Here is a 72,089-nt window from a genome sequence, read left to right as displayed (position 1 = left end):
TCATTGGTGAAAGGCTGCAGCATCAAAGGAAACAACAGTCCTACCCACTCTTTCTTTTAACTTTTTCAGGTTGAAATTGGGTGTTTTCCACCAGTGTATTGTGAGGGCCAGAAGACAGAATGGCTTGCTTGTTAACTCAGCCTTTTAGTGCTGTCTTGTTTACTCTAAGCACTTGAAAATGACTTCTGTATAGCCTTTACTTTATTTCCAGTGTTTACCCACGTGACCTCACCCTGCTCCATGTCCATATGAAGAACATTGAATGTGCAAACCATCCCTTATGAGGCAATTTGAGTAAGGGAATGACTGGATCACTACCAAATCATCTCTATGGTTAAGACAAAAAAGTTAAACATGTGCCATATTTGCCTTGAGTCAGCAGCTTAATTGGAAGAGCAGGGTAATTTGAAAGAGTGTAGAGAGGGAAACTTAAAGGCAGGACAAAAATTTATTGCAACTTCCTTTTTTGTTTCCTCAGGTGAAATAATTTAATTGCTATATATTTTAGTTCTGCTTTACCTAAATAGGTAATTCTTTCTCCCACTCCATCTCCCTACTTGGAATAGTCATTCTTTATTTTTTATAACAAAATTTTCATTTAAAAAGTTTTAGATTTATAGAAAAGTTGTAAAGAGAGTATAAAGAGTTCTGTATACCCTGCACTGTTTATCCTGTTGTCAACAACTCAACATAACTATGGTTTACTTGTCACAACTAATGAACCAATAATGATACATTAATATTAAATAAGTTCTATACTTGATTTGCATTTTCTTAGCCTTTACCTAAGGTCCATTTTCTGTTTCAGGATTTCATCCAAGGCCCTACATTACATCTGTTGTCAAGCCTCCTTAGGCTCCCCGGGAATGTGACAGTTTCTCAGACTTTCCTAGTTTTTTATGATTTAGTCATTCTTTTTTTTTTTTTTTTTTGCGGTACGCGGGCCTCTCACTGCTGTGGCCTCTCCCGTTGCGGAGCACAGGCTCCGGACGCGCAGGCCCAGCGGCCATGGCTCACGGGCCCAGCCGCTCCGCGGCATGTGGGATCCTCCCGGACCGGGGCACGAACCCGTGTCCCCTGCATCGGCAGGCGGACTCTCAACCACTGCGCCACCAGGGAGGCCCTAGTCATTCTTTTTTGATTGAACGATTAATTGACTGGTCAAGTATCCTTGGTTGACCTCTAGTATATCAAAACTTGGATTTCGGAGAAAATAGGGACAATAATCAGTATTATTAACTTAGGTAGGTACTGCATTGTCACTTAAAATGGAATTTTTTGCTACTCTGTATGTACCCTCCCCGCAGTGGATAGAAGTTTGTAGACTTTTTTTTCCCCTAACTAGTCTTCCAAACATGTGTTTTTCTTAGATCATCTTGGACCATAGTTTATGTTGATGATTCAACTACAAACCTGATCTTGAGAGGTAGGATGTTATTCTGTTTGGGAATAAGTTTTTATGGAAATAATCAACTAGTATGATTTTAACATTTTTGTCTAAATGCACACCTTGCTGCCTACTTAGTTGTTCTAGCAACCTCTTGAAACGGGGAACATCTCAAACATTATAATCAACTCTCCATCAACATGTATTTACATTTGAGGATCTAATATGATGTTGATACCTTAGTGAGAAATGTTTAAATTGGTGTCTAGGTGATCCCAGAGTTGTTTGTATTTTAACTTGATTTGTAAATATAATTGAGTATGTACAAAGGGATCCGTGGGTATAACGAAATGGAGTAAAGGGTATAGAAGAAAGTGAGCTTAGGCAACAGTTGTAGTCTCTGCTGATATCATCATGGTTTTGTTGCAAGCCCATCATAGGAAGAGATGTTCTGGATTCAAATATAGGACCCAATAATTATCTGTGATTTTGAGATTCTCTTTCTAATTGAGAACTAATATCATCTCACTCTTGTGTTTGGTCCTTTATTTCTCTGAGTTTCCTTTATGATAAACCCAAAACAGGGTTTCACAATTCAGCCTCTCTACCGCATGTGTTACAGTGTCTAAGGTAAAAGATTTAGGCACCAAATAGACGTGGGTTCAAGCTTCCACTTATTTAGTAGCTATTGATTCACTGGCAACCTCTTTGATCCTGTTTAATGTCTTGGTCCCTAACTTGAAGGTATACAACAACTATTTAAGAAGGAAATATATTGAAGAATGCATCACACAATAATTACTCAAAAATATTTTTACTTGGGGCTTCCCTGGTGGCGCAGTGGTTGGGAGTCCGCCTGCCGATGCAGGGGACACGGGTTCGTGCCCCGGTCCGGGAAGATCCCACATGCCGTGGAGCGGCTGGGCCCGTGAGCCATGGCCGCTGAGCCTGCGCGTCCGGAGCCTGTGCTCCACAACGGGAGAGGCCACAATAGTCAGAGGCCCGTGTACTGCAAAAAAAAAAAAAAAAAAATTTTTACTTTTTGTAGAAAAAACAAATCCAGTATATCTGAATACATTCAAAATAAAGTTATATATTTAGTTTAAACTGAAAAGAAATACTTTCTTACCTTGTCAACTGAAGACCTAAAGGATATTAGTACATTAGGCATAATATTTACTTAATCTGTTTCCAAGATGTGTATTTTATACATATGGGAATCCCCAATAGGACTTTAAACCTAATTTTCATAAGTATGTTTGATCAGACTTCCTCTGTAACCAGAAGCGTTATCACATACATAAATGACAAAGTCCCAAGGAAAGAAGCCTCCGTGCCCCTCTGCTTGTGTTCACAAAGCTCTAGCTCATGTAATGGCTGGTGCATGAATTATAAGTGAAGAACCAATATCTTCAAATGCCCTTGATTAGCTACCACGCTAACTTTTTTCCTATTCTCCATCTACTCTCTACCTCAGAGCTACACTTCCGCTCTCCTTTGCAATGAGGTGTCATTGTGGCAAGAGATGATGAATGATGTTCGGAGAACTGTTCCCTGAAGTATTTTTGGAAAGGCCGTGTGTTAGCACAGTTTATGTCAAAAGGTACAGACCGCAAATCCAGATTCTCTCCATATGCTTGAAGGTCAGACAATGGCAATGAGCACCAAAAGAAAGACACCTCTTGTCATTGCTTCTATTTATGATTCATCTTTATGAAAATCTCATTTTAGAGTGCTTTTCTTAGAAGAATTGAGAATCAAAAAGTAGAAGTCATCTGTTTTAAAGGGTTTTTCAGGCTAAGCATAGTATTTGTCCTATTCATGGGAGAAAGTTGCTTATAAGTCGGGATAAGTTCACTTGTTATGTTTTAAGAGAAAAATGCTTCACTCCAACTTTAGTTAGCTTAAATAAAATCTTTAATCATTTAATAAATAGTGATATCTAGCTGTAAGTTTTCCATATCTCAATTCTATTTGCTGGTGGCTCTATCCCTATTTTGCATTATTTTCATAAGAACCTGCTTACAGTGTATTTATGCAGAGTTCCTCTCTCTATATATGATTTTTTTTCAGAAATACCAAACAAAAATTGAGAAATAGAGTGACAGTAATGGAATACATATAATTTATGTCTATTTTTGATCTGCCCTGAAATCTGACAGTGTGCTAAATTACACAGGTATCTGTTTCATTGGGACTCCAACCCTAAAATGTGACTGATCGAAATTCATATTTATAAGGCCAAGTTGCCGAGAAATGAAGACTGATCTCTCTGCCCAGCTTATCACAACCCTCAGTGGAAACCACATAATGCATGAGGACACACAGGTACCAAAAGCACTCAGAGGTGACTTCCTTGTCACCACATTGGTCTCCTAGTAAGAAGATAATTTCCACTAACAATGAGAATCTTTCATACATGAAAGAGACAGCTGAATATAGCACTATAGCTTGTGAGGATAAAAACCCTCAGTCAAAAAGAAGGAAGGAATATAAAGAAGGAAATAAGAAGTGGAGCCTATACCTTATTTTCAGAGGATGAAAATAGTTTTTCCAAGCTGTGGGTCCACCATTTGCCTTCAAAGTGATAGAACTGAAGTCTTCTTTTTTTTTCAATGCCACATTTCTTCTTACTTTATTCCATACCACCATCTTTCCCACAAAACATTCCTGTGTCCCAAAAGGGTTCTTTTTCCTGGAGTTCTATCCCAGATCATCTTGTATCTGTAGCTCTTCCGGCTACTTTGTTACATGAAAATTCGCCTCCCTCTTGCCTCATCTCCTTAGGAACTTCATTGTCAATGATCCACTCCTGCTTTGTGCCTTACCTGTCTTTTAAAACCAAACTAGCTTTCTTTTCATATTTCTTAATCCAGAGGACAGAAAAAAAAAAGATGTAAAGCATTTATTTACCTTAGTCTAAAAGAGGCAGGAGACATCCATCTGGCATAGAATAAATGAAAGCATGCTCCAAAGTACAAGGATCTGACCATAACTCAGGGTATTCTATGTATCTTCAAAGGCCTGGTGAGTCGGATGCATGGTGACTACCTTGCCTCTTCTTCGTGATAGCTGCATAACCTCCAATAGAGCTCACATGAAACTAGTGCAGTTGCCCCTCTGCATCCCTGACCAAATCTACCAGGAATTTAGACTTTTTCTCGTGAAATAAAATTCACCCCAGTGTCCCCTGATCATCCCGAAACAACACTCCACTTTTTGCTACCTTCTCCCTGATCTTTTAGATTACTTATTACCTGTCTGATACTCTCATACTTTTTCTGGACATAAACTTTCTTGGTCAGAAGTATCTTGCTGATCAAATACTTTGTATGAAATCACACAGGATATACATTAATACAAGTTAGTTTAAAGAAAAATACAAATGTGTATAGATAAAAAATGAAAGTACTCCTCCATATCAGATCAGCCTCTCTGTTACTCTAAGGTAACCACTGTCTACACAGATTTGTATACTTCTAGACATTAAACAAAATTTAAATATGTACATTACTCCTATAGATTGCATTATTGTTTGTTTAGAAATTAAATCATTGGATAGGTGATTTTTTTTTCATTAAAAGCATATCTGGAAAATTTTTACAAGTTAGTATATATAGATTTATCTCAGTTTTATCTGTTTCATAATATATGATAGGGAAAACATTATGCAAACCTTATTTTATCAACATTTAACATTTATTAGGTTTTAAATATTTTTATATTAAAGATGCAATGAACGTTCTCCTTTTTGGTCACATATATAACGTATTTTTAAGCTGATCTACCAAAGCAAAATTACCAAATCAATGCATCTGTGCTCCTTATAATTTAGTAGACATTGGTAAATTGCAAACCAAAAATATTGTACCACGGTGAAATTCTACTAATAGTAAATAGTAATTTCTACATAGTTTTCTATCATTGGACATTATCAACCTTTTCAACATTACTAATTAAAAGACAAAAATATATCTCAGTGTTGTTTCAAAATGCATTTCTGAGATTGATTTCAGAAGATTTTAATGTATATTTAAACATTTTTTTCTTCCTTGAATTGTATCTTTTGCTTATCTTTTTATTGGTATGCTTGTCACAGAGTTTTTATCTACGCTCACAATTGTCTCTGTGCATAGGTCTCTTTCCAATAGAACCTGTTTTGTCCATAAAATGATAACCTCATGTTCTCATGACAGTTTCCCCATAGAGTGTACCAACTAATTTTGAGTCAATTTTTAAAAAAAGTATGGCCATTAAAAGTACAGATTGCTTTTTTTTTTTTTTTTTTTTTTTTTGTGGTACACGGGCCTCTCACTGTTGTGGCCTCTCCCGTTGAGGAGCACAGGCTCAGCGGCCATGGCTCACAGGCCCAGCCACTCTGTGGCATGTGGGATCTTCCCGGACCGGGGCACGAACCCGTGTCCCCTGCATTGGCAGGCGGACTCTCAACCACTGCGCCGCCAGGGAAGCCCCAGAATTCTATTTTTGATATGCTGTTTTTAACGAAAGAAAGAAGTGTACATATGAAAATACATATAAAATGCACATTTGTACAAAAGAAATACAGGAGGAATATACATGAAACTAAAGAAATTGGTCACCTACAAGGGTGGGTGGGTAAAGAATAGAAAGAAGGTAAGAAGGGAATGGGTGGCAGGAATGAGGATGGAGTGGCACTTTTTAAAAAATTTAATTTTTATTTTATATTGGAGTATAGTTGATTCATGGAGTGGTACTTTTTGAGTATATCTTTTTAAATAGCTCTGATTCTTACAACTGTAGTAATATTCCACTATTACTATGTGTACTCCTCACAGATCCAAAAAATAAACAAATAATAAATCCAACTAGGATGCGGACACCACCTAAATGGAATACAAGCACTAACAAATGAAACAAATTGTATTAAATATGAATAGCATAACCATGCTGAGAGTATCAGGGAAAAAAGAATTAAGCCAAATAATTTGAGAAAATAATACCCTGTCTGGATACTGTAAAGCTAAAGACAAAAATAATTGTAAATAAATACTATTTTCTCTTTAGTAAATATTTCTCATAAGGGTATGTGTTAGCAGTTTTGAAACTATTTTATGTGTGGGCAAGAATTGAACAAATACATAAAGCATAGTATAGATAATACGAGTCAGTGTTCCACAATGGTGAGGAAGAGGCAGTACTGAAAGGGAGAGGCCAAAATGAGCACTGCAGTGTTAGACTGGACTTAGTGGATGGGTGTATGTGTGTGGGTTGGTATCTTTCCTAGCAGTGCCTGTTAAGAGACCTAGAAGCCATGGCAAACCAGAGAGCGAGTATCCAGCTCCTGGTTTCTCAACACTGTTCTCCAATAAAAGGAACCAGAGCTCCTTGGAGAAGAGGTTAATTCTAAGGCCAGGATAGGGAAAATACAAGACAAGTTTGAAACACCTTGTGATGTCACAACGTTTTGAAAAAATGGGGCTTGTTGAAAGCACACAGAAGTTAACCTGAACGATTTGAGCAACAAAATAAATTATGGGGCTTCCCTGGTGGCGCAGCGGTTGAGAGTCCGCCTGCCAATGCAGGGGACACGGGTTCGTGCCCCGGTCCGGGAAAATCCCACATGCCGCGGAGCTGCTTGGCCCGTGAGCCATGGCCACTGAGCCTGCGCGTCCGGAGCCTGTGCTCTGCAACGGGAGGGGCCAGAGCAGTGAGAGGCCCATGTACCGCAAAAAAAAAAAAAAAAAAAAAAAAAAAATTATTATGATATTATTGGATTAAAAACCATAGAATAAAATAGCCATAAGTCAATTCTGATATAAATAATCAATAAGTAAGTGAATGAGAGGAAACAACTCTTCTTTATGGGAGAATTTCAATTAATAAATGTAGAAAGAATGAAGGAAATAGAAAATCACCACTTGGCAAACACTATAGGGACAAGAAAACATCAAATAAATGCAAATCGAGGGGCATTTGATAAAAACAACTGATCAACACTCTTTAAAAGTTTCAAGGGAAGGAAAGATTAAGAAACTTTTACCGATAGCGGGAGATTAAAGAGAAATAACAAATAAATGCAATGTAGGATTCTGAACAGTATACTAGAATAGAAAAAGGATATTACAGGAAAAACTGTGGAAATTAAATAAGGTCTTTAGTTCAGGGGTCAGCGGCCTTGCTGCCTGTTTTATAAATAAAGTTTTATTGGAATACAGTCACTTTCATTCATTTGCATATTGTCTGTGGCTGCTTTCAGGCCTCAATGACTGGTTTGAGTAGTTGCAATAGAAATTGTATAGCCTGGAAAGCCATTAATATTTATTACCTTGCTCATTATGGAGAAAGTTTGCTGACCCCTGGTTTAGTTACTACTGTTGTACCAATGTTCATTTCTTGGTTTCGATCATTGTGCTGTGGTAAAGTAAGATATTAGCATTAGGGAAAGCCAGACGAGGGATATTTCAAAATTCTCTGCATTATTTTTAAATTTTTCTGTAATTCTAAAATTAGTTTACAATCACAAGTTTGAAAAAAGGAGGGAAAGGAAGTGAGAAAGAGGTGCTAGAATTATAGAAATCTCACTCTTTTTAATTAGTATAGATCTAATTCATTTTTAAAGGGCTGAATGATACTCCGTGATGTGGTTCTATCGTAATTTGATCACCTGTTTTACTGTTGATGGGCATTTATTCTGTTTCACTTTAGCCGCTGCTAATAATGCTGTAATGCACAGAAACAAAGGTATGACTATTATGTGTAAACCATTCTAGCTAAAGACTAAGTGATGACTCTCTGTAATGAAGAATAATGAGTTATTTTGCAAGATGTTATTCTAACACTTCATTTACAAAATCTAACTGTTTTTTAATTTAAGCTTCTCACACAATTTATCAGACATGCTCCTCGATAAGAATCTCTCAGTCTGTGCACTATTGCCATTTTAGGCAGAATAATTCCTTATTGTGAACTGTTCTGTTTAGTAGCATTCCTGACCTTCACTCACTAGATGCCAGTAGCACAGCCAGAATGGCTCCGCACCTTGCCAGATATTCTTTGGGAAGTAAAATTGTTCTCATGGAAGAACCACTGCCTACGTGAAAGTTTTAGTTTATTTTCATTTACTGTACCGTTGTAAGAAAGATAGGTTGAATTCAAGCTTATTCATTAATCAACATACAGTGTTCATCAGTAGTGCCAAATAATCAAAGCACAACTTAGCACAATTAACTGTTTCATTTAATATATAAGCATGAGAAGAAAAATGATACATACATTTTCAAATTTGATTTTTATTGTCCTTGGTTATTTAAGTATTATTACAACCTTTGTGATACTTATAAGTAAATATGACTACTTAGGATCGTGCTATACCTAAACCGTCTATTTGATTTATCCTAAATTACAGAATTACTGTTTACAGCCACATAAGGGTATCTGAAATGTCAGTACACTTGAAAAAAGAGTTAACAATAATGCAAATGTAAATTACTTGTGCATTCGAAGGCCCTTGTATTATAAGTATTGCACAGAGAGAATAAAACAAGGCTTCATGAGGAACATTTACACTTCTGGCTCTGCCCCACACTACCTATGTGAAGTTGGGTAAGTTATGCGACTCCTGTGAGCCACGAGTACATTGTCTGTCAAAGGAGGCAATACAGACCTCCGTGTCTGACTCATACATCCTGCTTCTAGAAAAATGTCTGACATGTAGCAGGGCTTCAGCGAATATTCGCTGAAATAATGAATGAATAAATGAGTAGGGCATTTGTAGAAATTATATGAGACACAGTACTTGAAATCACTTTGAAAAAAAATGAATAATTTTGCTGTGATGTGCACATTATATGAACAAATTACCATATTTAAAATACTTGTGAGACACCAGGTTTTGCCCACTTTTCCCTTAATAATTAGGAAAATCAGAAGAATTCACTGTGGAGAAGAGGGATACAAGAGCACAAAACTCCCAGTCTTCTCCTCCAGATTCAAATAGAGCAGTACATTTATCTTTTGTATACTAGGTTTCACCTAGACTTCAAAAAAGAGGAGAGAGTCAGTTTTTAAACATACACAGATTCATAATGAGGACAAGAATAAAAAATCAAAAACCACAACAACTCCCAAGAAGCAAACACATTGTGATAAGAAATACATAGGGTTGTGATTTAGACAGATCAGACTAGAAACCAGTCATCAAAGCAGAGATTGATGTCTGATATCCCTGAAGTAATCCAAAGGAGGGGGTTCATCCAAGTACTGATGTCAGAATCAGGTCACACAAAAGGGATGATGTTCAAAGTTAGCATTAGCTGTGCAAACCAATTAGTGCCCAGGCTGTCCTCGACACCAAAATGCAGCATGGCTTTGTAAGACCTAGGCAAACAGGAACCAGGCAGTGTGCAGACACTGAATGAGCAGGGCAAATGAAGCAGAGAAACAGACGTAAGTCACTGGTAACAAGCAAGAACATTGCCTTGGGCTCTGGACTTTGGTGTCTGTCTTGGGAGGAATCAGTTCTAACCTGGCGACTCTTGGAGGAGACAAGAATTGGGAAGAACTGTTTGGGGTTGTGTGGAGGTGGGCGGAAGCAGGCAGGGTTTGACATCAAACAGATCATAAAATACTGACAAGAAAAGACCAATTTGCGGCTCTCACAGAGTTGAATGTTTCTAAACTTTTCTTACTTATCTTGATCCAGGTCTGAACAGCTGCACAACTCGAAAGTAGATATCCTTAGGCTAATGCCAGAGAATTCTTTGAGCTCATGTATGTGCAGATGGGTCTCTGAGAATTGTTGAGTATTTATTCATGTCATGCTAATAACCCTCTAAGGTAGACTGTGTTTTTTTATATATATATATATATATATATATATATATATATATAAATACTATAGTATATATATTATCTATATAATATTAATTATATAGTATCTATATATTATATATTACCTATATAATATTAATATTATATATTATCTATATACTATATGTATATATTATCCTTACTTTAAGTTTGGAAAACGAGGCACAGAAATGTTAAATAAAGTCACAAAATTCACGCAGCTAGAAAGCAGTAGAGCTGGTATTCAAGCAGAGAATTCAGGCAGGAGAACAGCAAGCGCAAAAGCAGGTGTAACAAGCTTGGAGTCTCAGGAAACAGGAGGAAGGTCACTGCGGTGGGAGCCAAGCGAAGGCAGGGAGAGTACTAGGTGCCCAGACAGTACTCGTTTTTTAAAAAACTTCACGTACCTTCATATTTACTCCTTTTTGCTTTTAGACCCCTACATTTGAAGAAGTTAAACTGATCAGCAACAGATTAGGACATTTTAAAATGAGCACCTAGGAAGGCACAGTACCATAACCCAAGGGTTTTTCGAACAAGAGTGTGTCCTCTGCCATGTTAACGCACACTTACGCTGCTTTACCTTGCATCCCTCCAAAACTACTGTCTTCATAGATAAGTCCTAAGGAACTTTACTCTTGTTTCCACTTCTAGAGGATTTTCATCGAATGTTTATAACTGAAATTTTGCTCATCTCCTTCAATTTGCTTATCTCAACCTTGACATTATTTGACTTTCCTTTTAGGTTGTTTCAACAGCCCCTTTTCTGTGATGTCCTTATTGTTCTATTACAGAATAGGAGATAACTGTTTTTTTTTAAACAGTCCTTCAGTCTCTTCTATCTAATCGTCATATAATGTCTTTCTTTTTCCTTCTGAAACACTCCTTCAGTTTTAGTTACTGTAGACTCATATATTTCCTTACCTCTTCTCGTAAGGCGGGGATCACGAGAAGCTGGCTTCTGACTCAGCCTCGTGTTAGTAAGCCCGTCTGCCTCAGTCCTTTCCTTCTGAGTTCATCCTGTGTCTTTTTGCCAGATTCATCTTCCTTAGCAGTCAGGTGCTCCGATACTACATATATTTACATCAACACACTGAACATAGATGTCTAAATTAATATCCTTTGACCCTGAACTGTTATATACCAGTACTACTATAGATTCGTATGGCTTAAATCGTGTTCTGTGGTTCATCATTATCTATTGTGATACTGAGATTTCTCATGCATAAAAGTGGAAGTAAATAGAATGTTTACATTAGACATGTTTATTTTAAGGATTGAAATGATTTGCTTGAAAATACTTCATTAATAATACATCAGCAAAAAAAACACCGTTATTATTGAGGGTTTTTAAAAAGTTAATCCTTTAAGATAGATATTAGTGCTTAATTACTACCTTAGTATCCACTCTTCCCCCTCCCCAGCTAACTGCACAATTCATCCCATGTGTCAGAGCCTATCTCTCTCTAGAGGCTGATAATCCCTGGTCCATTCTTTCCCAGCTTCCCTTGCAGCCAGGGCATGTGCACGTGATACAGTGTTGGCCAATTGGAACTGGTAAGAAAATCTGTAAAAGGAAGGGATGTCTGAAAAGCGTTTCTTTCTCAACAAGAAAGAAATGAGCAAAGATAATATGACCCCCTTTTTTTTCTGTCTTAAGATGATGTTGTGTGAGGGTGTGGTACCCAGAACTGTGGTACCCATCTTGCAAATGTGAGTGAAGATGGTAAACTGGAACAAAGAATGAAACTTGGTCTCTGAGGACATTTATTAGCTACTATCAACCCTCCTACTGCCCTGCATCGAGACTTCTTTTAACATAGGAAAATGTGTGTCTGCGCAGTTTTTAACACTTACTTAAATATTCTGTTACCTAAATATTCAGTTGAAAACTTCCTATCTGGTATATATTTTTACTGCATTCTTAATAATGCCTACCACTGTTTTATGAATTGAATAAATTATAGTTGCTTGAGTAGTAATTATATTGTTCTTTAAGATGTTTCTTTGTGAAATAATGGAACATCTGGTATTCTCCTTGAACAGGCCAAAAAGAAGAGTCACATAAGGTGAAAAAGCATTAACAAATTAACATAACCATGCACATTAGCTGAACTCCAAAAGGCTAAGGCTTGAATAAACAAGACTTAAAATTACAGCATTAATGCTATAGGCAATGAAGAACTTCAGTAAAACCTAAAATTATGAAGAAGTACCATGCTTCCCAACTGTGATATGGAACAAAACAAAGTAAAATTCCATAGCTTTATGCTTAATATCTCCTCATTGTCTTCTTATTAATACTGTTTGAATTTTTTTCTACTTGTTTTCCCTCCTGCTGGAGTTTCACTGTATTATAAATTAAATTCAGAAACAATCATCTGGAACATTTTAGAAATACTAAAACACATTAGTGAATAACCCATAATGATGCTAAAGAACAGCCCTTAGAAAATGTAGGGCCTGTTATTATAAACTCAGGTCATCAAAAGAAAACTACTCTATCAGCCTCTGAAAATGTTTAACAGTCTATGACCCTAGCAGAAATAGCATCGAATATATTTCACCAGGTAGGAAATCATTGCTTTTCAATTTTTTTACAGGCCTGCTTTTTAGCTCTCAGCAAAGTATGAAAATTGTTGTTGTTGTTGACTATTTGATAAAAGACCTTCTCATACGTGATTGCACTAAATTTGGTTAAGTTGCTGGCAGAAAAGCTGATTCTGTGGCTAAAATAATTTTGCAAACCACAAAACTGCTTAGGAGCATAGAAGTTGTCTTACATTATCTGACCAAACTGAAGTTCCAATTTGCAAACACAGCTGGAAACCTTTGAAAGCAACTTCCAGATGTCACGACAGAGCTTCTTCCAGACTTTTAACAGTTCCAGTCAAAATGATAAGTGAGAGAGAAGCACACATCCTGTGTGATCTGACTTATGGTACACAGGAAAGCTGTTAAGAGTCAATCATGAATTCTCATCACAAGGAGACAGTTTTCCCCTTTATCCTTTTCCTCTTTCTTTTCTTTTTATTGTATCTATACGAGAAGATGGATGTTAGCTGAACTTATTGGGGTAGTCATTTCACAGTATATGTAAATCAGACTCTCATACTGTAAGCCTTAAAGTTACACAGTGATATATGTCAATTGTTTCTCAATAAAACTGGTGAAAAACATTCAATAAACCTCAAATTAAAAAAAAATGAGTGCATGCAAAAAACTGGCCCAACTTGAAAAAAAGACAACTGGGAAACAAGACACTATGCCTGTGGGAAATTGTTTATTTCTTATCTTATAGCTGTTTTGGTAGTCTCATAACCCGGATAGAGACTTATAATTATTTATTTGTATTTTGTGATCATTCTGGGTTTTACAGATTCTCTTGAATCTCATTAGCGCAGCGGTTCTCTTACTCTAAGTATAAATGTAATTTGAAAAACTCCTTAGCATGCAGAGGTCTAAGACTCAACTTCAGAGATCTGACTAAGTATGAGTCAAAGTGGAGAAAGGTGTCTTCAAGGTTTCCCCATCCTCTCCTGAGACCTCTGCCGGAGGCCTCAGACAGAGAGCCAGGAATAAAGGCTCCAGGGCTGTGCTATTTGTGGAGAACGTGAAGGGCCAGAGGAGCCTGAATCTCTCACTGTGATGCCCTTCAGAGACTGTAGTGCACTGGCTTTGCTCCAAGTCTGGGCGGGGGAGGCCGCCAGGGAAAGCCTTTGTCCTTGCCTGTGGTCAGGCCTGAAAAATCACACACGGGTTTTCAGTCAGGAGGTGGACTCCTCGACTATGCCAAGAAAGACAAGAAAGAATAGAGGGACGGGAAGTAATGGATTAAGGGAGAAAAGTCTAATCACTTCTGAAGTGCTAGCAAAGCACTTAAGTCACACCTCCTTCATATTTTTATGGACATTGCCAGCTCCCTAAGGAAAGCAAGTTAGTTAAATACTGCTTCCTCTTTAAAATTTTATTTTTGTTCTTGAACTATTATTAACTCTATTCCAAAAAAGATAACATCTACAAAATATAGATGCCAATTCTATTAATAAAGAGAGGTAAGTAACTAGGCAGCATTGTGCAGAAAGAAAACCGAATGATCAAATTATCATTTTCTTTGGGTGAAAGGATAAGACACTAGTAATTTCCAGCATAGTAACTGACCCAAGGAAAACTATAGCTAGCCTTTTATTCTAATGAATTCCCAAGGAAGACGCAAGGGGCGAGACCCTCTCATTGGCTCTCCATTTATCTATGTATAATTTTCTTAAAGAGAGATACAAAATAACATGGTTCTGACAGCAAAAATTTCATTTCCCTCCTTTTTTAAAAAAAATCAAGTGCTCTTTGCAATAACTCTGAGTGGAAAAATGACAACTCGATATTGGGTTTCCAGCACAATTATGTCTTGTGAATTCTACAAAAATGTGTAGTTAAAAAAATACATGATTAAATAAGTTATTTTATTTGTAAGTTCCTTTTTATTGAATATCATAATGAAATTTAATTTCCTAGTAAATAAATCTGTTTATCTTCTCCCCTAGGTAAGGAAAGTATTTCAATACAATTACCTGAAGTTTCCTGATGAATGTAGTTTGTTTTGAGTCCTCTGCTGTTTGGACCTAAGAAGTCTTTGCCCAATGCTGGTCCCATAAAAAGCCAGACTATAGGGATTGAAAATAGGCCTCTTCAGAGAAAACTCACCATAAGTGACGAATATTTCCATCAGGGTCAGGCAGGCGTTGCTTCAGAGCTGGGGTGTTGGAATGAATGTGTATGACAGAGGTTGGTGAGATCACTGTTCACACTTCCTGTGCCTTTGCACTCCTGAAAGAAGATGAACATGGTAAAAATGAGAGGACTCTGTCTGAAACACCACACAGGAAGAGCTAGACACAAAAAAATGAGTCTATTCATAACTGGCCAAGGAGGGAAATACCAGAGATGTGGAAACAGCCTGGAAACAGCCTGGTGGAATTAACAGGATCCTGTCAGTGGTTTGGAAATCCACGGACCATGGTAGGATGACAAGAAGTATAGCCGATGGCTAAGACCAACAGAGCAACAGTAGGCACAGAGAGACAGCAGACATGTAGACTAGCACTGATTCTGAGAGATGCCCACAGTGAAGGCTCTAGAGAAAAATTACCGTTGGTTAGGGACCATAAACAGTGTAGCATCTGTGGGCTGCAGTTGAATGAAACAATTCATTTTTTCTCTTTTTTTTGTTAACCTTGGTACAAAATTATACATGACAAAGTTTTCCAACTAGGGCTTAAAGATCTGAGTTTCCCCAACAGTAACAAAGGAAAACATGCTTCTAGCTGGGGCTGATTCCAAGCACACAGCCATTCCTGTACATGCATTACTTGTAAGCCTCTCCGGGTTCTTGCCAGTATTTGGAAAAGAAATCCCAGAAAGGGCAGGTTTTATAATTAATCTAATGGTGAGAACACATATTCACCAGCTGATGAAGGGGTTTGGGATATGATCACTCAAGGGTCTCGAGACATCCTCTTTGGTTGCCTTTCACCCAAGCCCAGGGATTTCAGTTCCTAGCTGGTAAGACACTACACCTCAGTTGTAAGACCTTTGAAAGATGCAAATATTAAGTGTATCAAGTGATTTGAATTTTATTATTGCCAACTGCAGTAGGGGGAAATGCAAAAGCTTGGCAGTCAGGTAACCTAAATTTTATGCCTGAATCTGAATTTTAGTTTCTCTGGTTTCAATTTATTAATTTTTAAAATTAGAAGCCTGGGCACCAAATTTTCTGAGTTTTTTCCCATTAATAATAAGTAACAAACTTCAGGCAGCAGCTGATCTAATATTCCACACTGATTCAAATCTTGAGAAGTATCTTTGCTAGAGATGCTGATTTGGCAAAGCAGAAAAAATACATCTAGTCAACTGTGCAAGATGTGATTTTTGCGTAAGTCCTAATCAGCAGGTCCTGTGGAAATCCTACTGCTTTGATGGACGTTTTCTTCTTTTAGACTAAAAATGTGTAATTTTCCAACTGAAAAAGACAGATGCCTTCTAGAGCAGCTGGCTCCTGTACTGTAGATCCATTTATTAAATTAGATTTAGATGCTACCCTGGCCCAGGTGGTATGTGCGCAGAGTTATGAGAAAGTTTCTGCACTTGTTGGATCTCATCACCAATATTTTTTTTCTCTTCTCCACATACCAATTTTTTCCATGAATCAATTGTCAAATAAGTTTTTTAACAAGAGTGCAGTGAAAAGTTATAAAACCACATTTTAATGGAAAGTAGTTTATTTGTACAGATTAAATATTAAAGCAGCTTACTCTTAGGATCACATAGTTTTAGTCCCTCAAAATACTTTCTTACAAAATATTTTCCTACAAAATTTTTGTATTTACCCAAAGACTCTGTGACATTATATACTGTTCTTTCTTCAATGTAGCACAGAAGACTATGTGTAGAAAATACTAAAATCAAGTAAAAACTAAAATAGTATTTACTAACTCTTCATAGTTACTCTTGGTATGCTCCTTTTTAGAAAAAAAAAACTGAATATATGAAAAAGTGTTTGCTCATTTTAGAATGTAGGAATACAGATTTTACCCTCGTAACCTTCAGTAAATCACTTTATTACTCTTTGTGTCCATTTCTCAGACACAAATGAGAAACTTATTGACTTGTAGAATCCTACATGGTGCCAAACTCTTAATGAAACAATCAATTGCCTTTAAGGATTGATTTCAAATCTAGAAGCAGCTATTATGCAGAGAGAGAATAAAATGATTCTCTTTATTTGTGTGGATCGGTGTTTATCAAAATATACTTCTTCAAGCACCAGTGTTGTCAAATTTTCTATGGGAAAAAGGGTTCTGTTATTAAATACTTTTGGGAAACACTGTTGAATTTATTCCTCTCTAAGTAGGAGATAATACCACTATTAGCACTCTAAGGGTTCTGGTAAGTCCTGCAGTTAAAACTCCATTCATCTGTCTTTAACCCAGGTTTTCCCAAATGTATCTGACCTTAAAAACCTTTCTCCTCAAATAATACATATTAAAAATATTTTTTAAAAACTATTTAAAAAACCCAACAGAATAATCTTTGTAAAACTGTGTCCTAGCTAATACTTGTACAGAAGTTCTTTGGGTTTTACACAGCTGACTATTATAAAACACCTGTATTGTCCTAGAACTCCTGTAATGCAGTTGGTTGTATCAGTGGTACTTCTTAGCTTTGGCTATATGTTCAGTGATAGGAGGTTTCACAGTATTTTATGTGCCCTTGATCCCTGTTTTTAGCCCTAAAATCAATTCAAGGGACATTTTTTCTTACAGAAAAACAAACATCCTGGAAATGCATGATTAGTGAATCTTGAGTCATTCTAGACTACACCACAGTTTTATTTCCAAGGGTAGCAGATAGGCCTGAATATCACACAATACTTTATTCTATTTGTCTTAACTTTAATTATGTCTTACACCAGGAGGTTTGTGCAGAGAATAATACTCTTCACACTACTGTATTTGGTTATAAGGTACACTCTTTGAAATGACTTCAGTCTAGAAAAATCTCCACTTATTTTCATAACCCCCCCCCAAACGTTGTAACATCCAGAAGAGAATAGACCAACGGTAAATTCACCAAGTCTAATATTTTCCCTCAATTCCCTCTCTGTTTATTGAACTCTAACCTTGAGATAATAAAGAATATTTTTTTAGGTTTAGTTTGATGATTTCTTCAAATTCATGTATCTACCATTACTTAAAGTCATGAAAGAAACTCTTTAAATGTTACACTACTTAAATCAACATTGACAGACCATTCTAATGCATTTGATTTCTCCAGGATTGTAAGTGTATATTTTATTTCTCAAAGAACAGGGACCATGTCAACCTTTGATTCTTATAAACTACTAATTAAGTTTCCTTTTGATGTATTGACAGCATTGGCCAGTGTGTTGTGCCTTCACTGTTAGAGAATTTGTGTTTTTACTCTTTATGAGGTGATAATAATTCATCCTTGAAAAACTGTTATACTATCTCGAAGGAACTTTCACATTGGTTTTGTGGTATCAACTTTAAATTTAGTTCCCAATTTTGAACTTAACTAAATATGATAATGTTACCTGAGAGATGGCTATATATTAAATCATCTTGTTCTGGATTATTACCACCATCAACTCAAAAAAGAAAGATAGTGATAGGTAAGGCTTTGTCTATAAAATAATAGAAAAAAAGCATTTATTTGTTAACCAAAACGTACCTTACACAAGTTGTGGTAAGCTGCAAAAACTGTATGTTTTCTAATGTTTTTGTAATGTAATGTAATGTCCTTGTGTGACTGTGCTGTGTTTGATAAGGAAAGCTGGTGTGTGTGCTGGAGACTTGGGTAAGCTTTATTAGGGATGCAGCAGATGATCACTGGGCATCCTGCTTTCATAGCATCAGGTGAAAAGGCTTATTAACCCGGTCCTGATATGCTCTGGCTGGCATGTGATGTAGTAATTGTAATAAATAGCCACATTTGGAAAAGTGGTATATAAAAATAAATTACAGGTAAAAATTAGGTATAATCTGTTGGTCAAACCATAGGAAAACCCTGAATGGGTATCTGAGGGCCAGGAAATTGCAATTTAAAAAATTGCTAAGAGAGTTTGAATTAAACAGCGTATTGCTGACATATGATATTTCCAAAAATAACAAGCATAAGTGTTTTGCTGAGTACAACACATTTTAGAATGAAATGGAGTAGTAAATAAAATTATTCGGTTAAACTAACATATGAACAAAAGCAATATAATCACTGGAATGTGAATGAAAGACTTAAGTCTCAGGTTGCAACAAGAGGCTCTTGTCTTTCTGTTTTCTGCTTATGAAGCAGATGTGTGGTCTTAAAGGAATAAACTACATTGACTCTCAGACTGTCTAAAATATTTTTTCTATCTACAGGCTTACACCATCTGAGAAACTTTAAAATGAGTATTAGTGAATGTATGAATAAATGATTATTTAATTCCACCTGAAAACAACCAAGAATGGATTATAAATTATTTGAAGTCAGTAATTCATAATAATTCTAAATAAGGTCCAAAGGGTGTTCCATGCAGGCTTATGTTGGTAAAATTGTTGCTTTTCCATTCCTTTTCCACATTCACACTTTCTCCCGCTTTCTAATGTATTCTTTTCCAGGATGAGGTTGTCTTCATTTCCATAAAAGGGAAGTAAAAGTTATTTGATTCGTGAATTCACTGATTCAGTTATTCATTCAGCAAACACTTTGTGGTTCCTACCAGCTGAAATGTATCAGGGCCTGTTCTCACCATGTGAAGTCAGCGTCCACCTGGACCCTTCCTGCTTTGCTAATGGAGCCCACCCATGCATCCACTGTGTGTGCCAGCTCTTCCTACCAATGGGATATGGTCACTTGAGGATTTTGTTTCTTCAGGCAAGTAATGGGAAAAGCATAAAGGCATAACTCCAGACCTTACTGAACTTTCAGTCTAATATAGAAAATGGTTATAGTGAAAAATACAGGATGCTGTATTTCAGGGGTGTTAGCAGAAAGTGCCTGAAGGAGTGAACTGTGTTCAAGTCTGAAAGATGGATGAAAAGCATTAACTTGTTGGGGGAGGCAGTGTCAGGGGTTGGGATTTGGGGAGAGTATTCTAAGAAAAGGGGACACGTTAAAAGAGGAATTAATAGTTACGTATATTGCTATTTCTTACAGTTTTTAAATTATTATTACCATTTTTTTATTTTAAATCATTATATATCAATATATAAGTAAATTTTCATTGTAAAATTTTCAAGAAAAATAAGTACTAGGATAGAAATATGGAAAATGTTCACTTACTTTACTCCCCAGTTTATAGATAAGACTTAAAAGTTTGGTATGTGTCATTTCATTTCTCTAGTTAATGTTCTATGTAAGCACATTCAAATACATATAAGTGGGCTCATGTTATACACTTACTCTGGTGATTTTTTACCTAACTGTGTATCTTGGAGCATTTTCTAAGAAAGTACATATAAGCCTTTAATACCTGCATAATTTCCCATAGTATAGCTTTATTATTATTATCTCCATTAGTATAGCTTTATTATTCTTTATTATTCTAACACTTTCAGAGATGGTTATTTATGTCAATTTCAAATTTTTCTATTATGAACAAAGTTGCAATGAACGTCCTTAAAAATAAACCTTTGTATTCTAATACGAGTATTTCAAGGTGGAATTAGAAGCATTGTATCAAATACATGTACGTTTTATTTTGATGTGTACTGCCCATCTAATTCCCCTCGAGCAAATGTTTTACAAATGTGTCCTATTCCCAGCAGTTATACTACTGGCTAGTTTCTCACACCCTTACTGGCACTAGACATTTTCCGATTTTACATTGTTGACAGATGATTCTATAAATCTTGAAATATTTTCTTCCATCAGATAAATATAAGGGCTCAAATTCAAAGATCTTTCAGAATCAAGCAAATAAATGTATTTTTGAATCAGACTAAAAAAAAGAATAGAGTGGTATGGAGCTTGGAAAATTGGAAAGGACATGCCTTGCTACATTAGATATTGAAATTTATAATTTTTTGAAAATACTCTGTTTACCAAATAAAGGAAAATTGTGTCTTGAGGACCATCTGTTAAAGATCTTGCTCTAAGGAAGAAACCACCAGGGAGAAGAGAGTCAGGTGCAGGCTTCACAATTCCCCCAGCAGCAGAGTCTGTCTCTTGTATATATTGTCAAGGTCGGCCCTTGTCAGCTCATAGACTCAGAGAACCACATGTTAGGATCCTATTTTAAGGACTAAGGTGTGAGAGAATCACTCTGTTACCTTAGCATGGGGTGAGTTATTTCACACTCTATGGAAAAGTCATTTATCACAGCCAGAGTCAGAATGATAAAAGGTAAAGCATTTGTAAGAAATCTTTTTTTTTTTTTTGCTGTTTTCATGTAAAATATGTGGTTTATTGCAGCATCCCAGCTTTTAAAAAGTACTTTATCTCTCCAGCGAAACCATGAATTTTAGGCTTTCACTCTATCTCCTACTACTTATCTGTTCCTTTCATATGAAACATTGCTAAAATTTGTATAACTGAAATGTTTTATCTAAAAAAACATATTTTTTATTTATTTTTAAAATTTATTTATTTTTTGCGGTATGCGGGCCTCTCACTGTTGTGGCCTCTCCCGTTGCGGAGCACAGGCTCCGGACGCGCAGGCTCAGCGGCCATGGCTCACGGGCCCAGCCGCTCCGCGGCATGTGGGATCTTCCTGGACCAGGGCACGAACCCGTGTCCCCTGCATCGACAGGCGGACTCTCAACCACTGCGCCACCAGGGAAGCCCCATATTTTTTATTTTTTGTAGACATTTAACTTTATATATTTTTAGTGGCAAGTCTTTGTTATATTAATTGGATTGTCATTAAACTGAATGATAAAGCAGGGTGTTTTGTTATTTAAAAAGAAAATCTCTCTAAATATACATATAAACACATTTATTAAAGTGGCAAAATTCCCCCTTTGTTCTTACAATATCCAGCAAGGCTATAAGTAGTGACATATCTGTTGGCCATGAGCTTAAAGATTATTTCTAATTTTCTTTAAAGGTATTTCTGGCTTACACTGGAAGGCCAACCGTAATGTAATATTCATGAAGTACTGGGTTCATGAGGCTTTGAAAACTGTCATAGTTTTAGTGGGCAAAGTAGAACAGTTACTTTTCCAAATCTAGCTTAGCTGTGTTTTAATATATCTCCTTTGACTTCTCACTGTTTTAGTTTTCCCTGGGCCTGCAAACATGTGAATGTGAAAAAAATTCTCACGGAATGGATTTTATGACTGAAGCCAAAGGCAGCCTCTGACCGAGTGGTAAAGTAAGCCAATTTGGATGAAGATAGCTATCTGGAAAATCTGTATGAATGCCAGAATCAGAAATACCTAATTTGGACCCCAAATTTGACACTTTCATGATGTGAATTCACTGGGTAACTACCATAACATGCAAAAACTTTTGTTCCCTAATAGGTTGTACTGGAAAACACGGCATTTCTCCTCCTGTGTGTCTCCCTTACTTTCACACAGAACTCTCCACTTTTGACACTTCTGGTTACCAGATGTGTGGGAGTTTTTCCCCCACACCAAGCAATTCTCTGACACCAGCTGGGTGTCCTACAATTTAACTCAGTTCTCACACTATCAACCTGGAGGGAGCATCAGATCCCAAGGGTTAAGGGCTCAGTCCCATGAGACTGCCTCCACTTCAGATGCCAGTCATAAATAGTAGGTCCCCAGTTTACCCACAACTTCCATCTGGCTTGCCTACAAATCAGAGGTTCCTGTGACCTCTCCCCGCTTGGATTTAATTATTTGCTTGAGTGGCTTACAGAACTCAAAAAAACACTTATGTTTATCAGTTTCTTAAAGGATCTGATAAAGAAATCAGGTTAACACCCAGATGAACAGGTAGATACACAGGGCAAGGTCTGGGCAAACCCCTAGTGCAAGAGCCTCCGTCCTCGTAGAGTTGGAGTATGTCACCCTCCCCGTCCATGGAGGTGTTCTCCAGTCTAGAAGGGCTCTGTATCCCCTACTGTTGGGATTTTATGGGGGCTTTCTCATGCAGGCATGATCAATTATTAAGTGCATTTACAGCCTTCTTACCTCTCGGGAGGATGGGAGGGTAGGGCTGCAAGTCCCCAGCTGCTAATCATGGCTTTGTCTTCCTGGTGACCAGCCCACAGCCAGGAGCCCAGCCAGAGTCACCTCATCAGAACAGAAGACACGCCTAGTGCTCTTATGACTCAGAGAGTTACAAGGGTTTTAGCACCTCTGTGCTAGGGAAGGGGTCAAAGACTAAATATTAGAATAAGAGATACTCTTACCACTTAGGAAATTACCGTGGTTTTAGGAGCTCTGTGCCAGGTATTGGGGAAGAGACCAATAGATATTTTCTATTATCTCACCTAGGTAAAGTGGTGCCGATAACACCTACCCCACAGGTTGTGTGTGTTAGCCAAGGCGAGGGACATGAACTACAGAGCACTGTGCCAGCTCTAGTCGCTCAGTGACTGTCATCCACTGAGAGTCATGTGTGAATTGTTTCCTTCATCCTACTGTCCTCACAGACCACTAGGGTTGGTGCAGTTGTTCTGACCCATTAGGCAGGTGCCTCTTTTCTCCCTGGACTTCTGATGTTGCATGATGACCGGCTCAAATAGATGGCCTGTCCCAATATAGAAAACCTGTACCTATCAAAAGGGCAGAAGAGCTGCCACAGCCCAACCCTGAGCTTTCACTATGAGGAAAAGTGTCTTCAGCACCTTCATGCTGAGGTTCCTTACCTCACACCCCGAGCCACCAGATGCTCTCTTCCTCCACCTCAGAACTTGGGGCTCTAGATGAAATACCTTCATTTCCTATTACTTCATGTTTTTCAGTAAATTAGAAGAGTATTTTCAACCGTGCGCTCTCCTTCCTCTTCAAACCTCACTCCACATCTCTGAGCCCAGTTCTTGTCATTCTGCATCCTTCATTTTTCACAAATTCGTCTTCAGTCTCCTCCCGATTCATCATCTCATCTCACAATCTTGCTCCTCTTAACTGCACCTTCTAGATTGGTTTATTTCAGTTCTTTCCACCCAACAGTGAATGCTTACGTTACTCTCCCTGCTCAGGAAACTTACTGCCTCTCATCCTCTGCCTGGACCTAGAAATCTTTTTTCCTTTAATCCCTTTCCTGTTTTTCATGACTATTCTTTTTAAAGGGTATCATTTTGGTTCAGGTTTTGATTTGCATGTGTGTGTATGCACATTGTGTGTGTGTGTGTGTGTGTGTGTGTGTGTGTGTGTGAAAGAGAGAGAGAGAGAGAGAGAGAGAGATATTTTTTACCCAACCCTTAAATTAATTCATTTGAAACACCAGTTCTAAATATTCTGTGTTTCAGGAGGCTACAGTGATGGTTTTGTAGTAAATCAGTTGAAAAAATCCCTGTTAATCTGACTACATATATAGTAGTATGTTTTAAATCTTTTATACAGTATGACTATAATTTGATGCATTAAAGCTTGTGCTTAAATAAAAAGTAGAATGTCTGCCTCTATAATATTCAAAGCAAGATCCCCACAGACTGAATGTCTTGTCAAATATATGAGGCTCATTGTTTTATTAATTAGCTTGTGAATACAGTGTCAACATAATTTGATATTACATGAACGATGACACTCTTCCCATATGTATTGATACTTTGGTTGACTTTGGATAAACCTATATGTTACCCAGAATTTCTGTAAGGCTCTTGTGATAATTCAAAGGTAGGTATCCCTTACTCTAAATGTTTAGTTATTGTAAAATAACATTATCTTTGAGCATCAGTATGGTACATAATTGTGACATTGTGATTTATAATAAGAAATATATATGTGGTCTTCATCCACAGTTCCTGGCTCATAGATCCCAAAATCATTGGAATTTCCTGAGGGATAAGAGCATTGGAAGTTTTGTTTTTTTTTTTGTGTCATAATACTTGGTCTCTTGTCCTCAGTTCCTGAAATCAGTTCAGAGCCTTAAAGGTGAAATGGGTGTCTTGTTATTCATAACAAGCACCTTTCTATTGTAACTGGGTTTATATTAATGAAGTAACCTTTGGAAAGCACCTACTGATGAGGGCTGGTTGCCAGGGGAAACAAACATGAATAGAGGGTTGGAACCCTCATTCCCACCCCCTGATTTCTGGAGAGGGGAGAGGGGCTGGAGGTTGATTCAATCACCAGTGGCTAATGATTTAATCAACCATGCCTATGTAATAAAGCCCCTATAAAAATCCAAAAAGAGAGAGGGTGAACACATAGAGATTTGGGGAGAGCTGTACACTTAGAGAGGGCATGGAAACTCTGTGACCCTTTCCACATACCTGGTCCTATGCATGTCTTCCATCTGGCTGTTTCTGAATTATATCATTTTATAATAAACTGGTAATCTAGTAAGTAAAATGTTGATCCCAAGGAGGGGGTCACTGGAACCTCTGATCTATAGTTGATGGATCAGAAGCACAGGTGATAACCCAGAGCAGTCCTGTGGGACTGAGCCCTTAAGCTGTGAGATCTGATGCTATCTCCAGGTAGATAGTGTCAGAATTGAGTTGAACTGTAGGACTCCCTACTGGTATCTGGAGAATTGCTTGGTGGTGTGGGGAAACAGCCCCCATCCCCACTGGAACTGGGTGCAGAACTCTTAAGTTTACTATGTAAAAAGCACAATATTCTTAATAACTTAGGGGACACTGCCTTTATAATTAAACCTTGTTGATCTCCGTCTGGCTGATAAATAGACCATGTCAAGGCCATCTGACTATCAGTCCACCTGGCTCCCCACCTTTTAGCTGTCATTGCCTACAACCAACTCTCCTAGGATTTCTAAGAAGCATGTGCATTGCTAATGACAAGAAAGATTTAAAAAGCAGCTGAAATCTAAATATGTGCTCAGGTGTGTATTGAGATGGGGCGAAAATTTAACTGAAGTTGCTATTCATTGAAAAGTATGTAAAGAAAGTCAGCTATGACCAAAAAAAGTATCTTTTCATCTCTTTGTCTCTGTAGTAAATATGTTCAGGTATCTATCAGGAGGTACCTACTCATTGTATGTTAGAAAACTCAATATTAGTCATCATCCAATAATGGATTCTATACCATTATATGATTCCAAATCCAGAAACCATAGGGAAACAGCAATTCAGGGGCTGGGCTGGCATTTCCATTACAGGAATAGTTTTGTTTTGTTTTTCCACTACCATGGATTTGGGACCTAAAATAAACCAACCAGAAGCTTGACTCTACACCATTATGAAAAAAAGAATATGCCAGATAAATTTAAAAAGTTGAGATGATAGATTATTTAAAATGTAAGATTATTTGTTCTCCACTGAATACATATTCTTGTTTCTTGATTAAACACATATATAATACTAAAGTTTTAAAGTTGTGTTGAAAAGAAATTTTTCTAAAATAATTTACTAATGTACCTTAATCTCTGAATCTCAAGCTAATATTCAGAAACAATAATAATCAATAAATCCGCAACGATTCATTCAGAATATAACACAAGTGGGGCCATATATTGACTAAATATTAGACTCCCTGGAGAGCTTTTAAAAAATATCTATTAATGAACTCTGCCACAAACCAATTTAAAAAAAATTGTGGTTTAGATGCACATTGGTGGTTGCTGCTGTTTCTGTTTTTTAAACTCCCCAGATGGTTTAATGTGCAAGGAAGTTTGAAAAACACTATACTGTTTAGCGTTAGTAATTTTCCACTGAACTATAGTTTATAATGATTTTTGGTATGGCATTTGATAACTGTATTGATTTGGAATTGCTCCAAGTTTCATGCAACAGAAATGAAGCAAATATCCTCAGCTAACAAGAACTCCAAAGGTCAAGGACTAAATTAGCCACTGCCCAAGCTAATCAAATGTCATAGTTTCCTTTAACTTTTTTTTTTTTTCCAAACAATAGACTGGGTTTTTCTTTCAGCCCCTGCTGTTTTTTTCAGGAAAGAATTAGAAGAATTACCAAGCAGGTAGGAGAGGTTGCATGATAAAAAGTACTTTTTCCAGAGACTCCCAACTGACTTAGTGTCCAGAACTTCAGCCATGAAAGAAGCTGAGAAACTCTGAAAGGTACATTCTTTTTCTATTTTTATTAACACCAGTACTATTGTTACCTTGCATCCCCAAAGTATGCATACCATTTTGATATTCTTGGGTGGCTTAAGACGTTCTTTTCTTACACCTCAAGAAGTCAGCAATGTTCCTGTTGGAGAAACACATCTCATCTAATAAATAAAACATAACACATATAAAATCTCTTTAGGGAACCATTTCCAGAAAAAGAATCATTTTCCATGAAAAGTATGATAGATAATGTACTTAATGGCACTGCCGAACATATGTGATAAAACTGTACAACCAAGAAAATTACATTAAATACCATTAACCAACATTCACAATTTGCTATATGATCAATGCTCATGAAAGCTATTTTTCCTTGGCTGAAAAATCATTTCTATCATTTATAACCATCTAAAATTTCAGCTGGTGTGTACTTTGTCTTGTATTTTAAATCTAAAGAGAAAAGTCCTATTTTAGCCCCCTTTTAGTTCAATTGTCAATATAATTGCTCTGGACATTAACTATACAATTACATGTTCATCCTTTAACTTTCATTGCTTGATGAATTCCTTTGGGAAGAATATATTAAGAGACAAACTTTCCAGATTGATATAATCCACTTACAAAAAGTCCACTTAGTAATACAGAGGACTTGGGAAGTGTTTTGATATTTTTTTCCTTTATCAATCAGGATCCAATCAGGGGATAGAAATCACAAAGTAATTTGAAAAGGGAATGTTTAATATAAAGAATTGTTAACTGTAACAGAGTATTTTCTCTAAAGGAGTAAAGAGTGCTCTAAAGGACACCTACACTGGGACTGAGGGAGAGTACCCAAGGAAGAGATAAATCTCAAGGCTTGGATGTGGACCTCATTGGAGAAGGTATGATTGCAGACCTGTGATGGCAGAAAAGGTGAATGGGATAACTCAGTCTAGAGCATGTCCACAGTTGTTGAGTAAGCAGGAAAAACCCCTTCAGGATGCAGGAGAAGAAAACCATGGCAAGTACTGACAAACAGGAAATGTGCTTTTGGATTTTGGGCAATATGAAGCTGGGAATCAACCACTGGCATACTTAGAAGCTTCACTGGAAATTCACTTGAAATTACCACAGTTTCAGACTACAAAACACACTACCAAATCTCAGTGGGAAGCAGTCTAAGGGCCCGCTACGGATACTTGAGGGCAATGTAGGTGGCCATCTTCTCCGTGTCCTCACAGGATGGAAGCAGCAGAGAGCTCCCTGGGGCTTCTTTTATATGGACACTAACCACATTTGTGAGGCTGCCACGCTCATGACCTAATCATCTCCTAAAGGCCCCATCTCCAAATACCATCACATTGAGGATTAGATACGAATTTTGAGGGGATGCAAACATCCAGTGTATAGTATTGTGCCCCAGCCCCTGAAAATTCATGTCTTCCTTGCATGCTAAATACATTCATTCCATCCTAATAGCTCCAGAAGTATTAACTCATTCCAGCATTAAAGTTTAAGAAGTCCAAAGTCTCACTTAAATATCATCAAAGGCAGATACGGCTGAGACTCCAGGGATGATTCATCCTGAAACAAAATCCTCTCCAGCTGTGAACTTGTGAGATTAAACATGTCATATGCTTCCAAAATGTAATGGTAGCATAAGTATAAGATAGACATTCTCTTTCTAAACGGGAGAAATAGGAAAGAAGAAAGGGGGAATAGGTCCTGAGGAAGTCTAAAACTCAGCAGGGCAAATGCTATTAGACTTTAAGGCTTGAGAATAATCCTCTTTAGCTTGATGCGTGGTCCTGCTCCTGCTGCTTTGCTGGACAGCAACACAGGAGGTTAGGTGTCCTTTGAAGTTTAGGTGGAGGCAGCCACACACCCACAGCTTGTGGGCTCTGCACGCTGGCAGAGGTGGACCGTGTGGACACCACCAATGTTTCCTGCCTGTGCCCCCCGTGGCCTGCGTTGCGCTGGGGCCCGCTGAAGCTGTACCCAGGGCAGCTGAAGATTGCAGGCACCAGAGCGTGGAGACGGGAACCCTCTAGGCCAGGTGTGCCAGACAGTGAGCTGAAGTCCCACGGGCGTTGGCGGCACCTTTGCTAACAATGTCACGTGTTAACTATACCCCGATATAAAATAAAAATTAAAAAAAACAAAAACAATTTCATGTGGTTCGATCTAAACTACAGTTGATAGATGGATTTCAAAAGATCTCAAATACAAGGTAAATATATCACAACAAAAACAAAGAAACACCACCACAAAACACTGTGTTTTTAGATCTAGTAAAAAACAAATTAGAAAAATAAAATTTCTACAATGAAATGGTGGTATAATATTACATGTCTAGGAATAAATACAAAGACTTTAAGGCCTCTATGTTTATAAACTAAACATAACCCTAAAATAATTAAGTAAAATCTCAGTGAATGGTTCCAATATGCCATGGTCATTATAACAAAGAATGTTATAAAGACATCAATTTTCCCCAACTGATCATTATTATAAATGAAAAACTAATTATATTCTAACATTTTTTGGTTGGTAAAATCACTTTTAAATTTTACATAGAAATGCAAAGGTCCAGGAACAGCTAGGACACTCTTGAGGAAAAATATATCAAGATTTGATATATAAAGACTTTTATGAAACTACAGATAGTTCAGTGAAGAAGTATAGAGAGGGCAGACACAGAACTACACGTATATGGTCACCTAGTCTGGTAAAGGTGCCATTGAAGTCCAGTGGGGGGAAAGGTGAGTCTTTCAAAAATGGTGTTTAATAGTTGGCTATCAATACGTTTAAAAAAACCCAACTTGATTCCCTATGTCAAACTAAGTCAATGTAAAGTGAATAATACATCTAAATGTGAAAAAAATAATTAAAAATTTAGAAGAGTACTAAGAGATTATCTTCACGGCCCCGGGAGGGTTAATATTTCTTGAGAGATACAGAAGCATTAGTCACATAGGTAAACACTGACAAACAGAATTACATTAAAAGTAAATCTTTTGTTTATCAAGAGGAATAACAGGGCAAACGGGAGACCATTAGAGAAGGTATTTGCAAAACATATATCTAATTAAAAACTCATGCAAAGAATATACAAGAACTCCTACAAATTATTAATAAGGGCATCCAATTATATTGTCCAAAGACCTGAACAATAACTTCATAAAAGAGGAAAACTGAATTGCCATGAGGCTTATGAAAAACTTAAAACAAAACACTCAAGGTCATTGGCATTAGTCATTAAGGAAATTAACCTTAAAATCACAACAAAATACCAATAAACTTTCATCAGAATATCTAAAAAAATTTTAAATGACAGTACCACATATTTGCAAGAAAGTAGAATAAATGGAATTCTCATACACTGCTGGAGGGTATATACATTTGTGCAAACACTTCGGAAAACTGTTTAGCACTCTCTTAGGTATATACCAGTAATTCCACTCTTAGTCAAAAGTCTAGCAACATTATTCATAAAAGTTGAAAATTGAAAACAACCCAAATGCACCTCAATATTTTAGCAAAGAAAAAAGATATATCTTGATATATTCATGCAGTGGGATAAGCAGTCTGTAACAGTAAAAAATTCAATTATGACTAATGAAAAATATGGATGGATCTCATAGTCATATCATTGACTGAATAATGCAATTATTATTATATTTGTCCATTTTTATAAATTCAAAAATAGGAAAAACTATGATGAGAGAAGTCGGAACAATGTGATTTTGGAGGGAAGTTAAGGATAGGGTTACATCATGAGAGATTCGGGATCTAAGTAGACATCAGCTGGGTGTGTCGATTTTGTGAAATTTACTCTGATGCTTAAACTCTGTATGCTTAATTGTATATTTTTTAATATTAAATTTTAAGAAAAATTTAAATATTGTTTGAAGTAAAAAATAATAGAACAGCTTAAGAGAGAGAAGAAAAACAAACAAAAATCTTGGCTTCTCTTTTCCTCAGTCCTTCCCATCACTGGTCCTCAAGTGCTCCTCTGGTTTCCTATGGCTCTGTTAATAGAAGAGTACCCTGATTTGGGTTAAATCCTTTCGCTGTACTAATAAGAACACTGAAACCCAGAAACATTAAATGCAGGAGTCATTCCCTCACAGTATGCCAAGGACCCCAATTTTAAACTTTTCCTCCCAATCTATACCCAGGAGATAAACATTCCCTGTTAACTATCCTTACTTTCACACTTAAAGAGGACATTTTAATTTTTTCATAAACTTTCTTAACCTCATCAGTTTCTCCTAGGATATTCTTGACTTGCTGATTAATTAGCACTTACTGAAAAGAGGCTTCATGGGACCCCTCTGCTTTCTCCCCTTTGGATTAACAATATACTGACAAAAACTGTTTAAAAGAATCATGCCTTCTGTGACAGAAGAATTATCTTTTAAGATACATTCAGAAATAATACAACAGAATATGGAACATTACTTTCCAACTTGGGTGCAAAATATATAGTGATTTAAGCACTTGGAGTTGAACATTTTGGGGAGCCCTTGGTTTAGATACAACAACTTTTATCTTCTGCTCCTTTTTTTTACCTTTTGTCTATTTTTCCCACTAGATTTGGGGAAAAAATAAAAAAGAATGTCACAATGTCAGTATCACCTTGAATTCCCCAGGATGGCAGCTTAAAATCACTTTCATGACCTTAAGTTAGACGTTCAGGATATCATTGGTGATGTACTTTCGGAGGCCATGTGAGTTTTTATTTCTTTTCAGATACGGAACTATGAGTTTTGACTAAAGGACAGAGAATGAAATTTGTTAAAAACTTCCTGATTAACCCCATGTGAGCTCTCTGTCTTCAGTGGGAAATCCCTTCCCTAACTTGCCAAACTGTCAGATGGCAACCTTATTTAGAGCCCTCTCTGTTGAATGGTGATCAGTTGAAATAGGACAGTTTTATGATCTTTAATATGGAAGATGTTTGGGATTTGTGTGGCTTTGGAAGACTGACTCGAGACAATGACATAATGCTCATTTTTAGTAGAAATCCCCAGGGATACTGCTGTGCATGTAAGCATGTCTATGTGATATGTAGCCAGAGGAACAGGAAAAATAACTATCTGATCTTTTATCGATTTCTCAACTGTGAGTTCCAGTGTAACTACGTTTCTGATAGGTATAGAAACGTTGGAGATGATTACGTTTTCCTAGTCATCTCCTGCAAATTATGAATTACACCTCCTGCAAAATGTGGAATGTTAGCATGTTTCGTTACTGTGTGTGCAAATGGATAAAATTTAGTATAGTAATATGATTGTTTCCTAAGATACTGATTCTCCCCAAATTCCTCTCCACTGCACTCACTAGTGCCCCCTGGTGGGGAAGGACAAACCTGTAAAATGTCAATAGTTTGCCTTTGCTGCTCTTACTGTTTGATTGCCCTTTGTGACCAGGTATTGTTTTCCTCTCTCATTATGCCATGCCCAAGCAGATGCCTCCTCTGTACCAGTCCTCAAACTTTTAAGATAATATTTGTCAGTGAGGTATTATTTATAAGGACCTAAGGCAGTATTTCTAAAAGGTTACTGTACATAAGCATCACTAAAGAGCACTGTTAAGGTACAGATTCCTGGGTCCCAACTCAGAGACTTTGCTTGAATAGGTAAATAGTATGTCTTAGGAACCTCCAATTTTATCAAGCTGTCATCTCTGGAAACAGTTACATATGCAGGGATCCCTTAGGTCAAGTTTTCAATATCTGATAGCTATATGGTCTATATAAGGTCTCCTTCTTCAAACTCTAAGCAATTGCCTCTCTGCTTCCCCCAAAGGCAAGCCAGTCCTCTCCTCATTATCTCTCTCACTGAGCCATAAAAGTTAGGAGATGCTTTTATAGTCATCTACTCACAGGTATTGTAAGAGTCATTTAGTCATTCAACAATATTGAGTCCCTACTGTGTGCAAGCTCCTCTAGTTATTTGGGTTACATCAGTAGATAGAAATTACAGTTTCTGTCCCCATGGATATTTCTTTCAAGAAGGAGAGAGAGACAATGAGCAAAGCATACTAAATCAGTAAATTTTATATTATGTAAGTGCTATGGAAAAAAGGAAAAGGGGAGTAAGGTAAGGAGGCTGAGGAATGTGCGTATGGTGGGACACGATGAAATTGTAAATGGCATGGTAAGACTAAGCCTCACTGAGAAAGTGACATTTAAACAAAGCTTTGAAAAAGGCAAGGGAGGGAGGTATGTGGGTATATGGGAAAGAGTATTCCAGGGAGAGGGAGCAGTGGGGCAGACGCCTTAAGGAAAGATTGTGCCTATAGAAAAGGAATGCTAGGATGGTTGGTGTGTCTGGTGCGGACTAAGCAAGAAGGGCAGTAGTTTGTAAGGACTTGAGTAGAGAAACACGAAGCAGATCCCATAAGGTCTTTGGATCTATTGTAAGAACTTGACATTTACTCTTAATGATATTGACGCCCATTAAAATGCTTTAAACAGAGGAGTGACACTTTCTGTCTTAAATTTTGAAAAGATCACTCTGGCTGCTGTGTCAAGAGGAAACACTGGAAGGGCAAAGTTGGAAGCAGGCAGATCATTTATGCAGCTATTTGCAGGCAAGAGATGATGGTGACTTAAAGCAGGATGATTGCAGTGGAGATGCTGAGAAATTGTTGGATTATATTTTTGCATTTTGAGTATAGAATCCACAGTATTTCATGAAAAAATGAATGTGGCGTGTGAGAGAAAGAAAAGAGAAAAATATAACTCCATGTTTTTGTACTTCACACCTGGAAGGATAAAGCAGCAAATTCAATGCATTTAATGGGAATAAATAAAGAATTCAGTCCTGGAGTTACTGAGGTTTGCGATATCTGTTAATTTCAAAGTGGTGGCTTTAGGGATGCAGTGGATGTAAGTACCTATATTTCAGAAGAGAGTTCTGAACTAAAAATACAAATATGGGACTTATCACTATTTAGAGAGCATTCAGAGGTATAAAAGTGGATGTGAGTACAAAGATAGTGAGTTTACACAGAGGAGAAGAAAGGATTAAGACTGAATCCTGAGGTGCTGTTGGAGAAGGTCATCAAGAGGATGTGACCAGTGGTTGACCCGAGAGTTAGACCCGGGAAATCAGAGGCTCCTCACCCACCCACCCCCACCCGTCCTTGGGACGCACATTCTGCCCACCGTCCCCACAGTGGGAGCCCTTTTCAAAGACGAAGTCTTGAGAGAGCACTGTGTTGTTAAGACCATCTGGATGGTGTACATGACTAAACCCAGGTAAGGCCTCTACATAAACTTTTAAGATTCTGGTGGGCAGATGTCGGGATCTACTCATCGTGATGGCCCAAGACAAACTTCATATGTAACCTTCCCTGCTTATTTTTCCAATTTTAAGACTGTGCACATAAATTGGATGCATTCCAGGGAATAGAGCATTCAGTGAATCAGAACTACATGGGGTTGTTGTTCAATTCTCATTTTTTAGACGTATTTCCAGTACTGAAAATTACAAGTCCCTCATCTTTAATTCTGTGGATTTTTGACATATTTGGGCTGTAGTTTCTTCCAACTAACATTCACTGAATAGTCGACCTGTCCTAAGAGATCTCAGTGATGTTCATCCTAACCTTCACCGCATCAAACAACCTTCAACAATCTCAATCCACCTGCTGATTTTTGTCCTCTATTTCCTAGGACAGTCTATTGAATGCACCTTGAGAATCTCTAAATATTGTTGCGTGTGTTTTTAACATTAAACATATTAGTCTTAGTATCATTTTTGGCATTTCTTCTGTAGCATTATTATTCATAAATTATTAATCAACCATTATGGATCAATAATACTAGTAGAATACCAAATGAATGTAAGAAAGAGAGGACCCTGTATTGACTGAACACTATACATTGCTAACCATACTTATCTTGGATAAGCAGAGTAGCCAAAATTTTGGCTGAAAACATTGACCCTATGGTGCTGTAGTAATGCTCATCAATAGAGAGTGGAGGACACCACCTGCTTTACACATTCTTATTGGCTGAAAGCTCATGATAGCCCTCTTTTACCACCATAAAATATACTTGACAATATACAGTAATACAGTAATGGATTTTTTCCCTTATGTGTGTGTTTGGGTCTATCAGAAAAATATAAATGCCAAGTGGTTAGCATTAATAAATGAGGTATGCATATCATGGTTTATTACTATACCTAGTTATCAAAAGAGAAGGAAATTTACAAAGGGAGAAAATAAAAGTTGGCCAAGTGCCTACTCTATGCCAAATACTGTGTAATACAGATTATGTCTTTTGTGTCACTTGATCTTTGCAAAATTCCTGAGTGATGGAGATGCCTGTCTCTACTTCACAGGTAAGAAAAATAACTAAGAAATATTACGTAATTTGCTGAAAGTGTGTTAGAGACTCATCTGAAATTTAAACCTAGGTCCTTCTGAATCCAGATCCCCTGCTTTTTCCATGACATCATGTTTTGTGGGAAGACGATGTAGTTATCTTGAGTACTATGAATTTCTACATATTTTCCTTTGGCTTTGCAAGAAAAAGGCATTGAAGGAGGAAGAATAGGAGTGGGTTGAGGAGGACAAAGGAATGAGGAGAAGAAAGGTTGAGAGGAAGAGAGAGAGGTATAGTATGTATTCAAAATATGAATACAAATGATATGAAACACGGTAATGAGACTAATTTCACTTTGATTTACCTCTGTCTTTGAATTTTGGTTTTAGGTTTAATGATTATCAGTAAATTATAGCCATTATTAAAAAATTTTGTATGTGGAGTGAGGTTTATAGTGGCTTATACATAATTAAAGGTAACTTCTACTTGAGACATTAGAACACATTGGAGTGTCGTGAATTTGTGAACATCTTACTCACAGGAAGAAGGAACAAACCCACTCAAGCTGTCAGCCAACATCAGGAAGGACTAGTGAAAAGAACTAGAGGCAAGGGCTTAAAATAGCCTCTGGGAACCAAGATAGAAGCACAAATATTAGCCAGTGGCTGAGTCTACTGCCATGAGGATTAAGGTAAGGATCCAGGTGCAGGAGCTATTTTGAAGGTCAAAAAGGGAACTATGGCAAAGATGATGATAAATGAGTCAAAGATGATGATAAATGAGTCACCGGATAGTAGAACTAAAGCTCCTTATATTCTCTCTGACAAAGGGAAAGAATGATTCCACAGCTTGACAAAGGGCTTGGCACACCTTGGAGGCTCAGAGTGTGTAGGTTAATGGATGCAAGAACAGCACATAGGCTGATCTCTACAGAAGTGATCGTATTCACAAATTTTCTTATGCCTCAAGCTGATTCCACCAGAGTGTCCCTTGTTATAATCTAAGTTAACCCCCCCAAAACTTTAAAACACTCAAATTTTATCAAAGTTTACAAATGGAGATTTAAATAGAATTCACCATGAGGTGTCTGTAGAAATCCATACATTTTGTAGGAGTTATGTAGGAGATAAAGTATTGACTGCAGTCATACAAACTTTTGTTTTTCCACCAGTTTTGTGGTTAGCCCTCCTATTTAAACCCTGTAGGCTTCATGGGCCTTTCCAAGATGGTATTTTTGTTCAGATGTAGTTCGAGTTTTGTTTTAGAAAAAGTGATACCAGCTTTTACATTTTGCCTGCCTTTTTTTTTTTTTAATTGAAAAGGCTGTCAGGGTTACTCAGATATTAAGATAAGTATTATTCCCACTACCAAAAAAAGTAAAAATAAATCACGGTCAAGAGAGATTCATTGGTTAGTGGTGTTAACTGAACTGAGAATTTCTGAAATGGATTTTCCCAGGGGAGTCTTAGAAGTCTGTATACGGGATTGTGGGCCACACTGTAAGACATCCACTTGACTTAGGCAGATTAGCTAACACTCCTAAATTCCTTAAGGAGTTAGTCTAAACACAATTTGGAGCACTGGAGACTAAAAGAGTCCCTATTCCATAATGTCATCAACACAAAACTCTAGTTCTTCATTGAACCTTGGCCTGGCACTGCTTCCTACCAATGATCAAAGTCAAGGTAGCTAACCAACTACGAACACCTTTCTCTGAGTTGATAATTTGTCTTCTGGACATATAAAACCCCCTGCCCAAAAGGCAATGGAAAGTAAAAATTTTATTTTTTTGCAGATACGCCAAAGAAGCAAATGCACTGTGACTGCTGTCCCTATTTTGTTTAGTTTTATCTTTTAAAAAGACTTTGCAGAAGTTCAGTCCTTTGCCTCTGGAAGATTTCCAGCACGCTTGTAAAAGGAAATGACAGGCATCTAGAATAACTTCTCCCTAAAGAATAGCAGAAGCTATTTCTTTAGTGTCATCAGGTAAGATATTGATTCATCACAAAGTTAGATGCTATTGATAGAGAGCAATTTTGCCATCGCCTTCAAACTGTTCTAAGATAAACCATATTTTCTCCTTCATATTTAACAGGAAATTATCTGAAGACATTTAAATGCATACTGGTTATTATACTGTGCTTTGTACTGGATCTAGAAAGGCTAAGCCAATTCTAGGAAAGAAGAGGCTTATTTATGCTTGAATGTCAGATGTGGTTATGCTTTCCCAATGAAGGTGATAAGAAAGGCATTAGCTGAAATAACTTTTTTGGGGTATGCTCCTTTGGTACTTATGTATTTTTTAATACATTATCTTATTTTTTAGTTATATGGAGGTTTGACCCTCTGCTTCTGAAATCATTCAACTGATCAGTTTTGTATTTTTTTTCTTTTCTAGGTATCTGAAAATAACATTTATAAGGGAATGACAAATATGCACTATTGTGTACCAAACCCCATTAAGGTGTTTTTCATACACCATCTGATTTTTTTTATCACAATAACTTATGGAAAGGGAAGGAAGCTCAGGGGTATTAAAGGATTGCCTAAATTACTGCTGTTGTTAAAAGGGCATCCACTTTTTATATCCTGCCTTGAAAAGTAAAAGCACACCCTTCTTATTAAAAAGTATCTCCAATTACACAGCTTCTACATATGTCTGGACATACAGAATCAAACAACTGATTTTGAAGTCTTAACTGATTCCTGAATATTTCTTTAGTGCCTGATGCTTGAGGTGGGATATTACTTAGCTCAGGGGTCCCCAACCCCTGGTACCGTCCATCCGTGGCCTGTTAGGAGCCAGGCCGCACAGCAGGAGGTGGGCAGCAGGCAAGCCAGCGAAGCTTCATCTGCCGCTCCCCATCGCTCGCTTTACCGCCTGAACCATCCCTCCTGCCCCCTTCCCCAGTCCGTGGAAGAATTATCTTCCACAAAACCAGGCCCTGGTGCCAAAAAGGTGGGGGACCGCTGACTTAGGTGACTTGATTTCATTCAGATTGTATCATTTTCTTTGTAATTGGCCAAATCTACAAACTCATTGGGAAAAAAAATATCCCAAAGTATCAAATAGGTTATTTGGAACCACATACATTGAGAAACTTGACGTTTTACACCTTGTTGTCCTTGCTTTTCTTGTTTTGTTATCATTGCTTTCCTTTGAACCAGTTATTGTGCCATTGTGTCAATTATGGCCATGTGTTCCAATCCTTCAGAAAGATGGTTAAAAGAGCTGTTAGCAGTGTGTAAGTGGAGAGCGTGTGGTGGAGAACATGGAAAAGATCTGCTTAACATTGTTGACTGAAAGAAAAGTGTCCAACCTCAGAGTTGTGAGTTTGGTTTTATCCATGGTTTTGGTTTTTACCGAGGACTGTAGTCTGGGAAACAGCCTGAGGGGACTATTCTGAAGAGGCAGGGGAGGAGCCAGTATATTTATGAATTTTGGCCCGGGAAATACTTGTAGTCAAGCATACATCTTGCTCAAGGATTACTGTTAATCACAAAGAACAGATGTCTCAAGTTAATAACATCAGTGCTTTTCTATGTGTGGGAAGATGCAAGAATATGGGGTCATGGAAATTCTTCCTTAGATCTGCATCTTAACTCTCTAGGGGCCCATATATCCAAAGAACAGAATGCTTCATCCTGTTTTTCCCATCCTGAATTCCCCTCAGAGTGCACTCTTGGTGGACAGTTGCGGTGGGTTGTGACTTAACCCCTTGTATAAGGAGATGATGAGTGACACTCTTTGTTCTTTTTGTATATAACATCATATGGCAAAATAATCAGAAAAAGGAAATACTACCTAGTGTCTTTGACTTTTAGCTAAGTTCTTATGAAGAGAATTGTCCTCATCTATTCTCTACAATGGAAAAACTTTGCCTTAATGATGATTTCTTTACCACTCATCACGTATGAAGTAAAAATACCTTTTTTGACAAGTAGGATTGCTCCTTTCAGAGAAACTCCTTATGTTATTCATTCCAAGAAATGGATATTTCTTGGAAGTATTTTTTAAAATACTTTTCAAATCATATTTGTTTATGGATACTAATGGCATTTTGGAACAAGACATTCCATTTGGCAAATAGTAGAGGTGAAAGGCAAATCTTAATACAAACATACTCTTGTCAATATAATTGGAAACACACAGTGACTTGTAGGTTACCTTGTAATTTGTAATTACCTTACCCATCAGAATATTTTAATGGACACATCTTTTTTTTTTTTTTTTTTTTGCGGTACGCGGGCCTCTCACTGTTGTGGCCTCTTCTGTTGCGGAGCACAGGCTCCGGATGCACAGGCTCAGCGGCCATGGCTCACGGGCCCAGCTGCTCTGCGGCACGTGGGATCTTCCCAGACTGGGGCACGAACCCGTGTCCCCTGCATCGGCTGGCGGACTCTTAACCACTGCGCCACCAGGGAAACCCGGGACACATCTTCTTAAATAAAGGTTTTTCCAAGAAGTTTTTCTGCAATCACATGGCAAGACTTTCAATGTTTTATTATTCATTTCGTTGGGGAAGAAGAAATTTTCTTCTACCTTTCTACATTCTTCTGGTTGGTCTAATAATTAAATTGACATGAGACAGATTAACAGGAGAAAATCAAACAAAAGTTTAATAACGTGTACACATAAAAGAGACCCAGACAAACTATGTAACTCACCAAAATGAACAAAACCCTCACCTTAAATATCATCTTCAGCTAAAGACAAAAGACAATGTTGGGGGTAGTGGTTTGGGACTTCAAAAGGGAGGTAGGGGGCTTCCCTGGTGGCGCAGTGGTTGAGAGTCCGCCTGCCGATGCAGGGGACACGGGTTCGTGCCCCGGTCCGGGAGGATCCCACATGCCGCAGAGCGGCTGGGCCCGTGAGCCATGGCCACTGAGCCTGCGCGTCCGGAGCCTGTGCTCCACAGCGGGAGAGGCCATGTGCTCTGCAGCGGGAGAGGCCACGGCAGTGAGAGGCCCGCGTACTGCAAAAAGAAAAAAAAAAAAAAAAAAAAAGGGAGGTAGGCAGTTGACACAGAGATGGAAAAGCAAATGTTTGGTAAACATGTTTGCTGAGCCAGGCAGAGACAATGAAACACAGAGAGAAATTTTAACAAACAGACTTTGCCAGGTTTCTCCCTGTCTGTACATCTAGTTCACACTGTAGTTATTTATGATGATAGCTCCCTTCCTGATAGAAGACAGGTCTTCTATCTAAATTCTTTTAAGAAGTTAAGGGGAAGGTCAAAGTTTCTTCCTGAGTCTTGCAGTCCTTGACTGTTCTCAGCTCAAAATAATGCACATGCCAAAGAGACATTTTGGGGTGGCAAGTTTGCTCCCCTACCGTCCTCAGTGTTTTTGTTGCCCATACAGTAGACACACTGATTAACAAATTTTCACATCCACTGGCAGAGTAGGATCTCCTTTTAGGGGGAAAAAAAAGTTTTATAAAGGAAAGAGAAGATAAGAATATGTAAAATAGATTGTGGCAGTGTGAGAAATATGAACTAAAACAACAACAAGGGATGTAGAGGAAGGGAGGGTAGATAAGAAGTTCATTGTGGGCCCGGGAGGTACTTTACACAAAGCCATACGGCACTGAATTTTTTTTTAAGGTAGTATCTACCGACTGGAAATGCTATGGACAACTGCTGCAGCCCTCTCTGCAAAACATTAGAAAATAATTTTGGTAAACATGCCAATTTTAATATCTAAGATGACCAGGGTGACCTGGTTATTTACACAATAGTCTTAAACACAGCTACCAATATAGAAATAACTTATTCTGTTTCTTGCTCAGAACTAGAATGAAAATACCCTTCTCCAGCCCTGAAGAGTCACAGCTGTATTTGAGTTCAGGAAGAATTGGGAGAAGCAAAGAATGTTGGTCGGGGGTGGGGGGGGGCAAAAGATCTCACTTCTTCTGACTCTGTTCCTAACTTTGATTCAAATTATGTCCTTTTGCTGCACCTCATTCTTTTCATCCATAATCTGTGCAGTTAAACCAGATGAGCTCAGAAATGCTCTCAAATTCTGGTTCTCTGCTAAATGTCTTTGATGGTACACCAAGAGGGAGGAGCCTAGTTTCTACTTTGTTTCTGTCAGTACTGCCATGGATCTCAGGAAGAGAAATGTCTTATCTTTGTTCGTTTTACTAATTTTCAAGCTCATCATTTATTATGATACTATGTTTCTCAAGTAGCTGGACGGGGCTCTGAATATTTTAAATTGAAGAGATTCCTACTGTAGGTATCTCTTTTTCCTCTGAATACTGATATTGGATGATGATGATGATGATAAACATCTGAGAAAAACAGGAATTGAACAATTTTTTCCTTCTAGAGGAGCAGTAAAACACACACACACGGAAAAGCAAATGAAAGCAAAAGTGAAAGAAAAAAAATGGATCCAGAAATAGTCTTAGAGAAGAAACTAGGTTTAAATCCTAGTTCTGTTTCTCATAAGTGCCAAGGATCTGAGTGGATTGCTTACATAATATTTAACTTCCTTTGAGTGTGTTAAACTTACATTCCTTGGATTCCCTTGCAATTAAAGTTCTGACTAGAATTTGTTTCACCTTGACATGCACTTACGTGAAAGGAATCAGAACTAAGGTGGTGAGAGAAGCAAGGAGTGAGTCTTCTATTTTGCATACAGAAGTTGTGAGGTTTTGAGGCCATCAACTCTAGAATTACTTCCTTATTGAGTAAGCAAGTTGAATAGTCAGTAGTTGGGTTCCATGTTGTGGCAGAAACATTATCTCCATAGTAACCCAGTTTTGGAATATCATATGTGGGATTCATCCCTTAAACTTTAGCACTGCTTGTTTCTTCAGCCCTCCTAACAGGTCTGTAACCATTTACTAGGTCATAATCATTTATTTTTAACTTAACTTTGCTAGAATTGATTCTGTTTTCTCCCACCAAACCCTGGCTAATACAGTTTGTAAACTTACTTAATTTGTGTAAGTCTATTCCTCTGTAAAATGTGAATGAAAATATTTTATAAAATTATTGTTCTGTACACTAAACAAGATAGTTTACATGAAAGGCTTAGCACAATGTTTAACATACTACACATTCAATAAATATTCGGTATGGCCATAATTATTACTCTAATGAGATGGAAAAAATAGCATTTATCATAATTCTTCTATTCCAGTTATTTCTTGATGCCTCACAACACCTCCAAACTTGGTACTGTAAAATAATCATTTTATTATGTCATGAATTCTATTATTCAAACAATCAGAAACAGCACACTGGGTCTCTTGTCTCTGCTCCAGAATGTCTAAGATTCCATCTCACAGGGCTTAAAGGCAGGGGCGATTCAATGGCATGGCAATGTTCCCATCTGAAGACTCATCCACTCACAATCCTACACCTGGACGTGAAGAATAGCAAACCACAGTACCCACCCATGCTTCTCACTGTGGCTTGATTTGTTCAGAGCATGGGAGCATCCATGGTAGCTCCAGGCAAAATTCCTCAGCAAAATGTTAACAAGCCAAATTCCACAGTATATGTATAACAGATAATTAATATATTATGAATAAATGGAGTTTATCCTAGAAATTCAAGGTTGTCTTAAGATTTTAAATTTGGTTAGAAGAATGATTTCCCAAGTGGAAGAGATTTCTGAAGAGTTTGGTGAATATTCTCTACATATTTAGTTCTTTAGCTGGAGGTAGCAGCATAATCAGGAGAGAGGAGAGAGAGAACTCAAAGTCTTGTCAGCTAAAATTGTGAATTCATTACTAATGGGGAAAACCTACGGCTTTGAACCTGTAATTTTAGTTGCAGACAGGAAGGAAAATAAATGAAAGACATGCATTAGAACTGAAGATGTAAAGCTATTTTTATTCACAGATGACCTAATCTTGTATGAAGAAAATTCTAAGCAATCTATGTTTTTACAAAAATAATTCTTTGCGCTAAAAAGTCTGTTTAGCAAGGTCTCAGAATTAAAGAGCAATCTACAAAAATCAATTACACTTTTATGACCTACCAACTAAAAACATAATATGAAATTTGCAAAGCAGAATAAGCATGGGGAAGGATAAACTAGTGATAAATTTAACAAAAGATAACTACAGAATCATGTTAAAAGAAACTGAAGATTAAAATAAATGGAGAGAGAAAATACGTTCATGATTCAGAACTGTTAAGATGCCAATTTTCACCAAAAATACCTAGAGAGTCAATGTAATTTCTATCAATATCACAGAAGGCTTTTTCCCCTCCTATAAATTGACATAAATAATATATGAAAGTGAAAAAGACCTAGAATAACAAGCTCAATTTTGAAAAAGAAGAACAAAGGTTAAGGTCTTAAACTCCCTGATTTAAAAATTTACTATAAAGTAACAGTAATCAAGGTATTGTGGTAACAACAGACATGATTGGGGAACAGAAATGAGAGTCTAGAAATAAGCCCTCACATTTAAGGTCAAATGATTTTTCAACAACAGAACCATATTAATTCAATATGCATAGAATTGTCTTTTGAACAAATGGTAATGGGATAGATATTCCTATGCAAAAAAAAAAGAAAAGAAAGAAGGAAAGAAAATCTGAAAGTAAATGAACAGGCTTCTAAATAAAGAAATTAGAAAAATATATATATCTGAAGAAAGTATAAGAAAGGAAACTTAATGCAAATGTTAATTTATTCAAGAGTAAAACTACAATAGAGAATATAAAACAAATTGTGGGTTTTTTTAAGACTAAAAACAGGAAAAAATTGCCTAGATAAAGGAGAAGTTACAAATAAAGTATATATAGTTTATATGTGCTTATTAATATTTATGAAATATTTCACAGTTAAAAAAAACAGAGGAAAGAAGGAAAAATTATTTTTTCACAGTTGGCCCCTTGGAAAAATATAATCTCAATCGAAAGGCAGTGGGAGGATTTTGGTGTTTTCAATGTTACTGTTGTTTTAGTTTTAGCAGGTACACCTAAGATTCTGTTTTGAAAATGATCCAGTCTGAGACACTGCCCTTTCAGAAGAGCTAAAGGACTCCGAAAAAATTATGCAGTCCAAGGAATCAATAATACTTAGGTAAACCTACAAATTTGTGTTCTTATATTATGTATTTTTCTATCAATCATACAGACTGTATCGTCAACATTTTTAAAGTCAATATATGAGCCACAGCAGTATGGAGACAATTTTTTTAACAGAAATTAATAAGTAGGAGGCATGGAAGGGAAAAAAATGAGAAAGCAGGAAACATAAGCAAGTTATAGGATAAAATAAGGTCAAGGATAAAGGTAGGTGCATAAATATCAAAGAGGATAGAGTTTAGAATTTTACCAAAGGAACGAGAAAAAAAAATGTCATGGAAAAGGCATCTGGCATCTGAAGATAAATCACATTACAGATGCATGTAATAAATGCAATCAAATTATTTTTTTATATTTTTGTTTGGTTTGACATTGAGATCTCTTAAATTCCAGTGTGAGGAATGATAGAAGGAGAATAAATAAACTACACTCAGAAGTAACAACGTCATCAAAAGAAAGAAGTAAAGGACTCTGGTTTCTCTCAGTTATTTGAGAAAATAATTGTTATAGATTGATCCAATGGCTAGCCTTCCAAAGATAACTCACATAAAACAGCCAGGCTTCTTCCTCTTTCCGAGACAGAGATAATATTTTAAACATAACAGACCATTCAGTTTTTCCTCAGAGGTGCCACCCACTTATACTATTAAGCACAGTAGTGAGGAGTGTAAGTCTGGGAGTGAAATTTGTGCCATTTGTTGCTGGGTCAGTGGGGGTGTGTATTACACCTGTGGTCCAACTTCCTTTCTTGTCTCACGATCTGACTCCCATAATCCACACTGCTTATATCATAGACTTAAAACTGTCATATATTTTTGAAATGATGGTAAAATACCACATTTGGATAATAGATAATATGTGACTCTAAACTTCAGGTTGTGTTCAGAGATTATAGCAAGTGAGCAAAGCGCATGTGTGTGTGTGTGTGTAAGAGAGAGAGAGAGAGTGAGAGAGAGAATACAAAGAAAATGGAATGACTGATTAGGATTGTAAACTGTGGGTGCAGTGGATGGTTTGCTCCCTCCCCAACATTGAAATATTCATTGCCACAGCTGCAAGAGTGATGGTAGCTGTTATCTGTCAGCTGAGTCTTTCTCTGGTACTTGAACTTGGTTGAACAGAGTTGTTTCACTCAAGGTTATAGTTGGGAGCTTCGGGGGAATAAAGTCTCAGTCCCATTTCTCCAATTTTGTACAATTCCAAAGAGCCATCTCAGCTCCAGTCATCCCCATATAATCCAGTGAGGATTTTGTTTCAACTTTATCACAATCCAGTGTTCACCTCTTCAGGGTCCTGCTTCTTTCACTCCCTCAAATGTATTCATCTCAAGAGTGCTCACTCATAAACGTCCTATTTACAAATGTTTAGAGTCTGCCTCCTAGGAAATCTAGGACAACTCTTAGGGGACAAATGGCACCAGAAGTAGTCCAGGAAAGCAGCCCTGAAGATAGGATATTGAAGTTGATCAACTAACAACACGTCGGCCATGAGAACCCCCCTCTGGTGACGGGGGACCAGGGATATTCCATAGCAGTTGGTAGTGCTGCTACTGTACCTCCTCACACAGAAGTGTACTGGGATGATACATCCACTGGCAAGAATGAACTGGTATATGAAATGTATCAGATATTCGAGAAATACGAGAAAAACTGTAATGATGAAGCATGTGGGTCTGGAGCATTTTATATATTAGAGACCTACAATAAAAGTCCCAGGATACATAACAAATGAAAGGCTAAGGGTTTTCTACACAGCATATAAACAGGCTTCTGCAATCAGAAAATTGAAAAGGCTTGGGACGTAGGCCCATACTCAACATCACTCATCATTAGAGAAATGCCAATCAAAACTACAATGAGGTATCACCTCACACAGGTCAGAATGGCCACCATCAAAAAATCTACAAACAAGAAATGCTGGAGAGGGTGTGCAGAAAAGGGAACCCTCTTGCACTGTTGGTGGGAATGTAAATTGATACAGCCACTATGGAGAACAGTATGGAGGTTCCTTAAAAATCTAAAAATAGAACTACCATACGACCCAGCAATCCCACTATTGGGCATATACCCTGAGAAAACCATAATTCAGAAAGACTCATGTACCACAATGTTCCTTGCAGCTCTATTTACAATAGCCAGGACATGGAAGCAACCTAAGTGTCCATCAACAGATGAATGGATAAAGAAGATGTGGCACATATATACAAAGGAATATTAGTCAGCCATAAAAAGAAACGAAATTGAGTTATTTGGAATGAGGTGGATGGACCTAGAGTCTGTCATACAGAGTGAAGTAAGTCAGAAAGGGAAAAACAAATACCGTATGCTAACATATATATATGGAATCTAAAAAAAGGTTCTGATGAACCTAGTTGCAGGACAGGAATAAAGAGGCAGATGTAGAGAATGCACTTGAGGACACGGGGTGGGGGGAAGGGTAAGCTGGGATGAAGTGAGAGTGGTATGGACATATATACACCACCAAATGTAAAATATATAGCTCGTGGGAAGCAGCCGCATAGCACAGGGAGATCAGCTCATGCTTTGTGACCACCTAGAGGGGTGGGACAGGGAGGGTGGGAGGGAGGGAGTTGCAAGAGGGAGGAAATATGGGGATATATGTATATGTATAGCTGATTCACTTTGTTCTAAAGCAGAAACTAACACACCATTGTAAAGCAATTATAGTCCAATAAAGATGTAAAAAGAAAAAGAAAGTAACAGGGGCTCTTGAACTATTTAAATTCTCAACTTTCAGAGTTCTGCCAGACCAAGGTAGGGTCCCTGATTAAGAAAATGTGGCAACCTGAGACGTGGAACAGTGACACCAACTATAGTGTGACCCTTTGGTCTTGCAGAAGTTGTCCCATTCATTCATATTAAACGCTTGAATTCTTCACCGTTTGAAGACAAAGCTGAGGTTTCTGTTATGCAAGACAGCTGTCTCCTTCAGATCTACGACACCTTCCCTCCTGGCCCCCAGACCAATATTTAGAGCTAAGGCCAGAAAAACCACAAAGTACGTTTTCTGAGATTTCCCAGGAGACAAAGCTCCAGTGAGAGAGGAACCGGCATCAATGAGTGTAGTGGCAGCTGTCTCTGTAGGACAGGGCCGATGGAAAGCGATGTTGTCACATTAAAGTGCTGATTGCAATAGCTATTACACCGTGCTAAAAATAATGAAGGTAGATGGTGGCATTTACTCTAGCAAGTTAGGTGCAGTTATTGTGATGACGAGTGAGACCAAAGAGTCAGCCAGGGATCTCACCCACAGAAAACTGTGGAAATAGTTACGAGAGCATGGTATCTGTAGAGGTAAGTTAGGTGGGCCACAAGGACATTGCTCAATCTCCAAATCCCAAACAAATGATGTGTGATTAATCAAGAGGCTGAATGCAGCCACCCCAATAAAAAGACAACAATTCCTTGCCCAGCTTTCAGACCCAGGAACCACTGACTGCAGTATAAGCAGGCTCCCTGGGAGGCATGTCTGGACAATATCACAGCACCTGTGTAGATAGGGTAATATTTCTCTGTGTATCGTACATAGTTCCGGTAATGATTCCGTGTGTACAGTGTTTAGATAGAGTAATGATTTCTGCAGCCCTCCCCTAAAGACACATATGACCATTTACTTGGGTACACTGGATAAAGGCTAATTCCCAAACATTTTGAGGACTGTTCAGAATGGGGCCAGAGCTGATGTTGATGACCAGGGAACAGAAACACAATCAAGGCTCCACTTTTAGAGTGGAAGCGTAAGAGGAGCCGTTATCAATGGAGTCCTAGACTCAGTTGGTACATTGGGTCAGTGACCCCACCTACGGGTCACATCTCATCTGCACATGTATAATTAGAGTGGACATAACTTGGTAATTGACAGAAACTCACCTTGGTTGTCTGGTGTGTGGGGCAAGGACTATTATATTAGAGGAAGACAAATGAAGAATTCTAAAACTTCATCCTTCTCAGCAAGGTATTAATAAACCATATTAAATAAAAAATTGTACCACATCCTGGGGGTTATAATAGAGATAAGAGCTAACCTTTAAGACCAAACCTTGTGACAGTAACGTTCCATCACATTTCCATTTAATTCACTAGTCTGGCCATTACAAAATTGAGGCAGAAGCTGTAAAATGATAACAGACTACCACAAAGTCATCCAAGTGGTATCTACCATTGCAGCCACTAATCCAGATGTGTTATCTTTGCTAAAGTAAACTGGCATGACTTCGGGTGTATTGTATTTGACCACTGAGCTGATGCATGCGTTCTTTCCAAACTTATCAGAAAGGAGAGTTTACATTCTCAATGGATGGATAACCAAATACATTTATAGTTTTTGTCCCAGAGCTATGTGAACTTTTCTGCCCTCTGTCATATTAGCAGAGGGGACTAGAAACATATAGATCTGGACTATCTGAATTGGAACAGTATAATGAAGAGACAAGGTTATTACAAGGTGAGTCCACAGTGACAAGTCTGTTGGAGGTTTTAATAAGACACACATACTCCAGAGAGCAGGAGATAAAACCCATGAAGATTCAAGGGCTTGCAATGTCAGTGAAGTTTTTAGGAAACAGTGATCTGTGAAACACTAAGGAATCTCCTCCAAATAAGGAACACACCGTTGAATCCCACACCTTTATCACTAAGAAAGAAACACAAGCTTCCTTTGGTACTAAAAGACAAATCATACTTGCTGCAACCCATTAATTAGATTATGAAAAAGACCACCCAGTTTGAGTGAGGCCTTAAATAGGAAGAGGTCTGCAAGACGAGGCTACCATTGCAAGTGGCCCTGCTGCTTGAACCATGTGACATGGACACTGAATTACAGTTGTGCTACCAGTCCATTCAGGAGTGAGACTGAAAAAGGTAGTGAAAAGGAATTCTCCTAAAGATGGAACAAACAAATGGTTTAGCTAATTGGCCGGGGGCCTAGAAAATATTGGAAGATTGCGGGAAAGGGGTACATTAGATTCCTAGGATTTCCATAACAAATTACCACAAACTTGGTACTTAAAAACAATAGGCATTTATTCTTTCAAAATAATGAAGGTGAAACCGAGTGGGGCCCTGTGGGGCTCCCAGGCATGGAGGCCTTTCTGTCCCCCATTTCTTGTGGGCAAGACTCCAGCCTACAGGACCTTCCCTGAGTTCCAAAGGGCGGATTCCCACAGTTGCTAATTAAGGGAGGAGCAGCCAAAAAACCACTTGAGGCAAGATTAAAGGGACCAGAGAAGCTCATCAAGATTAGGAGACCACCTGAGATGAGATTAAGGGAGAGCAAGCCCTGATCACACCCCAATCTTGTCAGAGATCCCACCTTTGAACCATGTTATAGAACCCTAATCAAATCCTCCCGGGTGGGGACATATCCCCACCCATCATTTTTCAAGGCAGAAGCCTGGTGTGTGCCCCCTCTGCCTGGCAAAGCAATAAAGCTATCCTTCTCTACTTCACCCAAAACTCTTTCTCCAAGATTTGATTCAGCACCGGTGCACAGAGAGGCCGAGCTTTCAGTAACAAAGCTAGAAGCCCAAAATCAAAGTGTTCACAGAATGACCACATTCTCTCTGGAGGCTCTAGGGGAGAACCCATTTCTTTACCTTTTTCAGCTTCCAGTCCCTGTCAAAACTCCTCAAGCTGTGGTTGTACTACTCCAATCTCTGCCTTTCTGGTCACATCACCTCCTCCCTGTGTCTTATCTTCTGTCTGTCTTCTCCTTTGTGTATCTCTTTTTTTTTTTTTTTTTTCCGGTACGTGGGCTTCTCACTGTTGTGGCCTCTCCCGTTGCAGAGCACAGGCTCCAGACGCGCAGGCTCAGCGGCCATGGCTCACGGGCCCAGCCACTCCACGGCATGTGGGACCCTCCCGGACCAGGGCACGAACCGGCGTCCCCTGCATCGGCAGGCGGACTCTCAACCACTGCGCCACCAGGGAAGCCCCATTTGTGTATCTCTTATAAGGACACTTGTCATTAGATTTAGGGCCCACCCAGATAATCCAGGATAATGTCCTCATCTCAAGGTCCTTAATTGCATCTGCAAAGACTCTTCACAAAAGGTAACATTCACAGGTATCCCAGCTAAGTCCCCAATATAATATTATCTCTAGAGGAGACCATCAGGTGCTTGATGACAAGTTGACAATATTAGATCCTTTATATCCTGGAGCAGTCAGTAATTCTTTCTGACTGCTAACTTATATTCCAGTTATGGTTTTGCCTTTCCTGCATGAAGGACCTCAGCCAGCATCCTCGCCAAGATCATAAAATGAAAATATTTTTCAAAAGATTTTAAAACCCTCAAAAATGATGTAAAATGACTAAGGTATGAATTTAAAATAAAAGACAAATAATTCCCAGTTGAATTCTGAATTAGAAGAAACACAAGAGCATATAAAATAGATAACCCATTAAAAGAAACAGAAGGTGAGGAGGGGAATATTTTTACTTTACTTTAATTTTTTAATTTTTTTTTTTTTTTTGTGGTACACAGGCCTCTCACTTTTGTGGCCTCTTCCGTTGCGGAGCACAGGCTCCGGATGCGCAGGCTCAGTGGCTATGGATCACGGGCCCAGCTGCTCCGTGGCATGTGGGATCTTCCCGGACCAGGGCACAAACCCGTGTCCCCTATATCGACAGGTGGACTCTCAACCACTATGCCACCAGGGAAGCCCAGGGAAAATTTTTTAATTAAAAAAAAAAAAAAAACTGTACAGTTAAAAAAAGATTTTTTCTAAAAGTGAAAAATGTGGGGAACAGTCAATAAACAACTTATGGATTATAAGAATCCTTGAAGAAGAAAATCAAAGCAAGGTAAAACAATAAATACTAAAAGCCATTATTTCAAAAGGCTATTGGAAGATTAAAAAATTTAAACTATAAATTGAAAGAAGGCACTTCATAACTGAGACTATAAACCCAGAAAGATCAACAGCCAAACATATTCTTGTAAAATTACTGAACTTTAAACAAAATAAAAAATCACTTGGTCATGTAGGCAAAAAGAGAAAATAACTTATGTGGGAAAGAAAATTAGGTTGTCATCAGTTATTTTTGCAGTTAACACTTTATGCCAAAATGAAATGAAAATACAAATGAAAGAAAATGTGAGCGAAGAGTTTTACACCAGAAAAACTGACACTCAAGTATTAAGAATACTCTTCCAAGAACTCAAGGAATATAACTCCCATAAGCACCTCTTGAGAAATCAACAACAGAATAAGCTGCACACAACCAACATAACTCGAGAAATACCAGTTTAAAATTCTAGGCATGGAAGTGAAGATCCAATAAAAGTGACTTGTAGAGTAAAACTACGTGAGAGTTGAAAAAGAGTATAGTTTGTAATGGTTCTGGGTTCAGACAACGTAGATAAAGTACAACTATTAAAATATAGGGAAAATGAGAAAAGCATGTGAAAAAAATTTAACTTTTTTCACTATTTTGACATTGATAATTATTACTGTTGATAATAATGAGATTATTATTCTGATGCTACTGTGTGCTTAATGTGTGATAAAGTAAGTAGGATAACCTTTATCCTTTCATTCCTTTGTGTCCTTGAAAATCAGGATTAGCTTTGAAGAAGGATGTACATATACAGATGTAATATGCAAGAAGTAAAAAACCCTGTAGTCCTGAATGGTAGCATAATTTTATGAGGTTTTCAAAAATAAATTTTATGTAAAAAATTTAGATATTTTACATGTAACAATACTTTATAGTATGCTTATTTATTTAAATATATTTATAAATAAATATACTTATTTATTTAATCCATCGAGTAGACTTCTAAGATGACTCCCAATGATCCCAGCCTCCTGGTATTCATGGCCTGGTATAACCCCTACTCTTGAGTAACTTGCTTTTAACAAAAAGATGGCAACAATGAGGGATATCACTTCTGTGATTATAGTACAAGAGATTATAGCCTCCATCTTCTTAGGAGACTCTCTATATGGCTTTGTCAGCTTGCATGGTTTGATAAAATAAGCTGCCATGTTGAAGAGGCAAGAAATTTAGGGCAGCTGCCATCCAAAGGTGAGCTAAGAAGTGAGACCCTCAGTCCAATGCATGAGGAACTGAACTCTGCCAGCAACCATGTGAGCTTGGGAGTGAATCTTCCCCAGCTGAGTCTTCAGATGGGACACCAGCCCTGGACAACACTTTGATTGTGGTATGGTAAGAGATTTGAATAGTGTGTTCCTGAGTCCCAATATATGGTCTATACTCAGTAAATATATTTGAAGTGAGTGAAAATGTTACAGCACATTTTTAGAATATATACAATGTAAGTAATCATTAAATTGCAATTTATTTAAGATTATGTTTAACAGGGTTTTAAGTTTCTAATAGAAAATTTAAAAAAAAAATCATTCTTTAAGAGTTAACCATCCTCTGAAAATTAGCAGATAGAGCTTTTATGTTAAAAAAAAAAATCCTGTTCTTATGGGGTATTGATAAAATGATTGCCCAAAGAACAGGGTTGGCTGGTGAGAGTTTTCAGCTAATTATGTCATTATGAATTCCTTTCATATTTGTGGAACATGTAATGCCTCTTTGTATGGAGCCATTTCTAATTATAAGGCACTTTTATACAAAAATTCAGAATGGGCTGATTGATTGCTCATCTATTTGGAAGGTGCTCAGAAGCTGGGAAGTGAAACTGAGAGATAAGTATTATTAACAGATGACCAGCTGCAGGTAAGGTACACAATTCAGCCCATACCAAATCCTAAGGGGTTTAGTCTTCTAAATGAACTTAGATGGAAGGAGGGATATGGAGAGACATTCTATCTTTAATACAGCAATTGTTCCTCATTAGTAAGGCTAGAAATATAATTCTCTTTGGTCATTGCTGAATCGAATCCTAGTTTTTCTTTTCCTACCCAGAGTGGGCAGTAATTGAAAAAGCACCTTCCACTATCAGCAGGAAGTATTTGAAGATGGTGGTGTTGGAAATGCATGATTTCTTAAAGAGAAGGAGTAAGTGATTTACAATTAAAAGATTTATGATAATTTCACCAAGTAAAAGGCAGACATGTTTGTTTACTTTTAAACCAAGTTAATAGTTTTACTATTTAGAAATATTTTTATATTTCATGGAATCTAGATGCTATTGACTTTAAGAGATTTCTAAGAAAAAAATGTTGCCATTTATAATTGTAAAATGCTTCCTGATTTTAAAGATGATAAAATGTGGAAGTACGTGAATTATAAAATATTGTATGAGTTACTAAATTACCAGGCCATGGATATTAACTTGGATATTTCAGGGTACACACAAAAGGTGATCTTGCTTTTCTGTTTATGTCTGATGCAACCCATTCTATTATCTTCCAGGCATAATGCAAAAAACACTCATTCCTCTTGCTTTAGTAATTAGAAAATATTAAGTGAAACACCTTTTTTTCACTAAAAAAAAGCCTGTCCTCTCAATTTTTAATGAAACTCTAGGTCCCAAGGATATAATCTGAGGGAGAAAGCTATTATCAACTTACACATGCTTCACGTAGACTACTCTTTTCACAAAGCTATGCAAAGGTATATTGTGTCTTTCTAAGGGGGATAAATGCTCATGAGATCTACATGTTTTTGACTTTTGAATGGGGGAGCTGAGCCCATTTTTACAGCTCCTATATATCCCTACACTAAGTGTAAGGTAGATAGAGATTTCAGGCATTCACAAAACTTTAGTGACCCTTGAGACCTGAACATTTGTATGAGTGAAAATTTTCCACTAAATCCAGATTTTAATGTAGTAGGCAAATGAGGTTGTAACAAAGTGTACTTAAAGGTTCATAGAGATTGTTATGAGGGACAGGTTTTAATTAAGAAAAGCTCCAGAAGGTATGTCCCTTAAAGAGGGCAAACACCAGAACTTTCCAGACTTTGACGCCTGTATCTGTTTTCTAGGGCTGCCATAACAAAGTGACACAGATTGGGTGATTTAAACTACAGAAATTAATTTTCTCACGTTCTGAAGGCTAGAAGTCCAAGATCAAAGTGTCAGCTGGGTTGGATCCTTTTTAGGGATTCTTTGGTTTAGAGATGGTCGTCTTTTCTGTCGTCACATGGTCTTCCCTATATGCTTCTGTCTTCTAACCTCCTCTTCCTAAAAGGATATGAATCTTATCCAATTAGGGCCCACGTATATGACCTCATTTTACCTTAATTAACTCTTTAAAGGCACTATATCCAAATACAGTCACATTCTGAGGTAATGGGGATAAGGACTTCAATATATGAAGTACCAAGGGATTTAGTTTTCTAAATGAATTTAGAAATTACATAACTATTTACACAGCTACTTTGGGCCTGGCCTCTGATGTTATGAGTTCAAGTGATTGTGATGTCGGTCTATTTGAGGTAACTTCTGAGTTTTTGAGCCCAAGTATTCTGGACTTAGAAATGGGGTAAAACAGAAGTGGATTTAATGCTCTGGAGGGCAATTTTAGGAATTCTCAGGTATTTTCCTTATTAATCAAATAATAACACATATGGATATAGGATATATTATTCTACCCTGGTACCCAGACTCTGGCTGCTAAATTTACAACTGCACCAAGAGATTTGGTGGTAGCCATGTGGACACAGATGTAGAATCATATTAATTCAATGTCACGTAAATAAATGGTTTCTTCTTTTCCACTGAATATTCAATTCAGATGAAAGCAGCTGCCTAGTTGCTTGATTTCAAAAGAACACTTGTTCAATAAATTCATAGTAAAGAGAGAAAGGAAAATCTAAGTGAATGAATAATAAGATAAATGATGTGGCTCTCCAAAAATATTTCTTTAAATGTATGTTTAAAATTTCCCTTTTGGGATTTGAATGCTTAAACAGTGGTATAATACTTCATTTAATAAAAAACACATAATAAGGGAGCTAGTAATTATTAGGACAATGAATTCCTGATTACCACTAGTCAGTGTTATGGAAGTCTACAGGAATTAAAGTTCTAAAGCATGAATACATTAGCAGCAATTTCACACTTTGTTAGATTGACTTCAAAATTCTGAAAGGCAATGTTGATATCGAAGATTTTCCTTGAAATACAATACTGCCTACCTTTCTGAGTTATTATTCCTCGATACATTAAAGGCAGAAGAGGTCTGCCGTATTTATCCTATTCCATCTGATTTCTTCAATACTCCAGAAAATTATGAGTGCCTAGAAAATAGAGCTGCCCTGCTTCACTTTTGCTCTAAATCTTAATTTACCTTTCTATTTGTATCCCTGATGAAGGACTGCTCCTGTGTTTACTATTTTAGTTTCTGATACTTGAGTGCTTTTAGTTAAATGAAATAACAACCTTTTTAAAAAACCTAGCTCTATAGCCTTATTTGATCATCAGGCTTTCCCACTATAGAGGCTTTATTATTCACAACTTAAAATCATACAATTACCTTGGCTCTTTGAAGAAAAGATATACTATAAAATAGAGGTGTTGGGGAGATTTCACTAAGAGGAAATTTCAAGGAGATACTATTCGGCTCAATAGAATGTAAATCCAAAGGACAATTGGGTTTTAAATATAAAATCATAACTCCAGTTGCAATCAGAGAATGTTATTACTAGAAGAGATTGATACACCAATTTGCTACTTTAACAGATGAGAAAACTGAGGTCTAGAGAGATTGATGGCTTATTCAATTAAGAGACTTTGAGACTTATTGTAGGAAACTGCAAATTGTGAGTTTTTATAGGTACTCTTCTTTCACTTAAAAAAAAATGCCTCCAGCTAATAGAAAAAAATTGATTGCATTTGGATTAAAACTATCGAGATATTATTGGAGGCTGTGAATACATAGTTCAATGTAGTTCAGATAAAAATATATGTAAAATATTAATTTAACAATCTCTTAATTACTCCTCTTTTAGATTGTTGTTTAAAAAAATCATTTGTAACTCTAATCTCTCAAAAGATATTAAGGACTGCTTTGTCCATTTATTTTTGGCCTGTGTCTTTGATGTAGCTTCCACGTGGTAAAGTGAATTTACAATTGCTCCTATGTGAAACCATACAGATAAACTCAAAATCAGGATGCAAAAACATTGCTAGTGGGCTTCCCTGGTGGCGCAGTGGTTGAGAGTCCGCCTGCCGATGCAGGGGACACTGGTTCGTGCCCCGGTCCGGGAAGATCCCACATGCTGCGGAGCGGCTAGGCCCGTGAGCCATGGCCGCTGAGCCTGTGCGTCCGGAGCCTGTGCTCCGCAACGGGAGAGGCCACAGCGGTGAGAGGCCTGCATACCGCAAAAAAAACAAAAAAACAAAAAAACATTGCTAGTAATTCTATTCTGTGGTATATTTTAATAGCTCATTTACCCTCTGCAATTGGATCAAGAGGGTATTTGTTCTGCTCTATAACTCAGGAAACACACCCCCCACAAACTAAACCACCTGAAAATTCATTCCTAATTCTCTTCTCTGCCAGAACAAAAGGATATGGAATTGTTTTCCACATGTTTGGTGAGGGGAAGAAAAAGAACAAATGAATATGCAAAACAAGTGTGAACAAATGAACAAGATACATAAAAGTTATAGATGAGTGAAGGGTATTAAATTAGATCAGCAGTCCACAACCTTTTAGGCACCAGGGATGGGTTTTGTGGAGGACAATTTTTCCACGGCCGGCCTGGGTTGGGGGGGCGGGGGGGAGCGGTGGGGGATGGTTCAGGTGGTAATGCGAGCCTTGGGGAGCGGCAGATGAAGCTTCGCTTGCTCACCTCCTGTTTTGCAGCCAGGTTTCTAACAGGCCAAGGACTGGCGCCGGTCCATGGCACGGAGGGTTGGGGACCCCTGGATTAGAGGTTGTCATATGTAAAGCTCTTGTGTTTTTCCCAACTCTGAATCATTTAAAAGGTAGAACTTTTAATTGATGGAGATGAAACAATGGGCTGTATTAATGATAAAGCTCATACTTGATTACTAATTGCATCTTAAGCGTGTGGTCCCAATATGTTCTTGTTTCGAAATCCAAGAATTTTTCAGGATAAATGAACCAGATGCAGGTAACTAATAGAGAACCTCGGGCTTCACAATGTTGGGATACTGAGAGCATGAGGGGACGGAGCTGGTCAGATGAAAACTGCTTGCTCTGTCTGGGCAGCTGGTTTCCAGAAATAAGGAAAGAGGAAGGGGTCTGATCTGCAGGTGCTAATTTCTACTCCCAAAGACACCACCGGAATTCACCAGAAAGAAGGAAGTGAGTGAACTGGGACAGGATAGAATCATAACTGGTTAAGATCTCTTGACACAGAAACAAGAAGCAGAGTTAGATTCCTTGTGAGAGAAAGAGAAAGCTAGTTGCAAGGAAAAGGCCTGTAACAAGTCCCAGTGAAACATATCCTGGGTTCCCACAGCATCAAACTCACAGCAAATTGTTGATTCAATTAAAGATTAACTATGACAAGATTTCATCGCTATCTTTGATGTTACTCTCCTAATATTTTTTGTATTTTAGTAGAGAATTGGTATGAACTGAGGAAACAAAAATTTAGAAGGAGTTCAATTTTAAAGATGAAATGATTACAATCTTGGAAGTAGTACCAGCTCCCATAAAAAAAAGGAAAATTTAAAAATGTAAAAAATTGAGGTATTAAAAATATATATATTAGAAAATAAATTCATCCATATTTCCAAATCCAATTGTTTCACTAATTAAGTATTATTTTGTATATTTCCAGTTTTTTCCTCTGAGAATATATAGTCTACATTCATAAAAATTTTGTGAATATACAGTTTATATTCATAAAAATTTTATATATGCATATATATAACCAACTAGAACTACAGATAGATAGATATATATTGTACATACAGATATAGAAATATATAGATACAGATTTTGTGTCTTCACCATTTCAAATTAAGCCTATATTCTATTCATACTTGATGTGTCTTAAAACCCTAATAAGGTATAGGCTATAATGACCAGGAAATATTTATTTTTAATTCAACATATACAGAAGCCTGTGCTACACAGTGATGTTGGCGATAACAAAACATAGAAATCACAACGGTTGCTCCGAAAGAGTTTACAATTAGGGGGGTGGGAAACAAACATATATCTGAAAACAAAAACTCATATAGAAAGTAGGAGGTAGTTAATGTCAAATGAGAGGTAAAATAAGTGTAAAGAATTTAGAAGGGGACTTCCCTGTGGTGCAGTGGTTAAGACTCCACACTCCCAATTCAGGGGGCTGGAGTTCAATCCCTGGTCAGGGAACTAGATCCTGCATGCCGCAACTAAGACCCAGCGCAGCCAAATAAGTAAATACATAATTAAAAAAAATAATTTAGAAGGAAATGGAAAATGTCCTGTAGATTAGGATGGTCTAGCAAGGCTTCATGGAAGAGTCAGGGCTTGAACTCAGTCCTGAAGGATTACTATGGTTAATGTAAGTGGAGGGGCAGTAGAGGGAATCCAAATAAGAAATACTGATACAATAAAATCACACAATAATTCTCTCTTTGTGGTAAACATTTAGTAGACCTGCTTGATTAGAAGAGGGAAGGAAGAGAGAAAGAGAGAGAATGTAATGAGGAACAACATATATGTTATATTCATCCATCCATCCATCCATCTATCCATCCATCTGCCAAGCACATAGTTAGGGAGTTAGGTAAGGCACAGAGCTAGCATTTGAACTAGGGTTGCTGTGCATTCAAGCTTATATCCTTTTTATAAGTATAAAAAGTTTTCAATATATGTTTGCAAGAGCTGAGTTGTGGATGTAGATAGTGAGTTTATTACTCTTTTCCAAGAATTAACTTGATACGTTTAACAGATGTAGGTCAAGAAAGCAATGCTAAAGAAAGAAAAAAAGCTATGTGAGCAGACATGTGTTGGTATATGTATATGTGTTGAGTATGTGTACAAAAGAGGAGACGGTCATTCAGCCATTGTTAACCACATCCATGTCAAAAGAAGTAATGAATTATCTTCTTCAGCACTGTATTTGCTTTCTGATTTATACAAGATTTCTTCTGTTCCATTAGTCCTTTGAAGTGCTGCTCACCAAGGAGATTATACGGTAGGAAGAAAGAGAGGGTGAATGAACGTATGAGCAATCTTCATCATAAGGACAAACAGCTCTGAGCACACTTCATGCTGAAAGCAGATGGGGGAAGGTAGATAGAAGCTGTACATGTGTTCAAATTTTCAGTATCATTGGTTTTATACAGTCCTTTGAAAGATCACAGAAGTACTCTGTGCCCAAGTATGGACATCTGTAGAATTACATAGGGACTGAGTAAGAGGATAATTAGACTATATGTAAATACCCAGTGTATAGTATTTAAAAGTTGATTGGGGGGAAAATGTCTCATCTTTGTATATAAAAAATAATGATGTATTTTTGTTTGTCAGAATCTACGTGATGATTGAGATGTGCAGATGGATAGACTGTAGGAAGAATAAAAGGGCAGGTAAGTACAGGTTTATTCATATACCACAGATTAAAGTAAGAACAAGAAAGGCACACGTGTTTGATTCTGACTTAAATCATTAATGTGACTTAACAGTGCAGAGAATAGTACATGAGTTCTCTGTTTTAGATTTCTAAAATGTTCTACTTCTGCTATGATGAGTTGAAATCCTCCTATTCTACTCCCACAAAACATTTATAATACATTAAAGTAAATGATTGTTTCAAAGGTGTTATCTGGGGAACTAAGGTGAAACTGAAGAAAAAAAAATCAAATCTCTCAACTCTGTTACTATTCCTAAAATAAAAGAAGGAAGTAGGACCAGCTCATATAAAAAAATAGATTCTTGTGGTAACCTACATACTCAGATTTCTTCATTCTCCTCTGCCGTGTATTAAAAAAAAAATAGAATCCTCACATGTATCTCCAACTTATGTTTTGTGTAAATCAGTTTTAGTGATACGTGGGATGGCCAGTCACTGTGATGTTATCAAGTTATACGATCTTTTGAGATTGGCAACTGACGGTCATAGAAAAGATAAGTAATTTCAAAATTGCTAAATAACAATATGAACATGATCAAAGAAAGCAAAGATGCAATTTACCTCACGATTGGTGATTTTATGAGGCACCATCCATAGTTAAACTAATTCACATTGATCCAAAGACGTTTTACTAGCACTCGGCAATGCTAGCAATTTAATGTAGCTCAAGATTCAATAAAAGGTAGACTTTATTCATCAAAAAAAAAAATTTTTTTTGAAGAGCGCGAGGGCCGCGACCAGCTGAGACCCCTGGCCCACCCCCGCGCCGAGGGTGGTGGAGGACCCAAGCGCGGACATCAAAATGTTTTTAAAGGCTATTTTTTCTTTGCCTTCTTTGGTGGTTTAGTAGATTGGAACCTTTAAGGTATTCCAAAAGGGTTAACTACATTCATTTACAAGTGAGTTAATACCTGTTGATAAAATAATCTTCAGAAATGAATATTATATACTATTTTAGGACTCTGAAATAATAAATTATCTACCAAATTTTTTGTTTCAAATAAGCCATCAGTATTAGATACAATTAAAATTAATACACTGAAGATTGGGTGAATTTTAAACAATATACTGTAGTTATTAGAGACACAATCTTCTCAGCTTGTAGTTGACAGAAGAAACAGTACCATTGTCTCTGATTTTCTTGGGAAAGTCACTATTATATTTTAAGCCCTTCTTTGATATTTTACTAAAGCACAGCAAAAATCAAAGTTCTTTCTTCTTCAGATGGTTTGAAACAGAATCAAATCTTAAGGCATTTTGGGGGGATTTTTTTTGTTTGTTTTTTTGATTAGTTCTGCATTGATGGATTAAACTTAAGAATTAACTTGAGTATGAAATAACATTTCTGGGATATTTTTGCAATCTAATTTTTCTCCTCTGCATCTTGATATAATTTGATGGTTTGACTAAACAAGTTGATGATTTCATACATCTATTCACAGTGTTTCCAAGATGCAAATTTATATCACAAGTTGGAACTCACAATGTTTTGTTTGTTGTTTTTGCTTGTCTAGTTTGGTTTTTAAGGTACCCTCACCCCCTTGCTCGTGTTTCCTGTTATTTTAGGTCACCTTTAGTTTCTCTTTGATTTGAAAGATTTTGCTTCTGTGTTCTCTTAAGGGAGAATGTTTAATAATGGTTTGTGTGCCCACACTCCATCATGGAGAATAGGCAGTTTTGAGAAATCATGCTATATGTATCTTTGGCTTTCCCAATGACTTCCATTTTGGAAAGAACAAAAAAGACTCTGTGCTTTCACTCTTTCAATTTTTTTAATTAAAAAATATCTGACATACAAGATTTAAATTTAAGGTATACAGCATGTTAATTTGATGCATTTATATATTGTAATATCATTGCCATTGTGTAATAATTAACTCCTCTATCATGTTACATAATTACTTTCTTTTTAGTGGTTGAATAATTAAGTTCTACTTGATAGTTATAATATAATATTGTTGTCTATATTCACTACACTGTGCATTAGACCTCTAGGGCTTATTTACTCCTCCTTACAAATTTGTACCCTTAAACATCTGTCCTGTTCCCTCACCCCATCCTCTGGTGACCACCATTTTACCCTCTGCATTTACAGATTTGACCTTTTCAGATTCTACATATAAGTGATACCATACAGTACTTGTCTTTCTCTGTCTGAGAAAGACTTATCTCAAGACTCGGTGCTTTCTGAAGATCAATGCTATCAGAAAGACTGAAATGCTTTCACATCAGAGGGGGAAATATCAAAAGAATTTCCCCATCTTTTAGGATAAATTAATGAGAAATTCAAAATTTTTCTTTCCACTTGAAGCCTCCCTTCACCTCTGCTTCTGAATATTATACATTTTTTCCTCTGTAAGAGACTTTTTCTTCCCCAGAGCCTTTCTGGTATGGGGGAATTAATATTTCATCATACAATTATAAATGTCTCCCTTGGCAGAAACTTTTCTGTCTGTTAACATGACTCTTGGGGTAGCCTCTTCAGATAGGCTTTCTAGTGAGTGGAGAGCAGCTTTTAACATGGAAATGGCACACATTCATGGGATATAAATGTATAAGCACCATTCAAATTAAAGTTCTTGTCAGATAAAATTGGACTTGCAGGGGGAAAATGTATTTCTTTTTTGAGTTTATGCAGTACTCTTATTATCCCAAGTGCGTTTATGTATAAGACTTAGGGAATCTTTCTATATGTCATACTGCTATTCTGCAGGGAAAGAAATAATTACAAACATGTTCCTTCACAATAAGAAAGTGCAAATAAATTTCCAAAAGTGTTTCAAAATCGAGAGTAATTCCAGATTTTATGGTGTTAATAGCATAGTGGTAAAAAACCCTCAAATATCCCCGGTTTAAACTCCTAACAGTCCATGTAATTGCTTTGTGATTACGAGCAAGATAGTTAGCTGCAATTTTCCTGTTCCTCATTTTAAAATGGAGATAATACTAGTACACTTGTCCTAGGGTTGTGGTGAGGATTAAAGAAGAGATGGCATAACACAGGGATTAGCTATTATTATCTATTACTGTCATTAATTCAGGTCTATACTTTCATAATAGATTAAAATAATTACTGTTTCTACTTTCACACTCCTTAATACACTGTCAAATCTCTTTCTTCCTACTGCTCTTTTCATTTCATGAAAACTGCTTTATTCCAGTTCAGTAACGACTTCGCATTTGCTGAAGAATAACTGAGCGTTTTTTAGAACCTGATCCTCCACTCACTGAAGCTTTGGACACTTCACCGGTGCTTCTGTCTGGATACTCTTTCCTGTTTTGCCTTCTCAGCTGGTTAGAGAACACAGAGGAATCTCAAAGTGTGAGCATTCTCTCTTCCTGCCGAGCTACTAAGGGACTCTTGTTTTAGGGACGTGCCCCGCGCTCTATGCCCTACATGCCATTAACACCCATGCCCCTCTTTCCAGACTACGTGAGCTGACGTTTCCAGTATGAGTTTTCCAAAGGTAAAGGTAGCAAATTTATATATTTGCTCCTTAAAAGGATGAGATGTGATTACCTGTCAAAACCGAGACATTATTTGAATGAAAAGCTATGCTTGTAACAACAAGCATACGGTTGTAGGTGCTAGCTGTAGTTTGGTAGATTATCTGTGCTCCCTTAGTGCTTTATCATATGTCACTGGGGTCTGGATACTTTGGATATGGACTTTGGCCTTAAGAAGTAAGCCAAAAAAATGCATCATGGCTGGGAATCTGTAGGTGACGTAAGGATCTTTAATATGGTCCCTGGTGACTTTTTTATTGGAAGTCAGGTATAATTGCCTCTCCCATTAGGAACAGGTGATTAAGAGACAAGAACATTAAAGCATGAAGCATCAAGAAAAGTCTGGATATTGTTGCTGCTATTTTAACACAAACAGGCAAGAGAGGTACCAGCTAAAGAACGGTAAATATTTCAACAGCAAGACAAGATCTAGGTTAATGGTTCTCAAATTGTAATGCACATAAGAATCATCTGGGTTGTTTATTAGAACTACAGAGCCTCGATCTCCACATATTTGGGGAAGTTTTTAGAGGATATCTTATATGTGCTCTCAGAGAAATCCCCTCTGCTGACTGCTGTTGCTCCCCTGCTGAGACCACCAGGCATCTGATGTGCCCCTGGGAGTCTGCTCTGTCGCTGGGTATCCTGGGCTACACCTGGACTCTATTTCTTCTCTCAGAAGATGCTGCTCTGCCAGAGCACTGTTTCCCAAGGGCCAATAAAAATCCAAGTACCAACATCCCTGAGATTTTAGAACACTCCTGCCTTCCCTGTGGTTCCCTCTGCAATGGAGTCCGGTGTTAACAATGCTCTGCACGGAACAGGGAATGCACTGCAGCCTTATCAATCCCCTGCCTGTTGACTCATAACCCATATTCTTGCTGGAAACTCAACTCTCTTCTCCCTTTTTCTCCTCTATACATATCATGCAGCAAATACATATCGTAGTGGTGACTGGCTGCTTATATACAGTCCTGTTTGAGGCCCGTTGCAAACACCGCAATGACATTTTCGTCTGAATTTTTACGGTGGTCTTTTTGCTAACATCTCTGCTTCCTGTCTCATTCCTTCTGGTTTATTCCTTCCTCAGTTAGAGTTGTCTTTCTCTAATTCAAATCTCATATCATTCTTGGGCTTAAGAGCCCTCAGTGAGTCCCTGTTGCTTTCAGGATAATAGCTAAGTCAACACAACCGGTATTCTGTTACTCGTTCAGCCTCAGTTCCCCCTGCTTCCCTCCACATCTCATGCCTCTGCCTTCCAGACATTTTCTCTCATTGTCTGTCTTTGCAGAAATTAGCATGAGCAACTACTTTTCTCCATTTACTGGTTCCAAGCCTTTTTAACCCAATAATACTATAAAGTTCTTTTGATCAGGGGCCATTTCTTATTTTTTATATTTCCATGTTCTCTAGCAGAGGACTTTAAATACAGTTGCTAAGGTAAATTAGGAAGGCAGGTATTAAGGAAAAAATAGGAAGGAAGGAAGGAAAGAAAGAAAGAAGGAAAAAAGGAAGGAAGTTTGTTATACGTGTCTAGAGACTAATATCTAGATATATGGGTTTACCATTCTCATATATTAATACTTTGTTTTTCTAATGTGTTTCTACTATAGAAACAAAACTAACAAAGAAAGTAATAAGCTATTTCTTCTTGGCTCTCATCACCCAGCACTATGTCCACTCCTTTCCTCCCAGGCACACGGCCTTAATGTGGCCATGCTGCTGGTTATTAAGTGGGAATCAATAGAATGCCTTCAATCATTTATACAGATGAGCAGGGAAGGAGGTCAGAGAGATAGAGAAATAGTCCCAAAGTGAGGAAGGCAAGAAGAGAAAATCCATGGCAGAAGCAAGTGAAATCCTTAAGTCAGGGATTTTTTAAAATTGACCTCCCTCACAGTTGCCTTGCTGTTCTCAAATAACACTTGAACACACGTCAGAAACGTCAGCCAGGCCAGGAAGCAACAGCCCACTTCTTTTGAGTTCTCAAGGGTATGATGAATATCAATTGAAGATAATGCATTTCACTTCTACTGCTTTTCATAGGTTATCACTCAACATCTAATCATTAAGGAAGTAGAGAAGGACATTTTTTTTCTTGAACTTTTTTAGTGAAATAAAGTTTATGTACAATATTATATAAGCTACAGGTGTACAACATAAGTACTATATAGTGATTCACAGTTTTTAAGGGTTACACTCCAATTATAGTTATTATAAAATATTGGCTGTATTCTCTGCTTTGTACAATATATCCTTGTAGCTTATTTTACATGTAATAGTTTGTATCTCTTAATTCCCTATCCAGATAGACATTCTGCATGCCTGTTATTTATCCATGCATAGTCTTTCAGGCAAGGTCCACATTTTACATTCTTCTCTCTGGAGCTGGAGCTACATTTCATAGATTTTTTTTTGTCAGGTAGAGTTTTGTTCAGTTCTAGGAAGAGTGGGCTTTAGTAGGCGACTGGATGGTAAGAGAAGAGACCACCTTCCTACTTTCTTGCTGTTCCCAGTATTATCACACCAACTGTGTCTCTTTGTCCCAACACCAGCAGTTGGTCACAGACTCCAGCTTCTTTTACCACTCCTGGAACCAAGCCCATCAGGTGTCACCACAGGGTGTTGCAGCGGCTGGCTAATGCTCTCTCCTTTGTGGTTTGAGATCACCTTACATGACCTCTCTAAATTTGTGAAACCCAATCCTTTCCATTTTGTTTTCCTAGCTGCAGAGTATGAAATGTTTTCTACCCCAAAGATATTTCCCTTGGCTACTTAGCATTCACTTTTTCCTTCTTCACCCTCCTACCCCACGATAATAGGTTCCTAATATCCTGAAATGAATCTACTGTCTTGAAATATCTAGTGCCAGTTTTGTTTTCCTGAGTGTACTCTCATCCCTTAGGACTCTGGATTCTGTTTTCAGTCTTCTATTAATTCAGAGGTCATACTACTTCCACATTGGCTAACATCAAACTTACAGCTATGTGTCTGGAGTCCAGGAAAGACATCCTTTTAGGGCTTCCCTGGTGGTGCAGTGGTTAAGAATCCACCTGCCAATGCAGGGGACATGGGTCCGAGCCCTGGTCCGGGAAAATCCCACATGCCGTGGAGCAACTAAGCACGTGCGCCACAACTACTGAGCCTATGCTCTAGAGCTCGTGAGCCACAACTACTGAAGCCCACATGCCTAGAGCCCATGCTCCGCAACAAGAGAAGCCACCGCAATGAGAAGCGTGTGCACCACAACAAAGCGTAGCCCCGGCTCGCCACAACTAGAGAAAGCCTGCGCGTAGCAACGAAGACCCAACGCAGCCAAAACTAAATAAAATAAAATAAATTCATAAAAAAAGAAAAAAAAAAGTCCTTTTATTTTCACCTTTCTCACTTCTACTCAGCCTCATTTCTTCCCATACCATAAAACAGGCCTTACCTTACAAACACTATTACAGTATGTGTTCTGCACATCCGACGCTTCTGCAAACTTATTCTAATCTAGATGTCTTTTTTACACTGTTCTCCAATATCTTCCTTCTGCCTATTCAAGACACCTACCTCAAATCCCTATACCAGCTCCTCTAACAGTGAGTAGCAGCCTCTACTACCACAGCTTATAATATTCAATTTTTTGTAAGCTATTACAGGTCTACCTTACCTTATATAATCATGATGATGGTGATGATGATTTCCTGTTTGTCAATCTTGATTTCTGAATTAAAAGTTATGTAAAGACAGAGACTGTATCCTTAATTTCTTTTCATTGCCCATTTTATATATTATATAGTCAGTTGCATAGAGATGCTCTTTATACACAGATGGTCTAATTTCATCCAGCAGCTAAGCAAGTAACCATAGTTTATCTTTTCTTCTCAATGTAGATTATTCTTGATGTTCTATTTCCAGTATACCAAGGCTTGCCATCCAGTATGGGTAGAAGGATGTTGTTCTTAACGATTATAAAGTGTTTTAGCCTTAGCCCATGTAAAATCTTTCTGGCAGGTTTATTACTGCTTTAATTTTTTAAAGTGCCCTTTGGAAATCACAGCCTTGACACGAGCTTGGGTAATTGAAATTCCTGTAACTTTTGGTGCCATGAAAAAACTCCCATGACTGGAATATCCTAATATGATTTTTACTCCCTCCACGAGAAAAGAGCCCTGTTTGCTAGTGAAAAGCAGTGGGAAAATTATCCAGTCTTTGCTTTAATTCTAATCTCCACATTTTATCCTTCTACAGCAGTTCTCCACATTTTCTTCTGCATCTGGCCATTCGTTAGGTGAGATACAGTAGCTGAATGTGAGGAACTGCCACTTAAAAATAAAACTGCAGGAATGCTTCCTTCTTGAAGGTGCATAATATTGAGGAAAACAGTCAGTTCAAAAGCAAAGTTTGCCATCTATCTTTAAATAACACTGTAAATAAAAGATGATATTCTAACTTGCCTTTATTGGATACTTTTTTTAGCAAATACAAAAATTTAAGAAAGTAAAACAGAATATTCTATATTGCTTTTCTTCTAAGTGAAAAACTGTTAAAAAACAAACTTCTTATATTTGAGTGTGAATGGTAATAAAACGTGAAATATGTCATAGGCCTTCACTCTCTTATATGTTACTAAAGAAGAAGAAGAAGGAGGAGGAATAATCTGTCAAACCAAAACTTCTACTCTTAGATTCAGCAGTAAGTTACAGGGCATAAACTGAGGTGGCAAAGGAAGCTCATCTGGTCAGACAGATAAAGTTCTCTTCACATCCTAATGAAGACATGTCTGAAATGATTTCGTTTTGACGACGAACAGAAAACATTTAGAAGACGGTAATATTCCTTTAGGGCTTTCACCTGCTCTTGGACATGACAGTTTTCCTCTGATTAGTGTCTTTTCCTTTTCCTTCCCCAACCCCTGGTAACTTTGAGAACCTTGCCCTCTTACAGCTTCAGACAGGGGGAGACTATTACTTTAACCTCAGTCCTATCATCAGATAAGTCAAAGCATCAAGTCACCCACAAGAGCTGGGGCATGGTGGTCCAGTCCACCGCAGAGCTCCTTTCTGACTCATCAGATAAAACCTGGTACTCCCTGGGTGTGAGTGCCTATATTTTTTTCCTTCTGAAATCTCTTTTTATTCCTTATTCCCCTCCACACCATGTTCTTCAAAGCTACCTTATATTCTGCTCCTCATTTTGCACTGGTGTTTTCTTTCTCCTTTATCGCTGGAGCCTGCTCTGAAGGACTACTCTTACAGGAGTAGAGTATTACTGCTCTCACAGGAACCTGGAATATCAACAATAGTAGCCACCACAGAAGACCTAAATAGACATTTTTCCAAAGAAGACATACAGATGGCCAACAGGCACATAAAAAGATGCTCAATATCACTAATCATTAGAGAAATGCAAATCAAAACTACAATGAGGTATCACCTCACACCTGTCAGAATGGCCATCATTAAAAGTCTACAAATAACAAATGCTGGAGAGGGTGTGGAGAAAAGGGAACCCTCCTACACTGGTGGTGGGCATCTAAATTGGTACAGTCACTATGGAGAACAGTATGGAGGTTCCTCAAAAGACTACAGTTGCTATATGATCCAGCAATCTCACTCCTGGGCATATATCCAGATAAAACTATAACTCAAAAAGACACATGTACTTCTATGTTCATAGCAGCACTTTTCACAATAGCCAAGACATGGAAACAACCTATATGTCCATCGACAGGTGAATGAATAAAGAAGATATGGTAAATGTATACAATGGAATATTACTCAGCCATAAAAAATGAAATAATATCATTTGCAGTAACATGGATGAACCTAGAGGTTATCATACTAAATGAAGTCAGAAAGAGAAAGACAAATACCATATGATATCACTTATATGTGGAATCTAAAATATGACACAAATAAACTTATCTAAGAAATAGACTCACAAACATAGAGAACAGACTTGTGGTTGCCAAGAGGGAGGGTGAAGAGTGGGTGAGGGATGGATTGGGAGTGAGTTTGGGATGAGCAGATGCAAACTATTATACAGAGAAAGGATAAACAACAGGTTCTACTGTATAGCACAGGGAACTATATTCAATATCTTGCAATAAACCATAATGGAAAAGGACATGAAAAAGAATATATATATATGTATAAATGAATCACTTGGCTGTACAGCAGAAATTAACACAACATTGTAAATCAACTATACTTAAATAAAATAAATTTTTAAAAAAGAATAACAACCACCGGGACTCCGTGTACCTACATTCCACCTGAATAACTGAACACCCTGAAATCACTATGCCGTTGACTGTGGCAGAGGTTCTTCTGTTCCCTGGTCATCTGGTGCTAGTTTATCACTATGGGCAAGGAGACCACCTGAGTTCTGTTTTCTTCCTACTGTTTAGTAGGTTAATTTCAACCAACATTATAAAAATATTACTGACCCATCTATAAGAATTCTTTTCAGTTTTCATTCATTTTCTACTCTATTTGTTTTTCTCTGTTTTTTTAAAGCCTTTTGGCTTTTCTGTGGTTCTTAACAGGGATAGAGAAGAGCTAATTAAATTCAGTGAGGCCCTCTCTCTTTAAACATCATAAAATGAGTTTGTAGTAGGAGGTTGGGGCAAAAAGACGATGTCTTTTGCATACAGGCTCATGCGTGTTTCTGATACAAACCATCTGGGGATTTACTCTGTATTTCAGTTAAGCATTCTATTAGAAACCAGGTTTGGTATTCTTACTCACATTTGAATGATACTGTGGTTTTCTACCAGGGTGTGGGATTTTACCCTACTTATGAGCTAATAACTTAGCTTGTTATAGCTGCATGGATGCTGGCAGATGATCTGAAATTCAAAGATCAGAGACAATGATTTATTAGTTACAGCACAGCAAGCATGCAGTGAAGTTCCATGAGGTGAGGGGGCGAGGCCCAGTTAGATGTCATCTTTTTGCAGCAAGTTCACAGTCCAAAGACTGTAAACTTGGGGAATCACAGCTTTCATAGTGAGCCTCTGTGTCTTGGTAGAGACTCAGCCCTAAGAAATGTCCTGAGTAAAGAATGATCAGGGACTTGCATTCTTGTCATATCCAACAAAAGTGGGCACGGATACTCAATACTCATGCCAGATTACAACTCTTCCAATATACTTTAACTTCAATTTCAGTAAGAATTTCTTAGAAGCTTTGTTTAAAATCCATATTCCTGGATACAACATAGAGAGATTTTAATTCAACAGTTCTCGGATACTGCCAAAGAAACTGCATTTTTATTATAATCAATTACAATCAATAATGCAGATAGTTTTTCCTAGAAGTGTTTTATTGCCTCTAAATTGCTTTCCTATACATGGTATCATTAACAATTGAGGTAGATGTTCTGTATGTACAGGCATGCCAGTTGTAGAAAAAAAGAAACACCCCTCAACCAACCTAAACATACTGTGTATTCCATAGTCCAGGATTAACATGTGGATGGCTATGTCTTATCGTAGCATATATAAAAAAAGCTAACCACATCAGAGAAATTATACTAAATCACCATATTCAGCAATGAGTTCACAATGTTAGTAGCTCTCTGTAAAATGTTTTAGCCAAGGCAAGAGCCAGGAAGAGGGGTGAGAGGAATCAATGGGTCTGAGTCAGATGGAGATGGAATGTTCCCCTTTTCAAAAACAGGTGGTTATTAGAATAATTGTTTAGAAAGAAAAAAAGACCAATAGCTTAAATGTTTGAGATCTGTTTTTGAGCTGATTCTCCTACAAAGAACAAAACTTTGGGAAAATCAGAGAATCTCTGTTAATTCATCTGTAAAACAGAAATTATATCTTTCTTGCCTGGGAGGTGGTGTGACTCCGAGGAGAAAATGTGTCTAAAGCGTCTTGTCAATTGGATAGTGATATGCAGATGAAAGCAATGCTGATCATTTTATTCATGGTATCTTTTGCCTTTTAGGAAAAATGCAGCCTCTTCTTCTTGACAAATACAGGACATGAGAATATATCTTTTTCAGTGGCTTGACCAAAGTAGTAAACAGTATCTGATTAACCTGAATATCTTTCAAATAGAATTTCAATTACAGGCATACCTCAGAGACGTTGCAGTTCAGTTCCAGACTTCCCTAATAAAGCCAATATTGAAATACAGTGAATTACATGGACTTTTTGTTTTTTCAGTACATATAACAGTTATGTTTACACTATACTGTAGTCTTAAATGTGCCATAGCATTTATTCTAAAAGAACAATGTACATACCTGAATTTAAAAATATTGCCAAAAAGTGTCAAAACAATTACCGTAGTAACAGTGTAAGATCACTGATCATAGATCACCATAACAAATACTGAAGAAGTTTGAAGTGTTGTGTGAATTATCAAAATGTGACACAGAAACACAAAGTGAGCAAATGCTATAGGCAAAATCATGCCCACAGACTTGCTCAGTGCAAGGTTGCCACAAGCCTTCAAACTGTAAAAAACATACAGCAAATACTGTGTTTTTACTGCAAATTGCAATAAATCAAAGTGCAATAAAACAACGTGTGCCTGTATGCTATTCCAGTGCTACCAAGGGATCTCAGCTGTTAGAAAAGTCTCCATTTATGATAATTTTTCATTGAGAATTACTATTAATCAACAGTGTATCCATCATTGCATTTTTCCACTTGACAAAATTAAAATTAGATGAATTTCATTTTATTCACTTGGAAATAACTTCAAGTTGATGTGCGAACAGCTACTCATCCAGAAGGCCCAGTGTTTTAGTATGATTCTTTCCCCTCAACTCTTGGTCTTTGAGCCTTTTTGTGTTAATTTGCCAGTTTAGAATAAAGTGGCGG

Source organism: Mesoplodon mirus (genome assembly GCF_964341445.2).
Source record: "Mesoplodon mirus genome assembly, chromosome: 12".
Taxonomy (NCBI): Eukaryota; Metazoa; Chordata; class Mammalia; order Artiodactyla; family Ziphiidae; genus Mesoplodon; species Mesoplodon mirus.
Note: the sequence above shows the minus strand (reverse complement) of the source record.